This window comes from Apteryx rowi, unplaced genomic scaffold, assembly GCF_003343035.1.
Source record: "Apteryx rowi isolate R43461 unplaced genomic scaffold, aptRow1 scaffold_202, whole genome shotgun sequence".
NCBI classification, from domain to species: domain Eukaryota; kingdom Metazoa; phylum Chordata; class Aves; order Apterygiformes; family Apterygidae; genus Apteryx; species Apteryx rowi.
In genome coordinates, this window is record NW_020448331.1 from 206368 (window position 1) to 273097 (window position 66730).

The following is a 66730-nucleotide window of genomic DNA, read 5'->3' on the forward strand; positions in this document are numbered from 1 at the left end:
AGATCTGCACCTCAGCAGCACAGAAAGCGAAGAGCAGCTCATTTTTCCCATTTCCCCGGGTGCCCAGGGCTGTGGGGTGATGCTCCGGGACGGGCATCCCACTGGGGTGCCTGGGGCCACGGGGCGAACCGCGGGGCTGGCCGTGTCTGGGGTGGCTGAAGGCCAAGCGGCAAGCATCCACGGCCTGTGCAGCAGGATCCTGMACGATCCTGCACGATCTGCATCAAAATACGGCCTGCGGCTGGTGGGGAGACGTCTCCCCCATCTCAGAGGGCACCCGGCATGTCCCACAGCGATGCGTTTCGGAAAGGCCCCAAGCCATGCAAAACGGGGCTGGTGGCAGCAGGATTTGAAAACCACCGTGAGCTCTTTGCATCTGAAGCCATCACCGCAGGTCGTTGTCCATTAGCACCCTGCTTCCCGGCGGGACGGAGAGGGGAAGCGGCTCCTGCCTCCCCGCCGGGCGGACCCAGGCGTCCGGGTCGCRGTGCCGGGGGCACGCGCTGAACCGCACGCTGGAGCGGGGCTGAGCTTGGATTAACTGCAAGGTTTGGAGCTGAGCAACTTGGCGAGCACCCGCGGGTGCAACGGGCCGGGCCGCGGCTGCGGTACATTGGGCACGTTGAAACGCCYGATTGCTCCCCCTCCTGCGGCTCGGAGCCGGCTGGGAATGGGAGTTCCCGCGGGGAGAGGGATGCTCCTTTYCCACCCAGGGAGAAAGGCGAAATGTAGTTTGAGAGCCCCCAGAAGGGCTGTTTTGAAGAGAGAGGACTTAGTTTCAATGTAATCTGCGCTGTGTTGACTGCAAGAATAGGCTGTAATCGCGGCGATCCAATACACGTTAACCTGAGCTAAAATTTCTATTTTAGCATTTCACGTAAGTGTTAAACCGATAAGGCTGGCGCGAAGAATCTTATTTATCTCCCCGAAACATTCCTCAGTGATAAGYGAAAGCGGAGATGGGAGCGGAGCGGAGCCGGTCCCAGTGTCGCTGCCAGCACCCACCAGCAAAGGGGGAAAGGGCCAAGTGCTGGCAGCGGGTTTGGGGCCGTGACGGGAAGGCCGGGCGTTTCCGGGCACAACGTTCGCAGGTGCACAAACACGCGTGTAAYGCGCGCCCACGAGCAGCTCCGCTCCCGTCACAACAGAAACTGCCCACGYGCCCGGCAAGGCGGCACATTTGTCCCCGGCACGTTTGCACGGCTCATTTTGCAAGCCCGGAGCGACGTGTCCCCGGCAGGCTCGCGCCTGGCGCCGGCCGCTCTCCTCCCGGCGAGGGGCGAYGACGCGGGCAGCAATTCTGATCGGCAAGCGTCCCGAAAGCACGACGCCCGCTGCAGCCCACGCCGGGGCCGCTCCCAGCGGTTTCGGCAAAGCCTCCTCCCTCGGCCCGGCCTCTCCCCGCAGCGGGAGCCGCCCAGCCGCGGCGCGCGGCAGCCTGTCCCCATGCCGAGCCCCGCGGGCGCACGGTGCCCGGGCTCCGCGGAGGGGGACACGGGTTCTCCCCGGCCGGCGGGCAGGTGTGCGCTGCTGCGGGACCGGGGCCGGGGCYGGGACCTCGTGCCTGGCACCCCGCGGGTRCYCTGCTCTCGCCCGGCTTCCCAGCCCACGGGGGCYCCGGGATGGCTCATGCAAATGCCTCTTCCTCATCATCAGCTTCCTCTTCCGCGGTGATTCGGTGCTTGGTTTGGAGCCAGCGGATCAGTCCAGCAGGTCCTTAAATAAATACCTGTGTTCCCRCAAAAGGAAAACAGGTGGGATGTGACCGGGGCCGTTCGGCTGAGGACGTTTCGGGGCACCGCCACCTCCKCACGGGCGCGGGGAGGGACGGCTGCAGCACCCCGACCCGGTCCGCCCTCCCCGGGCGCGAGGGAGCAGCCCCGTCCCAGTTCGTTCCCCGCGCGCCGTCGTGGCCCGCTTGGAAGCGTCATCGGTCACAGCCGAGCCGGGCAGCACCATCCCCAGGGTCTCGTCTGGCTCAAAGCCTCTGTGCCCGGCGGCCGAGGCCGCGCGCGCCGCGTGGCCAGGACAGCGCCAGCGCCGCATCTCTGTCCCGCTGCTCCACCCGAGAGCAAGATCGGCGCTGCCCTCCCTGCCCTCTCCCTGCCTGCTCGCCGCCGCTTCCGGAAAATAGCGTCCCCCTCTCCTCTTTGGGCCGGAACACGGAGGCTCCCCCAGCCCTGCCGCCCTCCCGGCCGCCCTCGCCCGGGCCCGTCGCGGTGCATGGGTGAGACAGATGCGTTTCCCAATCCCCAGCGCCTTCCCTAATGCCCGGCTCAGGGCTGTCCTGGCTGGTCTCGCCGCGTCTTGCAGAGACACAAAACCACCGAACGTGCATCAGGCAGCGTGTGGGTGCTCGTTTTGGTTTAGGGTTTTATTTTTCCTGGACAAACTGTGAAAGCTTTTCGGTCACCCTGATTCTGGAAAAAAAAAAAAAAAAGTCAGCTAGTATTTTCCGTCGGCGACGCATCTGCTGGCGCGCCTCTGCCCAGAGCCCCAGCCGCCGGCACTTCTGCCTGCGGGGGCTGCGGTGCCAGGCGAGGTTTCGGGGGGGGCATGCCCTAATGAACGCAGCTCTGACCGAGGGTCGTGCCGAGCGCCGGGCACGGGCAGGCGGGGGTTCCCCCGCTTTGCAAGCCGGTGCGGAGGCCCGGGGCTGTGCGGTGCGGTAGGCACGCGGCACGCCGGCACGACCCGGTGAGCGGCTCCCAGCTCGCTCCTGTCCCCTCCGTGGACGCACCGGGTAGGGTCGAAGCGAGGCCGGGCAGCTTGGAGCCTCACCGCTTTCACTGCAGACAGCTGATGTCCGCCCACCGTTGCTCACACCTAGGACTTTTCTGATCGTCCAAGGGACCATTTGAACGCTGAGACATGAATAAACAACCTTTAATGAGGGGGGAAAACCCTCGCAGCAGTGGGATCCCGCGCAATCATCCAAACTCCTGAAGCTTCTCGGTGTCCGGTGGAAGGGAAGCCATCGGTGTTCGTGTCCGCAGCCTCGGCTTAATGCAGATCGGCAACACCTACAACTGGCTTTTAATACTTTGTCGCTTCGAGTGTTTTGCGAAATGCCGTATGTCGGCTCAGGCGTTATGATAATCACAAGCTTGCTCGGAAGCAAACTGCTGAAAACGAGATCTGCAAATGCAAAGAGCCGGGGGGAGCCCCACTCGCTGAGCCCACCCGCTGCGACAGCCTGCTCTCCGCTGAGCGGCTCGCGGGCACCAGCCGGTTTGTGAAATCCGGGGTCCCGGTGCCCCGCGGGGCCCGTCGCGCTGCTCCCGGGCTGGGCTCACGCGAGCACGCGAGGAACGAGGCTGCCGCGRCCGAGCTGCCCTTTAGGATTAAAGCGAGAACATCTGCTGGCAGCGCAGCCGGCGCGGGGCCGGCGGGCAGGGGCGCCCCAGCCGCCGTGCTGTGGGCAGAGCCGCCCGGCAGGGGCAGCCGGCGGGGGGAAAGTTGGAAATATCGGCGCGATTTAGCGCAGGAGAGCTGGGTCAGGAGACGATCACACATCTTGTCCGCTGGGGATTAGATGTGTCGCCTTGTGGCTAAAAGCCCCAGCGCCGGGGCTGACGGCGCCCCGGACCATGTCCTACCCCGCGCCGAGCAGCCGGGACCCGGAGCATTTCGGCGGGCTTTCCCTCATTTACTGGTGAGCGAAGGGCGGGCGCGACGTCGGCGGGGGCTGCCGCGCTCGATGCTTAGGGCCGAGCGTGACCCCCGGAGCGGGGCAGCCCGGGCAGCTGGGCGCTTTGCAGCACCCCGCGGCCGCGAGGCTCGCTGCGGCGGCGAGGTTTCCGCTCGCCCCCGGCGCCGCCGCGGGACCAGGGCTCTGCTGCCACTGCCGGGAACCAGCTGCAGCCGCCGTCCCGYGGGGATCGCAGCTCGCAGGTGAAGGGAGGCTTTGGCGGGCGGGGTGTTTTATTTTAAAGGCAGCAGCAGCTGCTGCTGGGGGAGAGGGCAGCCTGGGCTCCGTGGTGGGGTGAGTGTGGGCATGCTCCAGGCCCTTGCGAGGGGAGTGCTGGGCTCCTGCAGCCTCTGCTCGGTGCGTGGATGCAGAACAGCAGCTTCCCTGCAGGGCCAGCTCGGAGGGAGCGTGGCCAGCCCTGCGCTGGCTTTTGTGGGAAGTGACTTTTTGGGCTGTGTGCTTGGCCTGGAGTGGGAGGCAGCGTGTGGAGCCCCGGTGGGYGGCAGCCCTGGCCCTGGTGGTGCTGCTGGGGGGTCTGCGTCCTTCCCCCTCRAGCGGGGCAGGAGCTGGGGTCCTGCTGGGCGCGGGGCGGCTTGCCTGGGGCGGCTGGGTGCGTGGAGGGGAGGGAAGGTGAAGGCTGCGGCCGCCTCTGTGCGGCTGTCCGAGGGCAGGGCCAGGCTCAGAGTGTGACTAGCCAAGCTTAGCTGCTTACCTGGGGGCCAGTGGGCCAGACCCAAAGCTGGTGGGYGCTGGGGCCCTGGAGGCTGTTGGGGCTGCTCTGAGGACCAGCCCTGGCATGTCCTGGGCCAGCCGAGCCTGGGCATCCTGCCATGGGGATGGGTGCCCCGGGCACCCTGCCGTCACCGGAGCTGGCGGCTGTTCCCGGGGGAGGTTTGTCTCCTGCTGAAGCAGATCAGAGGGCGATGGCCCCGAGCCTTGCTCTGGGTGCTGCGGGTGGGTGCGCAGAGCRCCCGCTCGGGCGGCAGCAGCCTTGCGTGGGCGCGGGGAGGCTGGCGGGGAGCGTCCTGGGGCCGYGGCCCTGGGAAAGCTGGTGTGCCGGGGAGCGGGCGCTCGGCGGCTCTGCCCCCTGGTACGCGGTGCCGGAGCTGCCTGGATCCCTGTAGGAATCCCATGAAGGCCTCGGTGCCCAGTTTAAGGAGGAGAAACTGGCCTCTTCGTGTGTCTGTCAGTAACTTAAGCCCAGTGACTTAATCCTTGCATGGGGCAAGGTGGCCGGGGGCTGCCCCACCGCGTCATCCGGACGGGATGGGGGTCCGTCTGCCCATCGCTGGGGCTGCCCCACCGCGTCATCCAGACGGGATGGGGGTCYGTCTGCCCATCGCTGGAGCTGAGTGGTGGTACGTTCCATGCGCCCAGGGGCTCGGCTGCGGTCGGCCCTCGCTTGCTCCCCATTCCACGGGAATATCTCCCAGGAAGGGAGGAGCTGAGAGCGCGGCGCGGTGTCCTCRGGCTGCCTGCCCCCCCCATCAGCAGGGTCCCTCCTGCTGCCGTGTGGCTTCCCGCAGCGTGGGACAGCCCCAGCCCCGCAGGGTGCTGCGCTGCCTGGTGTCACCCACGGGTGCTGAGGCCACAGGGCTGCGATGGAGCGCTAGGCGAGGCAAGGCAGGCACGGCACCTCTGTGCGGTGGCGTGCCCTCGCCGGGTGTGCCAGGGCCTGCCGTGCCCGCCCGGCTCTATGGGGCCGTGCGGATGGGCCAATGCTCCCGTGAGCTCTGCTTTCCCAGGCTTGCAAGGGAAAATGGTCACAAACTATTTCCTGCATCAGAATTTTGCTTGTATGTCAGGTTTGGGGGTTGAAAACTCCCCTCGCTTTGTTTGCCAGGGTTCATTTTGCGTGGCCCTGTTGGGGCGGACAGAAAACACCGGCTGTTGGTGGAGGAGAAGCTGGGCTGGCCTGAGCAGGAGCTGGCCCACAGAGGGCAGGATCTATGCGGCAGCCGTGCCCGGGGACGGGCCTTGCATGCAACRGGTGCCAGATGTGCGGGGCTAGCGCGTGGCCGTCTGGGCAGCACTGCTGGGATGGTGCGGAGGGCAGCAAGCAGACRGCAGGGGAGACACCACCTCCCCCAGCGCTTCGATAAATATGGCCCTGATCTGCCACTGATTAAGAGATTATTTTGAGAGTCTGAAATACAAATTTATATATAAACATGAGCCACCAGTGGGACCTCCCTCTGTGCTGGTCCTCTGCCCTGCTGTGGGTGCACTGGGCTCAGGGCTGTTGATATGAGCTACCAGCCACTGGTCCACCACCTTTCTTTGACTTCCTTAGAGGGATGCTGGGCCTGACCCATGCCCCCTGAGGACACAGGCCTGTTGGCCATGCCTCTGCTCCTCTGGCTGCTCCAGGGGCCGTAAGGAAGCTTTGCAAAACTGGCTTTTGTGCAGGACCCTCAGACAGCCCTTTGCCAGGTGGAGCAGGAAAACCCACAACCATGTGCAGGTCCATTTTGCTGGCGAGGTTACTAGACTGACAGCCCATGGCAGGGGTCATGGACTGGGACCCTGCAGTGTGCCCTGAGCATGCAGGATGGGCGCAGAGCAGTGTCCACCCTCTGCAGCCAGAGAGCAACAGGCACAAAGTGGCTGAAAGCACTGTTAGCCCACAGGCTTGCTGGATGTGATCCAGGCAGTTCTTTGCACAAGAACAACTCGGAGCTTCCCCCTCTTCCACTCTCTATTATTGCTGCTGTCTTTATGGTTTGCATCAATATTTGTGTTTTGACCACAAGGATATTTACAGCTTGAGGACAGATCAAAGCTATTTGCAGCCAATGTTTCAAGCAAAATGTTTGCAGATCTGTGTGTACAGATGGGAAAGCCCACTGAGATGGTGTTACAGTAATGTGTTCTCAAGGGTTTCCTTTCCTCTTCCTTCCTCTTAGTACCCACTAGCTGTCCCGGTCAGGGCAAGCATCTCCGCAATCTAGACTTCTTGCGTATTCTGTGCAATCTAGACTTCTTGCGTATTCTGTGCAATCTAGACTTCTTGCGTATTCTGTGCAAGTGAATTAGGCCTTTCTCAAAAGGTTTCATTTTCACATCTTTCCATACCCATCTATTTCCCTCCCCTTCTTGTCTTTTCCTTTTTATTTAGACTTTGGATTCACTGGGATTTGTCTTGGGTTAGTTTCCTGCCTTCATTCTTGTATTACCCCCCCCCCAAAAAAAAAAAAAAAACCTAATTTGCTGCTCACCAGAGGAGCTAATAGCTCGACCCTTGGGGCAGACAGTGTTTGGTGTTCTTGGCCTGGCAAATGGAGCAGAGGTCCACTGCCTTGGGAGGGAGGGCACCATAGCTGTCAGGTCCCCGCATGGGTAGCGACAACCTTCTACTGTTAATAATTTTATAAGCAGTCAAATCCTATGACTGAGGGGATTGAGAAACATAGGGAGATTTATAGTCCTGTTAACCCTTAGTATGTCTGATTCACCARCTGAAGAGTAGCTGAATGATTTATGCTGGCCACTACTTTTTTTTCCAGCTAATATTTAATTGTATCTGYGGATATCTTCTTTCTTTTTCTGAACAGATTTAGTATTTGGAGATGTGACAGAACTTGTGCCATGTGAAAGAGGTGTCTTCGTATTTTGGGAAGGATAATGTCTGTGTAAATAYATTTGTGGGGTTTTTGAGTGCATGCATGTTCATACAAATGAATGAGCATACGTACACTCACACCATCTCGCAGGACTGGACCCAAACAGAAACCACAGCACCAAATTCTCTGTTTGCCTGCATCGGGCACCCCAGCACAGCGGTGAGGCTGTGTTACTCTGCAGTCAGTGATGACCTGGGTACCAGAACAAGTCAAGCAGATTAATGGTAACCGAACAAATACCCATGATTCAGTGAATAATACTAGCATAAGCACTGGGAAAGCTCTGAGTCCTCATACTTCGAGGTATAACCAGACAAGGGATTAGCTTCAAGAAATCATTGCAGCTCTGTGCTATGTCCCTGCAGAGTAGGGGACATGAATGGTGCAGAGGTTTTAGTTGGTCCTTCAGCACGTCTTGTGGTGGTGGCTAGGAGCAGAGTCTGCATGTTGGGCAAGAGGAACTGGTCTTGAGGCAGAGCAGGGCAATTGGTCCTGTAACAGAGGGACTATCCTGGGGTAATGGAAAAAACTACCACTGGTGTGAGATCTGGATTGAGGGCTATTCTTCCTGCACTGAGAGCAGGATAGCGCAGTACATCCTTGCAGGGGATCTCAGCTCACTGGGGCTGTGCAAGGCCCAGGACGAGGGGGGGTGTCTCTGCTTGCTCCTTGGCTGCAGCACAGCCTGTGGCCTCACTGAGAGGAGGAGCTGTGGCTTGGCATGCTGCTCCTCTGCAGCGGTCGGGAGTATCTGACTTGCCTCATGCAACTGGTGGAAGGAGCAGGTGGAAAATGAGCAAGAAAAGGTCTAGTTGTATTGGATGAGCTGGGAAGAACAGATCTTGGTTCATCTGTCAGGCTCAGGCATGGTTTATGGTACCGGTGCTTTGGAGAGTGGGGATATCTGCTCCTTTGGAAAGGAAACATTTCTTTTACTGTTCCCAGTCCTSATGTGATGGGACAGTCCTTGAGAAGGGTGAGCTGTGTGGCATGGAGAGGACTGAGGACAAGCTTGGGACAGTTTGCAGGGGAAGCTGAACTTTTTTCCTTTCTGCTGGACATCCCCCCCTTTGAAGCTGGTAAAATATTAATTACACCAACCCTGCAGAGCCGCTGAGTTTCAGACTCTGTTCCAGGAAACTGTATTTCCATGAACTGAAGTCCAAATTAGGACTGCAGTGCAAATCCCCAATCCCTGGCTTCCAGTGAAGCAGAGCAACAGATTAGAGACACAAAGGAAAAAGCTTCCCTGTGTGTGAAGTACCAGCTRCACTGGGGGTTTCAGTCCTGTTAGAACAGATCAAACATGAAAGGAGCTTGTTAGAGCTTTCCAGATTATATTTAGTTTGATTTAATTTTGATCTTAAGTAAATACATCCGGTGGTTTGGGCTGAAACAGATGTTGATAGGTACAGGACTTACAAAACACTTATCCCATTTGGATACATGGCCTTGACATTACCAAAGCTTTTCAGTAAAGTTTTGAACTAAGCTTGACCTTGCTTCCACCTGGAATAATCTATCTTCCTGTTTGCAGTGGCACAGGGTGATTAAAGTGCTTTTTTTTGCCTTTTCCAGAGCCACAGATTTTTGAAGCAGCAARGCAAGAACTATATTTCAATGGAGGGAAGTTTGTCCATTTTAAAATACTCTTAATCTTAACCTCTCTCCAAGCTTCCATGGCCTATAATGTGTGCTATCTTTCTAACTCTSCTAAGCAAGAGTATGAGGGTTCCCCCCCCACCCCCATGAATTACAACCAAATCCTTTGGGATTTGAGCCTTCTGAAAGCATCTGGTGCTGACTTGAGGAAGAGCAAAAATGTATGTTGGGACAGTATTAGCAAGAGACTGCTTGTGGTTTTTGCATGCTCTGGGAGAGAGAAGCACCTCTGGAAAATGGTTCATCCCAGTTGACTTGATTCATATTTTCAGATAGGATCAATTCCCTTCTAGAAGCCCCTGTCTATACAGAGGTAGAGGTGACTAACTCAGTTTAGAGACCTAACTTTTTTACAGCAAAGGTTCACTGAGATGAACCCCTTGTGCTGAAGAAAGCCACTAGCCAAGAAGGATACTGAAAGATGGGGCAAAGTTTAGAGGAGGGTCACAAAAGTAATTAAAGAGCTGAAACACCTGATCAGCAGTGAGAAACTGCAACTCCACCTGCTTGTGGTTTGAGATAGAGGCTGGATGGTGCTTACTCATGGTCTAAAAGCACTAGAACAGGGGGCCCTTCCTTCTTGAAGGCTGGAGTAACATACATTCAGCCTAGGACTTGCTTTAACAGTTGGAAGAGGTAACCACTGAAAAATTTTCAGTCTTGACTTTTAAAATTGCTCACATCTCAGAATCTTTAGGCTAAAAAGTATACTTTGGTTTAGACATGAATTAACTCAGTGAATGGGCACCCACCACTGCARGGGACAGAAAGGATGAAATGCTCCCTGGGAACCACCACCCTACCTCCCTCTGTGGCTGGAGGAGATAAGGGAAAAGACCCACACTCAGCTGCAAGCAGTGAAGGTGGATTGACAAGAGGGTTTGTTAGGATGGGGTGGGGTACTATGGCCATTGGCTTTCCCTCTGAGGAAAGGAAGGTCCCTTTCACTTGGGGTTTGGAGGACTGAGCCCTGTTGCAAGGAAGGAGCTCCATGGTAATGAGAATGCAGGTGTGACTGAGTGACCAGGACTGGTTGTCCACCTGGGCAAAGATCAGATGGATTTGTGATCATGAAGGCTGTGATGGGAAGCAGTAGCTGCCCTTCTGCAGCCCCCTTCTGTCCCCTGGGATTTCCTGTCCCTGAGAGCACCCCCTCRGTGCTCACAGAGAAAGGGGACGAAGGAGCACAGAAGTCTGTAAGGAGATTGGGGAGGAGGAAGGTGCCTGCAGGGAGCAGACATTGATGTGTAGATGCTGCCAACCCAACAGCCTGTCTGGATCCTGAGGACTTGCTTTAGTCAAACAGGACATTCCCATGTGGTCTGTCTGTTGCCTGAGACTGCCTGCTCTGGGTGCTGCTCCTCTTGCCTCCTGGGTGCTGCTGGTCCCTCCCTGTTGATGGGTGATGCTGGGTGTCTCATCTCCTTGGGACCCTGCATAGATGCACTTGAGACTGAGAGCTGCCTCTGTCTGCTTCTGCCCAGCCTCTTGTAGTGTTCTCCTTTTAACCCYAGCAGATGAGAACTTTTCAAGGAGACAGGTTTTTTGGTCTGAATTGCAACACCTGGGCTTTACTTGGCAGTCAGAGCTGGCCCACCCCACAGGTGGGAAGGACTGCAGAGCAGGGACCCAAAGCAGCTGCCTGCTAAAGCCAAAGCTGGCTCTGGCATTCAGTTGGCACTGGTGCTGTAGGAGGACACTAGTTCACCCCTTCTCCAGCTGGCTGTGCTGCTGTACTGCTGCCACCGAGGGAAGTGGGGAAATAGGGAGAGGAAGCACAGCAGGTCACTCCACAGCACATGTCCTTAGAATAAAGGCTATTTATTCTCTGCAGCCTGTGAATCCTGCATGTTTCCATGCAGTGTTGTTAGTGGCTGGAAGTGCTTGGCAAGCGGGGAGCAGAGCAGTGGAAACACTGCTGTTCTCAACCTCCTCCCTGCTGAGAGGTTAGCAGTGACACTGCAGTTCGGTGTCAGCATGTGCACATGCCTGACACCTCATTAGTTTTTCATGTTTAGATGAGCAGTGATTTGCAGTTATGCTGTACCTGGTATTTGCACCTCTAATAAGTCATGTTCGTGTAAATGAGACCTGTGCTTGTGGGTACCAGTCTTCTCCATGGGAGTGGGCAGTGTCACAGGTCACACCCTTGCAAACAGCTGCAGCAGGATGGGAAACTTCTGGGGTAAGGTTGAGGTGTTGTGCAGAGGGGATGAGAAGGCGACACTGCCAGTGTGAGACAGCACTAGTGATCCAATTAACACTTTGAGGACAGGTGGAGCTGCCTGGCTTCTGCTCTCAGCACCCTTAAAGAGTCCTTTCAAATGCTGGATGCTGCCAATTATCAGCTGTGCTGGACAAAAGTGAATTTTGGGGGAGTGTTGCTTTCTCCTGCACTAAACACTTAATGTGTAACAGTGTCAGTACTCAATGGGCTGAGCTGGTCTTCAGACTGGAGCAGGGCAGCAGCAGCCTTGGAGCTCGGCAGTAAATGTCGAGCCAGATTCCTCCATGACTTGAGGCTATTTACCCCTGGAAGAGCTGATCTTTGCTGTACGCCAGCCCTGCACAAGCAGGGATCCTCCCTGCCCTGACACTGAAGCAGCGTGGCCTGGCCTGGCTGCCCTGTGGYGCCTGCCTTCCTCCAGCCTGGCACAGGAGCGGAGCAAACGGTGAGCAGGGAGCRCCGCAATCCCAACCCCAACTGCGCAAAGCGGGGCTGGGGACCCCCATCTGCTGCAAGGACAAGGGGACGTCTGCAGAAGTCACTCCAATCCCCCAGCCGGTTAAACGCAGGGATCCTGGGCTCAAGGAAACTGTCGTCCTGCGTGTGATGCCAGTGCCATTAATCTGCTAACACCTCCGGCGTGGCTAGGTGATCAGGGAGGGCGTGATGCAAACAGCAGCAGCTATGGTGGCTGGGGAGGGCACGCTGCGCTGGGGGGTGTCGGATGCTGCACGGCGTTGATCTGCGTAGGCTTTGGGGGGTTTTTTTGCTTTGCTACCTGTCTGATTTTGGAACAGCTCAGTGGGGCCGTGCACAAGCGCTTTGCAGTGGGGGTGTCCTGCTGCCCCCGTGGCTCTCCCGCGCTGTGTGCTGCTCCCTCCTGGGGGCTGCTGCGCCCCGGGGTCACCGGCGAGCTGCGTTTGCAGCTGGGGACCAGGCATGTCTGTCCCCACCAGTAATTTAGGCAATGTGTTTTGTTCCCTCTTCTGTTCAGGCTTGTCTGTGAATGCCCCTGACTTTATGAGCTCATTTGAAATTGCTCCATGGGTGATATTTCTGAAAATGGTGTGGGCTATGTTGTGACAACACGGACTGTGCATGTCTTTGCTTTAGAGTAGGTGGCTTATTTAAAAAAAACCAATGCTTTGCAGTGGATCCTGTAAACAGCATAGCTGCATTTTCTGTTCTCTAATGGGGAGCAAACGCCTCTTCAGCCCACACTGATGTTTTGCCATGAAACAAATGTTGGATCTCTGCTGAGCAAGCGCTTGTCCGGGCCCCRTGCCCGTCTCCTCCAGGCGTCTGCCGAGCAGCCCCTGCTCCCGCCAGGTCGGTGGGAGCGGGGCCATGGCGTGGTGCCCTGCTGGGGCCGAGCTTCCCGCCCCGCTTCCCGGAGACGGCAGCTCTCGGCAGCTCTGCGGCCGCTGCTGCAACACGCGCCACGCAGACCTGCTGCAGCCCCCTTCCCCCCGTTAGGGACACGGGCGCTGCCCCTYGCCCTCGTGGGAAGCGGGATGGAGCCGTTAACGTAGTATAGACTGGCTAGCGAGCYGTGAGGAGCCGAGGGGAGGTGTGCACCCACCGCCATCCCCGGCGGGAAGGGGCTGCCCGGCCCCGGCAGGGGGGACGCGTGGGGCCCTGCTGCCGGCCTCCCCCTCAGCGAGGGGCCGTGTCAGCTGCTGGGAGTCACCGCGGGGCTGCGCCRCTCCGCGGGGCCGGGCAGGTGCTGCCGGGGGCTGTTGTAGGGTCGGGAACGGGCGAGGGGGGTCGAAGCCCCCTCTGAGGGGCCTCGTGGCGGCCCTGAGGGGAGCCGGGCTGTGGGGGGCCAGCCGGGCCGTGGGGCAGGACGGGCCCCGCAGTGGTGGGCCCGAGCAGGCCGAGGGAGCAGCGAGGCAGGACGGGGCCGAGCCTGGGCCGGAGGCGGCTCCCGCYGGCAGGACGGGGACCAGGGCCGGCCGCAGTCCGAGTGCCGCCCCGAAGGTCTGGAGGGCGAGAGGCGGCAGGGGCAGCGAGGGAGCGCGGCGCGGGCCGGTGGTCCGGCTCCGAGTAGGCTCGGACGTTGTCCCTGGAGAGCGCGGTCGTGCCTGGGTGAGTGGCTGGCATGAGGCAAAGCAAACTGCTGGGTGGCTGAAGCTTCTTCTTGGTTTGCTGCCAGGGCCGAGAGCGTTCACGTCCTCGTACTTGGCCCTTTCCCCTGTCTTTCTCATTTCGTYGTGTATTTCTGCCAGAGATGCATCTCTTCCCTTCACTTGTTATCTCCTCATCATGGTYGCTTTCACTCCTGCCCTTGTGATTTTAGTGTTTTCTCTCTTTCTGTGACCATTTTTCATCACAAGTCTTGTGATTCCCTATCTCACAACCAGCCAGCACTGAAAGCAGTGAGTATCTGTCTGCAAGACCTGAGGACACATCTGTGGCATGAAGGTACAACCAAGCACTGCCTCTTTCCTTTAGCCTTTCTTGCCTCCTTGATCTAACAGCATAAACCAGTGGCCGTCTGTCACGTGCTTTTGACGTTCATGCTGCTCTTTCTTGAGAAGCAGGGAAGAAAGGAGGCAGAAGACAGAAACAAAGGAAGAAATATAGAAGAGATTTTTACCCGAAGACAGCTTAAAGATTGCAGTGCCCATATGCTGCTTCTAGATGTTCCCAGAAAGTTCTTTGACTAATATTTATAGGAGAGTTGGATAAAAACTTAGCAGAGAATTGCAACATCTGCTTGTGACTTTCTACTAGATAGAAAAGATTCTCATCAATTTTGTTGCATCCCTAACATAACTTTATAGATATCACAGATCCTAGTTGTGCTTTCTAAAGCAGGAAWGCTAAAATCTCCTGCCCTAGGAAATGAAGGGTAGAGATCCTTGAGGCAGGGTCTCCCTGAAGATAGCACACTACTTGCCTAGAAGCAGGAAGGATTATGTAATTGGTACTTAAGAGGAAATCCAAGAGGATTTTAAAATTTGGAATATGCTGCCAGGAAAACTCAGGGTGGAGAGAAGCACAAGAGAGCATCTTTCTCATAGAGCTTGCAGGCATTTGAGAAGGTATTTGAAACTAATACCATGAAAGTCCAAGTTTGGAAACAATCAGCTGTTGAAAGTCTAGAGGCTGTGTGCATCCTGGGGCAAACAGCCCTGCTCTGGCACAGAAATATATGCTGTTCTTTCTAAATCAAGGAAGTAGTGGAATACATTTTCTTGACTGCCCTTTCAGCAGACAGGCATTTCTTTTGTGCTAGTTTCAGACTAGGTGGCTTTTTTAAGTAGCCACGACCTCTGCTAAAGGAGTTGGAATGAGCAGTGGCAAAGGGACTAATGATAGTGTGGAAGACCTAGATCCTTGTCTCTGTGTGGCTTTRAAGCAGCTTGGGCTAGGCAAGTTTTCTAGATTTCTAGGTCTTTCCCATCAGTTGGTTCTGAAAGCTGACACATGGAAAGATTGTCTTCTGGGTTTTAGCCTCAGTGTTGTGGCTGAAATTGTTAAGAAGACCGATGGTTCTATTTATTTGCTTGTATGGCCTTAACACAACCCAGAGGTCATTCTGCCTTAGCAGACAGGCTGGAAAGAATTGTTTGGCTAGCAAGAGCACTCAGTGCACCCCTCAGTTTCAAGTAAAAGTATATTTTGCAAGAGATCAGTCTTGAGCAATGTCTTCCCACACAATTTTTAATTCTCCACTGGACATCTCTCTCCTCCCCTGCATTGATCGTGCAGTGTCAAGACTTCCAATGACACTAAATCCAAGACCTACACCTCCTGTAGGCCAGTTGTTCCCAGCACTGTTTGCTTGTAGTCTAGGTAAGAATGGCTAGRGGAGACATGTATGATAGAGTACTTTACTGTTCATTGTTCTTGTTGCAGTCATCCTTTTCCCTGCTCTTCTTTCTGAAACCTAGAAACATGATTTTCCACCTGAGATCAGACCATCTTGTCTACCCACTTTCTTTTGGCAGAGGTCAACATTTGATGTTTTGGAGAAGTAGCAATACCTCCTACCCATCATTTAGCCATGAGCAATGTGGACCAGGTGGATAACTCCAGATGAAATTTTCAGGTGCTTCTGATAGGAGGCAGGGAAGGTGTGTGCAACATACTGTTAACTCCAAGTAACAGCCTGTTTTACCTTCTTGCCTCCTGGCAGGAAGAGGCAGTTCTGCTGATTGGCAGTAGAATGGGGGAAGAGTACAACTATAACAGACAGAGTCACTGGTACATAACCTGCTCTCTTTCCGTGTTTCTCCCCACCACTCCCCATTTCTTTCCTCACACTTTCACCTTTATGATCTCTTAGAAAAATGTGTTGGAAACAGTTCTGGTTTATGCTGTATTTTGCTATCAGCATTTTTTGTCCTGTGGTCCTACTGTAGGACTTGTTTTGATTYCACTTGTAGCTTCATTCCTGTCTGCTTTTACATAATAATAAGTAAAGCTGACTGTTTCTGTTCAAAACTTTAAATTAAAATACTTTTTCAAGGAAAAAGGACTTTTACATAGAAAATTTTGCTAAAATTCATTTTATAGCAGTGAATTAAAAGGTGGAAATGCTAAGTTAAGTACATGTTTACAGGCTGTCCAGCCCTGTGGTATTAGTTCATACTTAATTCATACTCCTTCCACTCACCCATTTATTTAAAAATGTAAAACACCATCAACCCCAAAACATAAGCCCCAAACACATGTGCCTGCTCGATGTTAATCATGGAAATTTTCCCCAAGATATAGAAACTGGGGTGGATGACCCTTTCCTGAATTGCAGGGGAGGGGAATTCTCCCGTTTGCCCATTTTGGGGCAGAGTGGCCTGACACCACCAAACTCTCCCGTAACCCTTCTGAAGCTGGTGTTGGTCAAAGAGTTACCTATTCCCACAGAACTTGTCTCCAGCATTTGTACCATCTCTTGACTTCAGCAGAGTTGATTTATCCCAGCTGAGGTTCTGGCCTATGAGTCAAAGGGTTCATTTTGTGAATTATTTTATTAGCAGAGTCTCAAAGGACCTCCCAAGGCTGTATGAAACAAATCATGTAATGAGTTTTAGTGGTGAGATGGAAATATTCCCATATTGTGACCAGCAGGATTATTAGTGTGTTAGAGGATTTGCAATATGATTGTTAGTGTAACCAGCAGGAGAATGAAAGGTCTGGGTCTGTTCAAATATCTGTTTACAAGTGTGTTGCTGAAGCAGGCCTGCCTGAGCTGGGCACCGCTCTGTGATTCCTGCTGCTTGAGGAGAATGTTTTTAAGAGTTATGCCCTGGCAAGGGCCAGGTCTTCATAAAAGGAGAATGGGCTTGGATGAAGGGTTATAGCACCCGCGGGGGAGTTGAATTCTTGCGTCTAGCCTGCTACAAGACTTTCTCTGTAACCTTGATCTAGCAGTTAGGGTCAGACCCTCCAGGTAGCTGGGCACTCAGATCCTCTGTGAAATCRGTGTGAAGGTGGGACCCCAAACAGCAGGGAAGGAAGAAGCCCCTGCTGCCTTAGTGGAGTTTGACTTTAGCTTCTCTGTGTCCTGGTTCCCATCTGCAAGATGGGAGGGAAAACTGCATTTCCCTGTTGTGGGGTTGCTGTGAGGGTGACTGCTTCTGTGAGGCTCTTGGACGCACTGAAGGGAAAGGTACAGGCATCCAATAGACTGCGAAATGGCATCAAGTAAAACACCTCATGCTTAGTCTGATTTATTTCCCAGTCCCTTAAATGAAAGCCTTTATGCAGATGTAGAATAATTACTGCAATAAGCAAATATGTACTGTTAGATACTTCTACATTTGAAGTCCAGTTGGGCATTACTTATCCAAATTTTGATCTTGCAACTAGATGAATTCATTTTTGGGAGAGCTTTGGTGACTTAAAGAGTCCATTCTGCTTTTTAATATTTCATCAAAATGCTCCCAAATGGAAATCACTTAAAGCAGCAATTAAAAGAAAACCTTTCACATTTTTCATTGTTTTTAAAGTACCTAGAATTCACACAACAGTTTCATGTGGCCATTGGGAAAGTTTTGGCTAATAAAACTAATCGTTCATTAACGGGAAAAGTAATATCCAACAGCATCAAGTACAAGCAAATATTTGGCAAATAGTTTGCAGTTATAAACTGTGTCTGTATCAAATCACCAGCTGATCTATGCTGATGTACCACTAATGATGCCTGGCCCAGAGCCTGCACACAGAAGCCATGAACAGTGAGAGAAGGACAATATTAACAGAGTTAGCAGCTTGCTACAGATACCTTACAGGGCCTTAGGTGCCCACCAGAACTGATGGGGTAGGGAGATGCAGGACCTGTGCCCTCCTGTCTCCCCTGCTGTCTCTGGCTCCAGAGAGAAACACTTTTGTGGGAWTTCCTCTTCACTTCACACAGTGCCCAAGATCAGTTGTTCTAGGTTTGTCTCTGCTCACTGTACAATCTTGGATAATCTCATTTTTTGCCTTGGTTTCCATGTTCTATAAAATGGGGGTTGTGCTGCTTATCTGACAGGATAATGTGCTGTGAGATAGGTGGATGAAAGAGGCTGTTTAAGGGCAAGTCATACTTCTGACCTCCTAACAGATATTAGAACAGCTGAACTCACTTTGTATTAAGTAGGAAATGCTGTGGGCTGGAAAAGATGTTAAAAGAAAAAAATCCCAAGTGCTACAGTCTGTTATTACTTCCAAAGCTTTACTCCAGATTTTAAGCCTCTAGGGATGGTGAGAGCACATGTCCTACACTGAACATTGCCTTTGAGCCCTGGAGGGGATATTCCCAAAGATGAACAATAGAATGTGTCAAAGTAATTATCCCGTTGTTCCAGCTGTGTGTGCCAGCCCTGCTGGGGGAGGGTGGGGAGAGCTTGGCTCAAACAGATCTCTCCCCTGCTTGTTCAGGAAGGCACTTGCAATAGGCCGTGTTGGCTTTGTTCGGCTTGCGTAAGCTTTAATCTAAAGTTGGAGATGTTTTTAGCTGATCTGTGTTAATGTTGGGTGGAATTAACATGCATATGGGAAGACCATGTGACCCCTTCCCCTCCCCTCTTTTCATCGCTTTAACGGATTCCTGCCAAATCACAGTGGCTAGAGTCCAGCCGGGCTGGGCTGCCACCGCACAACTCTGCGAGCAAGATGCTCACCATCTCTGTCCTTTACAAGGGAGCCGTCATCATCAGCAGGTAATGCCTCTGAGCGGTGAAACTGCAGGGTGCGAGGGACCGCCTGGAAGAGGGAAGGAGACATTTGACGGCTCTGTCTGGTGTCGGGTCTCGTATCAGTTGCTGCAGCACAGGCTGGAGCTGCCTTCCAGGTGGAAAGYGAAGGGAGGTTTGCTGTGGTTTCCTTAGAAAAGGTTGGCAGGGATTATTTGCATGCAACAGAAAGAGCTGAGAGAATGAAACGGGCTGAAAAATCGGAGGAAGCATCACTTTGCAGCAACAGAGCGAGGTATGTCTTACCGCATCCATGAAATCGCCCTGACTGGAGACACACGCAGGATCTTTTGGTTTTGTATCTCCTCCCACGAAGAAAAGGGGACTGGGTTATTAAGTAGGAGTGATGCAGAAACGGGATGCATGCTCTGCATATTGTGCTGTTCTATTTGATTTCTTTGTCTCCTGTGAAGACACTCTCCTGTTTCTGAATTTCCAAGGTGAGGCGATAGGTATTTAGAGGATAATCACTTAGAAATGAAGCTTTTTTTGAATTCTCCTTGGGAACTGGGAATGGCTAAGGATTGTTTACTCCTTCTAGAAGCAAATGGCTGTCCTTCTCTGCACCTTCACCCTATGGTCCTGCTGGTGGGGTTTTTGTGTCCCTAACATTAGGAAAGCTCATTTGTACTTCTACTCCATTGCTTGTGGATCATATTCGGAATAAAATTTGATCATATCAAGTAGGCATTGGTTTTACCAAAAACTGTCCTAGTGTTACATTCCAGCATGGTTTGAATTATTTCCTGTTTATTCGTGACAGAGTTTCCTCAGATATTTATCCAAAATATTCTGAAAAGCCTGGACAAGTGCTTCAATTTGTTTAATCGGTCCAGGTCCAAGCTTTAGAGAATACAGACTGGTCTAGCTTCCTGGGAATTGCTGAAACTTCATCATTTTCTGACAGCGGATGATTTGGCTAGTTCTTTATCAAAGATCTTGAATATGTAAAGCATTATAAGAACATTAAGGAATTTTATTTTCAATGAAGAGAGGGATCTTCCTGTCAAATCTGTCTTTGTAGAATACTTTGATATTTTGAAGTATTTCAGGTGTGCTTTATTTGAAGAAGAGAAGTCCCTGAGGTTTATTCCTCTCTTGTGCCCTGTTAGATTTAGATGAACAGTTGTGCCCCATGGTGTTCTCCCTGCTTGGCTGAGTCCAGTGAAAATTTGGGTTCTGATGTTGATTCAGAAACTCTCCTCTCCTCCTGCAAGTTAAATATTTGGAAACTGGAGTGTTTTGGGAGAACACTGATGTGTCCCCTTGCACACCTGACTCTGGGTTTGTCAGGTTAAAGACAACTGATCCTCTCAGGGGTGATCTGACAGGCTTTAAGAAGAGGAGAAGCTGTGTCTTGAATGAGTGTGTCTTTTTCTAAAYTAAAACTAAAAAGTAGGAAAAGAGGGTGAGTAATAGCTAACAGCAATACAATCTGCAGCCTCTGATCTCCTTTTCAAAACTAAAGGTAGGAGTTTCTGAAGGCCAGTGCTGGAGCTGTTTGCTTGTGTGAAGCTACTTCCACTCCAGATGTCTTTGACAGGACCTGGTGGGAAAGCTGTCTTGGGAAGGGAGTTTATTTCTTACTCCTTGCTGGGGTAATTCACAGCCATAGCAGTGTCAACATCTGCGGGCTGCATTGCTGGGTGTCCGTATGACACTATTTATGTCTGTTCTGGAAGGTGCTCAGGAAGTCTAAATTCTTACTCATTCTCACATAGTGTAGGGAGGCTTGAGGCACCATGGGACAGCTTCTTGACCTGACAAGATGTTTTAGGAATTATCTGGAGACACACTTACTTATATGGGAATTGTGGATAGTCCCAGGAGTGGAGTCAAGAGTGCCTAGCTGAGGCAGAGTGGATCAGTGTCTTCAGGAACACGTAGTTTGGGTAACATGTGACACCTCTCTAAAATCAAGCCTGTTTTCCCAGCACTCATCAGTGAGCGTTTAGGGAGAGACAGTAGCATGTAGTGGTTGGGATACTAACTTGGCATGGAGGAAACTAAGGCTTAAGCTCCTGTTTTGCCAGCTTTGCTTGCCTGAGATGAAAAACTTCCGCTCTTAGTCTGACAAGATTTGAAGCAAAACTTGCATCCCATTTTTTCCAGCACCTCTGCTAGAGAAATGGAGATGCAGAAGAATAGTCTTTCTCCTTGTCATGCATTTTGCATGTGTTACAAAACTTTGGAAATGGACTCACCTGTTTTCTTCATCACAGATTGCATGTGTTTGTGAAACTGGCTTATTCTTGGAATATTGGTTCAAGCTCTGATCTCCTTTTATATGGAGCTGGACAGCTGTCCAGCCCCATTAATCCAGGGTAACAGATCAGACAGGTCCATCAGATTTGCTGGGTGGAGATGATGTCCATCTTTGCACATATTTCTTATTGATTTGTGTAAATTTGGAGGAGGGAGCTGGGGGGGGGGTTGCTTTTTGCCAGCATGGGCTTAATATGTGGGACTGTGCCTCTCCAAGTCTAGGGAGGAGGGAAGGGAGTGCTTGTGTGCATGTTTGGTTTTTGTGCGTGTGTGTATATCTCTTTATTTTAGCCTGTGAAAGACATGTCTCCTCTCTCCCAGGACACTCATGGGACCATATGGAATGGACCGAGTTGTGCATTGTTTTGATTTCTACGACTGCGCAAACGGGCTGGGTGAGTAGTGCCCCTTTATGCAAGGGACATCCTAGTGCACTGGGGAAACTGGAACAAGCCCCCCAAATTTCCAGCATCCATGTCATGATTTCGTCTTCCTATTTGAAGTCTGACTTCTYGCAGAAGTACTGCTTCTTGTGCCTGCCTGCTGGTCAAGCCTCTGTCAGCTTTCATGGCAAGGAGGTTAAAATAAGGTCAAAGTCCTGATTAATTCTGTGTTTACTACAAGCAGTTGCAGTGCTTAGAATTGCACAAGAACTCAGTGAAGATGGCCCTTTCCTTGAGCAGGATTTCTGGGAGCTGGAAGGTCCTAGGAGAGGTGGAAAGGAACCCACACCTGTGCTGGGCTCTGTGCCTGTGTATTCCTCCCATTGCTGCAGTTTCAGAGTGATAGCAGTCAAGAAGTGCAGCCAGGCTGACTAATGTGAATACCAATCTGAGCTGTCAAAAGCAGCGTGGCTATAAGTAACATTGTGTGACACCTAAGTGCCATATGGATGGCACCTGAGCTGGCATAAAATGGGCCAGCTTRGAGTAAATCACAAATTCCTGTTTATTTCCTCTCAAGGAATTTTAATAAATTAGGGGGAAAAGTCTTTTCAGAATTTTTCAGTCTTTTTGACTTTCCAAAAAAAAAAAAAATCCCTTCAAGAGAATCCCAAGCACTTCCCAAAGGAGTATCACAGGAGCTGCGTGCCCAGTGCTCCTGCTTTGCTCCATAGGCAAGGCTTTGTGCCTGAAGCACCCCTTCAGGAGGCAGTTCCTGATGGCTGGAACTAGCACACTATGGCTCTCCTGTGGACTTGGGTGTATTAGAGCAAACAAAATCTGTTTGGAAAGTTTCATCCACAGGTAAGAGTGTGAACCCAGAGTGAGTCAGACTTCCTTTCAAAGTGCTCTACCCATTAAAGAAGAGAAAAATGAGATGGTCATATCCATCAGAATGGGAGAAATAGTGATAGATCCATAAATTTAGGGCCAAAAGGATCCGGTGTATTATCTCATTTGACCTCTGTAAATCCAGCAGTATAAATAGAGATGCTCTTTCACAGCCTTTGCCAAAACTGAGATCCTCCACAACAGCTGCTCCAGAAGTGTGTAGTGCGTGAACCACTTTCTGTGCTCAGGATTTATCGGGGTCCACCATGCRTTCTCATCAATAAATTAAAATTGCAAGTGTAGATGATAGTCTGGGAGAACAGCTGAGGACCACTTGGCAGGGTCACTGCTCCTTGGATGACTGTTTAGGAACTGCTAATTCTGAATATTTAAACTCATCAGAGAAACAAGCTCACACATTAGTTAGGGTTTAGGTTTTCTGAGAACTAAGAACACTTGTTAATTATTGACTATGTTTCTAACTCTTGGACTGGGTAAATAGGATTTCTGCTGCCAAAGAATGGCTTTGGTAGGATCTCTCCCCCTGTGTTTTATTCATGAGGTATATGAGAGTTCAGAGTAAGTTCTTTGCTCAGTGAATGTGGTATTTTAATCTCCAGAGGTAGAYTTGGTTGAGTTGATGGGATTTTAGCTGATGGATTAGATTAGCTTGTTAAAGGAAGAGACACAAGTCTGACAAGGCTGTTGCTGAAGGCTGCAACTTAGAGATGCACAGGTGATGCATCCCATTGAGAGACACCTTGCTGGATCCCAATATTCTTTCTTTTCACCGCTCTATGGCCAGAAGCAGGGAAGGGCTTTGCAAGATATTGCAACATGCTGTAGTAGGCTGTAATGTTAGGGCTTTTCTAATGCCATCATCAGCTTTCTTAGTACTCTTAGGAGACATGAAAGATCCAAAATAAGCAGTAGTCCTCCAAAAATCATCCTTCTCTACTTGGAATCTAGCACAGAGAAGTCCTTGCAGAAGCTCCATATCTGCCATAGATTTTAGCTGGTCCTGCAGTGTGCACAATATRTTCTAGAAAAAAGAAGCCTCTGTGAACCTTTGAACCTGTGAGCCTTTGTGTTTGCTGCTAGCTTCTTACATTCAGAACCTGGTGTTGTTCTAACATTGTTTCTTTAAAGTAGAATCAGTCCACTTCATGCTGGCATGGCAGGTCAGCGTTTGGCCCCAGGTCTGTTACTCTGTGGCTTTAAATGGAAACCCACATGTGAACCTCAGCAAAAGTTCAAAGAGGTTACCTGGCAGCTCCTAAACCTGAACTTTGAATTAAAGAATAGCCATCAAAGGGAAGTGCTGATTAAGAAGTATTTCTCAGAAACACTGAGATCCCATTATCTTGACCTTCATCCTCTTAGAACAGGGCAGAGTGATTCACCTGCAATCTGTCCCTTTGTCCAGACAGAAAAACCTGGCAGGGACTATAAGATCAACAGAGGGATTAAGGGAAATGTAATTGRACATTGCTAGCTTGGACACAAAGCAGGAGTCCTCTCCACACTGTGTATTGAGAGGAGCAAGGCACAGCTGCACAGTGCTGATGGAGCCAGCACTGGGACACAAACCCACAGCAGGTCAGAACCACTCTTGATTGAACACTTGATTTGATCAGACCAAAGCCAAGCATCAGCTCTCCTCTAGCAGTGTCCTGAGAAGTGTTTACAAAGCTGAGTGACCACTGTGGTCTTCAGTTTGCATGGGGAAGATGGCCCCAAAATGCAAATATGCCAGCAGCACTGTATTGGGAGGCAAAGCTGGGAATAGGAGGCTTTTGGATCTTGCTGCTAGTCCTGAGGCTCTGGACCATGCCACATATCTGTTGCTTGGATGCCAAGCATCCTCAAAGCTACCGGAGATGATTACAGTTAGGCTAAACAAGCAGATTAGCCAGAATGCCCCTTGACCCGTGGTATATAGAGCTGCATGGAGATCCAAGAGCAGGTGAGATTATAGGCCTGAGAAGTTGAGAACTGTGGCGCTGGCATTAGGGGGAGCAGGATTAAGTGCCCCAGTGCAGCTCAAGGTTCTTGAAAAGAAATTTAAAGGATCATTAAGAATTTCATGCAAACTCTGTGTAGGTCAGTCTAAACTACAATCCAATCTGGAATTCCCCTGTAAACCTTTATTCTGCAAAAGAGAAACTCCTGGAGACAACAGCATCAACTCCAGGACCCTTGCCAGAAAGGAAAGATTAAAAAGAGAGATCCAAAATAGGCTAGATYATCTGGTCCTAAGTATGACTTAATAAGCATTATGGTGGGACTTTGATGCTGTGATAATTAAAGAACTGTTATTTACCTAAACCATGTCCCAAATATAAATTTGGTTGAAATAAGTGTTTATAAAATACAGAAACTCCCATGAATGCTACCACAAACTCTAAAAGCTCCAAACAATAACCAGAGCAAAACCCTGCAGAGAAGTAGACTTCTGAGCCATGCAGAACTAGTGTTTTTTACTATTGTAAAATGTTTGAGATTAGAAATCTTGTGGCTTGAGCAATGCAAGAATTTGATGATTCAGATTTGGTGGCACAAGTGAGATGTCCCATGTCTGGATGAGGCCTTGAATTGGATGACTCCTTCCTACTCTTTCATGTCCTAATGGGGAATCCCTAGTGTAATACTCCAGCGGAGGGGCAGAGCGCACCAAGGAGGGGCAGGCAGTTTGCGGCGCTGCAGGTTCCCAGCTCTGCTGCCAGAACGATGTGGGTGGGAGGGCCGGGTGGGCGGCAGGGAGAGGGAGGCAGAGGGCAGGTTTGTTTGCCAACAAGAGAATTCAAAGTCAGTTTTCCCCTGTCAAAGTTTGAGTGTGTCTGGGAGTAATGCTGTGGGTAATCACTGAGTTTAGTTAACAAGATCGGATTTTCTACTGACATTGTTGGGGATAAAGGAGGAGTAGATACTTCAGCTATATTAAGCCATTATAACAATTGACTTGCGGACACAAAAGGGAAATGAGTCATTACTGCTTTTGATACCTAGAGAGAGGAGCCTGCAGAAGCCACCCTCTCTGTCACAAACAGGTCTCATTGCGTTGGTATGTGATATTATAGTTGCAATTATTTTGAGATCCAAATCTTACACGATGTCTCATGGATTTTATAATTTCTAATTACTTTAGGTGTGTAGAAAGATGTATAACTTCTTTTTGAGTCATCACACTGGCTTAAATATAACTTCTAGTGTCCTCCCTCCCCTCAGGAAATGCTGTGACTTTGCCTCTGTGAGATCCCTGTCTGTAGAGTTGGAATATCCCCTTGCCAGGAGCTTCCTAAACATGTCCCTGGTCTCAGTGTCTGCCCCACAGGGTTTCTCGTCCAGGTCTCTCTTCACGTTTGACTTATGTGAGCATATCTCACACCTGCTTATGGCATAAAGTCCACCACCAGCCACCCCAGCTCTGTCAGGAGTCCACTGCCGGATACTGCCAAAAACTGGCTGAGTGGATTTATAGCTGAGGATCTTTGGTGATGAGCAGACTGAGTTTGTTTTAGCTTCTGTCACTCCTAGGAAGTTTCATCTGCCTTCAGGTGCTAATGGGGATGCAACTGCTATCATCCTCTGGAGTCCAAAAGTACCTAACGTGCCAGATGTGCCAGGCCAGTCCTGCTCAGTGAAGCTCAAGGTGTTCAGCTGTTCCGGTACTCCTGGTTACCACATGTCCCGTCTCCACAGTCACCTCACCCAGCCAGTTCTTAGTGTTCTGCACAATGCACTTCCTGTTATTTCTTGAAACTCTTACAGTAATAGTCCCTTTTAGCTTAAAAAAAAGTGATAAGCCATTAAAATAATCTCTGTGCACTACCAGATAATCTGCAATGAATTCATTACTGGTGACACTTGCAAACACATACTTGACATGGTATCAGATTGGGAATATGGCACTACCAGTGGTTCATCATCTCTACYCCTGCCCAAAGGGCACAGTGACAGCCATGTGCTCCATTAGTCCCAAACCAGGATGTGAGAATTCAATTTGCAATGGCCTGAAAAGGTAGCTCTTCTGGACTGTGTTTCAAATTTGAGTGGAATTTTTAAGACTGCAGCGGAGAAGAATGTTGGTGTTTGATTGCATCAAAATATTGTACAGGAATGCAATATTGCAGGAATGCAATACCATCACTGGGATGGCATTGGGTTTTTGCGTTTGGGAAAAGAAGCGAGGGACTGGTGTGTACATGAATGAAATGAAAAAATTATGGCAATCTGGTTTTAATTCCAATTTTAATGTGTGGTGTCTTGAGAGACTAAATCTTCACCTGGGACACTTCTGACCTCTAGGGAAAGGGACAAGTCAGACTTCTGAGCACACAGCTGGCCTGCAGTTTTTATAGACCATCAGAGAAGTCACTCTGGTGGGAATGGTGTTGCTGAGTCTCTGTGGGGCCTTCAGAAACACCATTTTCTCCTCCTTAGTGTGACACTGAGGTTGCTACCCGTACTTTCCAGTGTCCTGTGAAGATGTTTAGTGATTTAAAAGTTCAAGGGAGCTGTCAGGGGAGAAAGTTATCTGGCTTGAAGCAGGCAGTGCTGGAAGTGACCCTTTCTCAGTGGATCTACTGCTTTCTGTGGTGCTGCTTGTCCTCAGGGTGCCCTCATTCTCGCCTCATGTTCAGAACAGCAAAATGTCTGATCAGCGGGTCTCTGGGAAGATTTGTTAATTAAAGCCAGGCTTTTTAATCCTACTGTCCACAGCCTGGATCATGGAAGCAGGATTTAATGAGCCCCTGGCAAGTAAGTCTCCTCAGCCTTTTCCTGCCAGATAGCTTATGTAATTCTGCGCTGCAATGAGAAAACGAGTGCACCGTAGTCCCGTCAGCTACGGAGAGTCGGAGCATTTGGAACGGTGAATGCACAGTGCTGGTAGCCCCTAGCAAAGATGTCTCAAAGCATCAGTTGCTTATACTTGCACTTCACCTTTGCACCGAGGGACTGTGGGCTACTGCAAGTTTACTGGACAGGAGCTTGCTGTATTTCCACGTTGTTGTGATGAGAAAGAGGGTCTGTCTGAAAAGGCTAATTTAGCATTATACAGACGTACGCTGCTTTGGAGGTTTTAGTTTGTCTCAGGCACCACTTCCAATGGATGGTGTTACAGAGCCCCAGTTGTCCTGTGSCAATGTAGGGTTTTTCAGAGTAGCAGAGCACTAAAAATCGCTGCATCCTGACTCCTGGCTCTCAGGAAATACTCTTGTCCACAGCAATGTTTCCTATGACAGGATTTCATTGGTTTCATCAGAGACATGAGCACAGGCTGAAGCAGCCATAGCTGGTGACTGAGTTGAATTCTTCCCCGTCAGTGACTGATTTCACTGCAGATGATGAATTTTCTGGTTGATGGAAGGTGCACATTCTTTGCCTATACATTTCTTGGAAACTTTTTATAGTTGTTGTTTTGAACAGATGCTATTAGATGCTTTTAGCCTTTGTGTCATGTCACTGGCCACATCCCGTTGTTTCTGCTGCTTCACTTGCTGCCAGAGCTCCTTTCAGATGCGAGTGTGTTGCTGCTGCTTGTTTAGTGCAGATGATATGCAGGATATCCCACAAATGCTTTCGAAAACAAGTCATAGATTCAAGAACTGGTTATGTCTAAAAGAAGCTAATAAAACAGTTAAGGCACATTAGTGATTCTGATGGTCATGCTTGAACAAATGTCTGTAATCACCTTTTTGCACAGTTTACCCATACACTTGAAAACATAAGGAGGTGATGCCATCCCAAGTGTACATTCCTCAGTTGTGTTTCTGTGCTTTGTGAAATCTGTGGAATAAAAAGAAGGGATGTCAGAGACTGCCCTCACACACTGTTGTTGTGACGTCTTGGAATTGTGTGGGAGGTTGCTTCCCTCTGAGATGGCCCAGAATAGCACTCTCCCATGGAAACTACGCTTGTTCATGCCTTTGTGTAATAGGGTAATTTCTCTCTCTGTAGGTATTAAGGTAATTGGTGGTATCAAGGAGCTCACAGGAGAAGAATATGGAGTTTATGTCAAGAGGATCCTACCAGGAGGTGTTGCTTATGCTGATGGTGAGTTAAACATGGTGGAGAATATTGCAACTTGAGAAAAGCCAGAAAAGAGCGTACTTATTTTATACATTGCGTTACTGGACACTTGAGACATTTCCTCCCAGGTTTTCTAGCAGTGGGGAGTCATTGTAATGTCTGACAGCCACCTTCCATCTGGATTCTAGGGCATTTAGATGATTACTTCACTATGTTTAAACCAAGATACATCCATGCTTCAGAAAGATCTCTCCATTTTATGATACCTCTTTTTTCCCAAGTGGTGTTAATTGTGTGTAGCCTGAAAATGACCTGAGATCCTTTTGCAAACTCTGCTCTGATCTGGCCTGCACCATTGATTTCATTCTGAACTTCAGATAAGTCGGTATTAGGCAAGGGTCTGCAGAGCTGAGCTTTTATGACTTAAGCCAAAAAGATTTTTCAAATGTTACAACATCATTTGTTCATCTAATAAAGAAAAATAAATCCAGAACAGGTGGAGGTGAAACTCATGGGTTTTCTACCTGACCTCAAAAATTAAATCAAGTAAAAGCTTTACTGCATTTTTTTGTATTTGCTGTCATACCTTCCTACAGCATAGGAAGCACTGTGCCAATGACACAAATTGTTTAGGGAGGCTGTAGAAACTTCATCTGTGGACATCTTGAAAAACAGGTTGGATAAGCATCTCTCAGGAATGACCTAGGCATATTTCAGCCTGTCTTTGGTAAAGGGAGGGACTTCCCAACCTCTTCAAGTCCCTTCTAGCTGTATTTTCTGCAGTTTCTATTCATTAGTTTTCTTTCCTAGGTCGCCTGCAACCAGGAGACCAGATCCTGGAGGTCAATGGAGATTCCCTAATTGGAATTACAAGTGAGAGGTACCATATCCAAACAGAGACTTTGCATTCCTGTTGGGTTTGTATAATTCTGTGAAGTGGTTATAGGCTGTGGGTTGCATGAAGAGCACCAGTGCATTGCTTTGTCCATGCCCTAATGTAAACAAAGGGTTTCTGCATCCAGCACTGTTCCCAAGAGCCAGCTGTGTTATGGGACTATTACAGAATGAAAAGTTTCTATATAAAAATAGACCAGGGAACCCAAACTGTATTATGAAAAATTCATATATGGCTCTGGAATGCTGACTGAATCTATCCTCAGCTTTCCTTGCAGAAATAGTCATCTTCTCAATATCTTTTAGCTTTCCATGCTCAGCACTGTAAGAATATGTAGACATTGCACAAAACTGAGTTACTGTTCCAGCCCAGCACTGTGCTGGGGTAGGGAGGGGACTTCATGCTTTATATCATCTCTGTGCTTTTCAATTCTGGACACTCACTGGAGTATTTCTGCAAGCTACTTGACTTTGCAGTAGTGTTTAATGTCTCATCAGGAGCCACACCGCAGCCCTGAACTGCTGTAGAGGAGTGCTTATAGCTATTCCCCTTTGGCTTATAGGACCCCCACTCCATCTGCTGCTGTTTCCCAGCAAGCCCCTCTGCTCACAGCCACACAAGAGATTAGCCAATACATAAGCCCAGTAGCGCTGCTGCGCTCAGGGGATTCCTTCCAGAGCTGCAATTCAGCCCCTTGTCTCAGTGCCAAGAATATAGTTAATTGATCTAGATGAGCATTACGCTTTTGGGACACCAGTTTTCCTTTAAATATTATGCTAAACCACTGGTTGCCTTGCACTTCTGCATGTCGCTCTTAAAGTGCCACAGCTGGATGGATCTTTAGAAAGCAACACAAGGAGCTTCTCCTGCTCCCAAATCCCTAGAACCTGCTCTTTTTGATAGAGGATGTTCGCTATTACATTTCTGCAGCTACAGGGGCTGTGTCAGGCAGGGATGCTCTGTCTGGCCAGTGGACCTCCACTGCTTTGCCTCTGACTCTGACTGGGATACATGTATTTTGAACCTGGAAGCAGTGGATGTCTCTGAGAAGGAGCCTTCAGAGGGAAGAGGTGTGCTGGGAGGTATTTGCCTGCTGGCATGAACATATTCTGGGTTTGCTTTATTATCAGGAACTTCTAAGTTAGGGTAGAAGTGGGAAAATCAGGCAGTGACTTAGCTTCCCTCCAACCCTGCTGCCAGGCAAGGGAATCAAGGCTGTTTAACAGATATTTGGTCTGCCAGAGGCCTTTCCCTCAAAAAAAGTCATTTGGCTGCTGTTTAGGGTTTGCCCAGGACATGGCTCACTGCTGAGTTTGACGTGAGCTTTGACATGCCAGTGAATGAGCTTGGTGGTGCATTGCTGTAACCCAGTGTTGACATGTCACAAACAGTCTTTTTCTTGCCTGTCTTCTTGCAGGGCTGTGGATATCCTCAGAACAGCATCTGCCACCAGCCACATGCGCCTTCTTATAGCCAGAGATGATGATGCCAGGTAAGGTGGTGTCATACACTTAAGGGGAATCGTGGGACTTGTTGGCACCAATTGCGGCTGGACTGCCATTAAACTAACCAGGCTCATTCTCTCTCTGGCTGTGGCTGTGTTAGAGCCATGTGCCCTCTCTTCTCTTCATGTGCATAGATGCTATTTTTGTTCAGTTCCCAGTCTCCTTTTCCACTACCAACACTTGGGACGGGAACTGCAGTTTACACAGTCAAAGCCTGTGAAGGTGGCCAAAGGTCTTCATTAACTCTAAAACAGTGGAAACATTCTGAAGTTGTAACGGGAACAGAAACAAAGTCACTGTCTCCCAGCTGCAGACCTAGCTCACAACCCAGCCAACTCATCAGGTCCGTGGAGGATCCAGGCGCTAAGCAGATTTTCACACGCATTTCTTTAGCCACAGTGTGAGAGCTGTCCCCAGGCAGCACTAGCATCGCCGCTGGGTTGTCTGTCACAGGCAGTGGGGAGGCCCCTTCCACACTGTGGCATGTGGTGTTGAGATGCCTATGGTTTATCACATCCTGCAGAGCGATTTGGATCAAGACCTACAGGGACAGCAGGATCATCCCTTTCCTTTCCAGGTAGATACATTGTGCTAAGGTGGTCTTTCACCTGGATGTGTTTCCAAATTTCAAGGCCTAGGAAGGACTTTAGAAATTAGAGTGCTACCTTCCCACAGAATTCCTTTCTCCCAGAGAGGAAGGTCAGATTCTCCCTGAAACCTCTCCACCAGCTGCTTCCTGGAAAATCTTGCTTTCTCTAGAGATAGTTGGAGGATTTGAAAGGAGAAGGAAAGAATTCAGTTCTGTCCTGGCTAGATTTAAGCTGAGTGTGAGACAAAGAGGTTATCATGAGAGAGGAGAGGATTATAGAAACCAAGCTGCAGGATTAGTGAGATCCTTTAACTGTATTCAGCTTACATCTTCTGGGGTATCTGATGCAATGTACTGCAGCATCCTGTCCCTTCTGAATAAAAATACATGTCTGGAAGGTGCGCCAGGAACCACTGAAAATAGAGTGGGTTAAGGTAGAGGGCAGCTGTGGGCAGGCAGCCAGGGTCTGAAATTGAGCTTATGCTAAGTGTGAAATCCAGAGCAAAACTGCTCATTGCACAGAGCCCATATGCAAAATGACTGCAAAAGCTAGTAGTTTCCAGGCATGAGAGGCAACAGGACTTGGTTTGATGGCTGCTTCCTGATAAGCAGAGACAGAACAAGGCTGCAAAGGAAAAATCAGCTCTACGCCAGAATGCCAGACCAACAGGCACCGCATTGTGTAGTGGTGGCTTGCAACTCAGAGGGCTGGCACAGAGGCCTGTGGAGGTTGGTGGGACAGAGGTTTGCACTGAACGTGGGTGGCTTAAGATCAGACATTCATTTGTTCAATATTCCCACAACCCCATAGGATTGGAGATGATGGTTTCATTCATTATCCATCAATGGCTATGGAACATTATTGCCTTGGCAGAACAGTGAGAGCATTGTAATGAAAGAGATAAGGCTAATTTTGATGCAGTTATATTCTGTTGAGAGAAGTATCTGGCATTAATGGTTTTAGCTAGTTCTATTCTGCCCTTCAAGGAAAAATAACATCTCAAATTATTACAGTAACCTGCGAGTTCCTGAGTCAGCTGCTGAGGAAGCACTGAGTGAAGTGATTAAATCATCCAAATGAGACTTGGGAATTTGGCTGTTTTGGTCTGAGTAAACTTGCACAGATCACTGCGGTTCTCCGTGCTGCAGTCATCCCATTTGTGAACAGTTTTCCTTGCTTTAGGTGAGGAAATAGTAGTGGGCTTCTTGCACTGTCTGCTGTGCGGGGCTGTGATCAGAACCGGATGCCAYGAGGGGGCTGGATTTCCTTTTCTGAGCAACTCCCTGGAAACCCCCACAGGGGCTGATCAGAAGCAGGACTTACCCATTTTCCTTGTGGAAACATTTTGTTTCTCAGGCAGTGCCCCCAAAGCAGGTTTTCTGCCTTTACCAYGTTTAACTGTTCCAAGCTTTTCAGGCATCTCAACATGCCTCTTAATATCTTAAATTGCAGCAGATGTTTCTTAAAATACATGCATGCGTGGCTTTGTCTGCAGCTACAGCTCCTTTGTGCATCTGTCAACRGAGCCTCCAATCACCGTGAGATATAGATTGTTGTAAAGTGATCGGCTGGAGACAGTGAGGGCAACCAAACTTTAAACAATTTATTTGGCCGCCATTTGCTATTGGTTATCTGTTAAATCTGCAAAAGGTTACTCAGAGGGAGAGTGGGGAAGTAATCAGTTTAATATTTTTTTTAAAGATTTGCAGAGATTTCACTTACATAATCATCTCACAATATGTTTAATACACAAATACATATCTCCTGGATTAAGAGCTATGGAAGAGGGGGAAGGATTTTTCTGCTTTTTACTTTTTTTTTTTCCTATTAGATTTTTTTTTTTGATTCCATATTATCTTTTAACAATGTCCTTGAGCTCAGCCAAGCAGACAGCCCTCTGTCCCTGGGAGGGTCAGGAGTGCCTGCTGGCATGGATGTAGCTGTGGCCAGCAGCACTTTGCTGGCTGGGTTTTAAGTGAGGAGGGACTTGGCCACTTGTGGGCAATGAGGASAGCCTGATTCTCATTTACTCTAAGGCCTTTTGCATTGCCCTCTCAGCCTAAAATTGCCCTGGTGKGAATAAGAAGCAAGGCAGGACTATCCTATTGGCAGTCCAAACAAATTGGCGTTGGCTTTGCCATCTTGTCACCTTCGAATGGGTGGAGTGAAAAACTGATCTTCTCAGRATGTCTTCCTCTGAGCCCAGGTGTTAATGTCAGCGTGGTGCTCGTACGAAGGGACCCTTCAGGAAGCTGTTGCTATGACAGACATGGGACAATTATCCTCTTCCCTTCTGACTTCTCAGAGAATGTCAGTAATGGAAGTGATATCCATGGAGCTGCTGCACCATTAACTCAAATGAAGCGAGAGCAGTCTTGTACCTTCATACAGTCTAGCAAAGTAGCTCATGTGACATGCAAGCCAAAGGAATCACGCTAGGAGATGCATAAATCAGTCTGTCTATTTGCAGATGTTTGCATGCAGGTTTTCTTCATAAATCCAGAACATGTAGCTGTGATATTGGGTACTCTGGAGGGTGAAATGTGATGGCTCTGGATTTGAAAGAACATTCAACCTGCTTGCCAGTTTTCCCAGTGACTCAGTTGAGTAGCATTTTGTTGTGGCTGCCCTTAGGTGAATTTGACTTAAATGCTATTATTTGTTCTTGAAGTTAATTACAGGCCCAAATTGCCTGTGCTGTTAATAGAACTTAGTCCCAGTGTGTATAAGATGCATGCTTTCAGCTTGTCACATCAGACATGCTGCAGAGAACTACAGTAATGCTAGGGTCTGAAGCAGAAAATTCAGGTTTAGAGCTTAATGTGCCAGATTTGGAAGATGTTTGGATCTGATTTTGTCTGTGCTCATCTCTAGCTAATGAGGATAAACTTACTGCATGTGTGTAATTATTGTTTATTCGTTCTCAGCCTGCAAGTTGCAATAGTTCCTTGTTTCTATAAGTTGCATAGATATCATCCTAGTCTTTCAGGTTTATCATTGAGAGAAAGCCTGTTTGTGCTTTACCTCCTTGTACTTGCAGGATAAAATGCTATTTCAGTGCATCTCTGCGTACAGTATGCATAGTCACCTTGGTGAAAACTTATTGTTGTATTAAGACCTGCATCAGAAGAAATAAGAAAAGTAGTAGTCTGCTTTCGGGTAAATGTACTGCATTCTTTACCATGAACAATTTCCAAATTACACAAACTTACATCCAATCAAAACTAAAATCCAGGAAACAGCGAATAAGGCTGCTTTCTTTCACTCAGCCTTCATTACAAAAGGCATCTCTAACATCATGACACAGTTGACTGAATGACACCATTACAACCTTCCCTCTGTTCCTGCCAAGGGACAGGGTTTCCCTGTATTTCCATATTTCCCAGTATGGTAACCATTTGCAAGGCTGTGGTGTGGGGTTATTTCTTCTTGTTTTGGTTTCGGTGCTAAATCTGTGATCTCCATGCTGTTGCTTGTGTGTTCTTGGACATTTGCAGAGGACAAGCAGAGTGAGTGGATTTTGTTCTTAGTGAGTGACCATGGAGGACAGACCTGAAGGTGTGTCAGGGACATCTTGCTTTCTTTCTGTGCTGCATCTTTAATTCGCACATTACTTTTCTAATCTCTCCCCAGTTTCCTATTTTTTCTTTTTACCCCCTTCCCCCCCCCCCCCCCCGCAGTATTGGCAAGTGGGCAGGGCAGGCTCACACATGCTAAAGCCTCCTGTGTTGATCAATATCCAGGAATTAGCAGAGAGGCTGTTACTGAAGTCCACACTTAGCCTGGTGCAAATGCAAGATGGTCCCTTTTYATTGTGAGCCAAAAGTGCTGAATTACCTTCCATTTGTGTGACAGTGGCGGTGGCTCAGGCAATACCTAGGAACTAGCTTCAGTCATTTGATTGTGTCTCTGAGCACTTAGTGCTAAACTTAGACTTGTGCTGGGGCTGAATCCTGCAAGCCTCAGGTATTTCAGGATCATAGGCTGCTCTTTGAGGAAAAACATGTATCCTTTTAAACAAAAGCAGAGATGTACACGTAATCACTGCTTCCTAGGCATTTACAAAAAAACAAACCCTAGCAATGGCCTGATGTACTGCCCAGTATAGCCGGGGCTAGAGAGCTCAGTGGTAGCATGGCGTGAGCTAGCTCTGACTCTGCCAGGTGAGTGCAGCCCCGTTTCCAGGCAATTCTGCTGCCAGAGCTGGGGTCGGGCTCTGGGCATGGAGCTGCAGTGCCTCAAGTGTAGACCTACCCAAAGAGAGGCAGTAATGCTGTAGTTGAGAGTACTGGGTGTGTGAGAAAATCAGCTTCTGGGATGACTGCTGTTTGCATGTGGCTTGCAGTGCTTAGGGTTTACAGTTCCCACTGACCTGCAGGTTTTGTTTATTGAAACAAGCTATTAATTTATCTTGTGTCACAGACTGCTCTTTCTCCCCCATCTGCAGTGCAGAGGTTGAGGCTTCCAGACACTGTGCTGCCACATAACCTTTGTAGGATTCACTCTTTGTTCTCCCGAGAACAAAAGGGCAGGCCCAAAAGGTATTATGAGATAAAACAACAATGTTCTGCAGAAAGATTGACCCCCTCCTGCTTAGTCTGGAGTAAAGTCAGCCTACAGCTGGCTGCTGCTGGCAAACTCTGCCTCCGCTCCATGGGTCTAGCTGAAGCAAACCTGAGCTTCATTACAGGGATCCTCCAGACCCTTAGATTTCTGTATCTTAATGAAAAATAGCTGGAGAAGTGGTTGTTAAAATGAACTTTCCACCTATTACAACATCACAAAAAATTTTTGAAGTAAAGCTGAGCATTTAGCCCTGCAGAGACCTGACAATTTGGGATATTTTAATAAGGTCACATTTTAAATATTAAAGAAGAATTTTGAAGTCTTTTAGCATCTGAAAGCATAAAGAAAGATTTGTTAGCATTCCTCTAGGGTCGTTGTTCATTAATCAGTAATGTTTGGGTAATATCTGCCCACTTAAAAATTCCTCCAAACACAATGCTGAGGACAAAATTGATTCTTGGGAGGTTCATACGAGAAATTGTTGCTTGTTGCTGGGATAAGCACGTACTTCAAATTAGTCATGTATTTTGTCCTTGGCTCCTGCTTTGTTGGTCAATACTGCGAGCCCCAACTGAGCCAAGATGGTTGTTTGTGACTTGCCAGTTGGTCACACCATCCCTGTAGCAAAAGGATGGGCTGGACAGTTTGCAAAGCGCCTGTAGGCTCAAAGCTCTTTGTCCAGGCTCCTGAGCAAATAACAATAAATACTTTTTCACTTTGTGGATGAACTTAATGACACGAAGTAAACAACAGAGAATGCCCAAATCATACTTACCCTTGTTTATAACAAATAGCTTGACAGCCCTGACTGGTGATTGGATTTGCATTGCATAAAGAACATAAGAGCTGCTTGACTAGCTGCATTTCCATTTACTGAGATTTTTTTATCTCATTGTTTTTAGTTCGTAACCTTTTCCTTGCTCTGTTGAATTATCATCTGAGGAACATGTAACAACAGGGGACCAAAAAAATGCCCAGCCCAAAACAACAACCCACCTGCTGATGGCTAGGTAATCACTGGAAATAATATATTAGCTCATACTGCTAATCAAATTCCAGCAAATTAGACCCCTCATTACAAGAGGTCATAGAGGGATAGGTCTGTGAATGCATAAGTTACCACTGAAATGGGATTCTGAATAACCTCTATAAAGAGAAAAGTTTTACTGGAATATTGGAAAAAATCTGTTAGGATAGGATCCGTCCAATGCTTAAGCCAAGGAAACCAGAGGACAGGAAGCAGCTGTCCTATTGCTGTTGGATCTTTGTATATTGTTCTTCCACTTACTCAGTGCTTTTACAAATAGCTTCAGTGTCTAAAACTATGAAAGTGCTAGCTGGAATAGTTTTGTAGAAGGTGAGGTTTCTGAACAAAGAAGTTGTCTTTATTTAAGGTCATGGGTTTAGTTGATAAAGACAACAGCATTGATACAAAATATTTGGACTTGCCAAGGCATTCCAGTAAGTGTCATGTGATACTTGGATGTAAAATTAGCATTAAATGGGATGAATAAGGCACATATTTGATGGCAATATTAGATAAGGCAAACATTACTTTTTGAAGTTTGTTAATGAGCTGGTTGTTAATGGGAAGACAAAAATTACTGGGAGCATTTCCAGCAGGAACTGAAGGAGCTGATGATTCATCCACCATTTAATATTGTTGACTCTCATCTAGCCAATAATACAAAACATCTGTCTGTTGGTGTGCTAACAATGCAAGAGCAGTCTCCTTGCTGAGGAAACTTTGCCTTGTCTGGTTTCCTACAGATTTATGTCTTGAGGTTGACTGACTGTCAAGTGTGAGAGCTTGCCGCTCATAACTAGGCTTTTGTTGTGGCTGTAGCATAGAGGGCACTTTTCCCATGTGGATTCCCTCGTGTCTTAAAAGCGAACAGCTAATGTTGTTACCATTGCCACAGAAGCAACACTTTTACAGTCTCTCTCCCCTGCTTGGCTGCTTATTTAACAACACCTGTAAGGAATTAGTCCTCTTTGAGGCCTTCCTCTCTCAGAAGTGGCTGAATGTGTCAGGAAGTGTTTGGGTTATGAAGGGAGAGGAATACACAGACATAGAAGAACTGCGCTCCTGGGAGCCTCATTTTCCAAGGAGGCTGGCACAGAAGGGATGAGTAAAAGAGTGACCACAAGTCTGTGCACAGCTGGGTGAGATTGATATCGGAACATGGCATCCCCCTTCCAAGCCTACTGTTCAAAACGGATGCAAGATTCTCATGGCAGCTCAAAGAGGGATTAGAGAAATGATGCGGGAGCTGGTAAAATATGGTTAATGGTGGTTCTTAATGGTTTAAGAACTCAATGTATTTCTTTTGGCACAAGGAAGGTCATGAAGCACTGCACCTCTTGTGTGCAGGTATTTACAGCTCACTGGGGGCTCAACAAGTTTGGGCAGTTATAAGGTGGTCAAACTCAATCTGGAAGCATTTGAGCACTGAGCTAACTTTTCAGGGGATCAGTAATCAACCTCATGGCAGGGCAAGATTCCTGTGATGGGCTGGAACTTTTGTATGCCCCTTCCCTGTTGCAGAAGGCATTCAGGGGTAGCAGGGGCAAGAGGGGCTGAGAAGGGGTGTTTCAAGAGGCAGCTCACCTGGGTCAGGGAATTGTCCCTTGTGAGTACACAGAAGTTCCAGCCCATCATAGGAATCCTGCACTGCCATGAGGTTGACTATCAACCTTAACAACCTCTTGAAATCTCAGGGGGGGCTATCCTTAGGAAGACAAATTTCTGTCTGCTCCCTACTGCAGGAGAGAATCTGACCTCTAAAACTTGGTTAGTATGTCAAAACCATTAGAGGCACTGTTATCATTACAATCAGGTAGGAAATTGTTTTGAGCAGCAGCTGACTATATTGTGTCTTTGTTTCCAGGAGAGAGTTCTCCGGGCTGATGGAGAAGTTTGGCTCTCAGAGCAATACAGGCTCAGCACGGAGTTCTCCTGTTCTGCATGGTGGAAGTGAGTACTGATCTCTGATGTGCAGTGTCAGCACCACAGCTGCCAGAGCTTGATGTGCCCCTGTGTGAAAACTGGAAGTCCCTTTATCCTTCTGCCAAGATAACTTTCTTTATCCCAGTGCTATTTTGAGGGAATTTTGATTTGATAAGATACTGTTGTCTGTGGTATGTATTTGGGTGGAGGTTTGAAAGAAGCAAAGTCCTGCTTGTCATTATTAGAAGCACTTCAATGCATCCCAGGATGCAGAGCAGCTGAGTATGGCCAGTAGTGCCTGTGCAAAATGAGAAAAGCCAAGCAAGCAAACTGACTTCCTTGTGGTGAATAAGGGAGAATGAATTGGAGTCGTAACAGCTTTCCAGATCCCTGAACTCCTCTTTAACTGTAATACTGGACTGGTAACTTTAGAACAATGCATATCTCTGCAAATGCAGCTTTCTGCTATGGCTTCAAAGCATTTCAGTGTGGGGAATGATCATTATTTTTCTTTTGCAAATCAGGAAATGGTCAGAGATGCACAACAATGTTAACCTAAGCCATTGGCCAGCACATCAAATCATGTTTGTGTGTGGGCAAAGGTGTCTCTCTGGCTTGGTATATCCCACCAAAAGACTGTCAACCCTTCCCCTTATGGAAGAGATAGGTGAGACTGGCAAAGAGATAACAGTCAAAAGCTGAGATTATCTCAAGGAGTTAAAATGTCCTCTACATGAGGAATATACTGATATCTTTAACAAGCACATGTTTTTCATCCAAATAAAGAGCTATGCAAATTGTGTCAACCCTCAGTGGTRGAATAGAGTAAGAGGGTGGTACTGGAATATTTGAATTACCTGGACTGATTCTGCCTTTGCTATTCAGGTCGATATCTGGAAAGTACATCCTCGGGGTCCTCCTCACGTTCTCAGAGTCCACTGCTACTGAGCCCTGCAAATTCTCACAGCCCATTCATCGGAAACTCAGCACACTCTCCTCACTCACAGTACGTACATGATCACACAGTGCAGACCCAACACAGCCTGTCTGCTGGCCTGACTCTTTTGTACAACTTTTTCATAATCGAGTAATAACTATGGTCTGCTATCAAAAGCCTGGGCAAGGTGTCAATCATGATTTTCAAAGGTTTTAGTCACCAGTTTCAGTGAGCAGCTAAATAGTGGCTTTTTGGACTGTTTCAGTGCTTGGCTTCCAGATCCTTATTTTTCATAAAGTGTAGAGTACCCTCTTCTAAAATGTATGCTGTTTAAGAAGTTTCTATATGTGCTCAGCAAAAAGGGAGGTATTCCAGACTATTGGTCAGTCGTGAAGATGATCACTGAATATCTAATGTTGTTGAGGAACAGATCCAGTAAATATTTCCAGTGTTTGAATGATTGCTTTGTTTAACCCTATGTTTCCTACACCATTATATCACCATAATGACTTACTGTTAATGTGTTTGCATCACAGTGCCCCAAGAGCTGAAAAGCTCCCCCATTAGACAGTCAATATGTTTGGAATGTGGTTAAATATATAATTGTTCAAGTTCTTCCCCTCTAAAAGTTGGGAGAAGCCATAGTTTACAGCCATCTGAGAGGACAGTACATATCATCTTTTTAAACTATGTCACAAGCTTAATGTTTCTGTGAGGCCACTGGTGCTTTCAGAAGGTGATTCTGGACCACATTTTCTATTGCCCTGCTCCTGACACATTTACATCAGTGCAACAAGAGTGCAAGCATTACCCCCTAAATTTGAACACTTCAGTTGCCCTTTGCTTTGGTGTAAACAGAGGTTGCCTACAGAGACTGCATCCTTTTGTGTCTAGAACACTTTCTAGAGTACATGTGTTCATGTGGTCATCTGTCCCTTTCATATTTCACAAGATCAGAGGTTTGGACAGGCAGAGCTTGTTGTCTACACAGTCTAGTCTCCAGGGTGTTTGGGGCTGCCCTTCTCAAGAGGGACAGCTTGAAGGGTGTTAATTGTCTTGGAATTGAGACCATTAGTCCCCRGGGCCTGCTGCTGCTTCTCTTCCTTTGCTAGTGTAAACAAGTCAAGTCACTGSTAAAGAGAATCAGGCCTTACTGCAGACACACTAAATCCTCTTGGCAGGTAACAAGTGCCACATGCTAAATATCAGCTCTTTATTAGGGATTTGCAGAGGACAAATATTTGGCACCAGAGGTTTAAGCTGCTTGCATAAAGTGAGAGACCCTTACAGAGCAGAGACCAGCTCATCTGCTTGGCAGCTGGTTTGGATAAACTAGACATCCTTGCTCCACAATTAACCCCCTTCATGCTGCAATTAGACTAGAGGGGACCTAGCCTGACAGATCTTTATTCAGCACTGCCACACTCAGCTATGTTCAGTGTGTCTTCAGGTTGGAGCTATACCAAAGAATAGCCAGGCCCAAGTAATCTCTTCTTGGGAGAAACAAGAGCCATTTGAAATCACTGACTGTGCAGAGTGTTGGCAGTAGGCTACAGAGATATAATTTAGACCAGGTGCAGCCATGGTCTATGTCTGCATCTGGCTGGAAGGCGTTAAGTAGGTACCAGCCCTTGCTGCCATGCCATCTCTTACCTGGAGGCTTCACCCTCCTTGCCTTTCCCAGCAGGCCCCAAAATGGACCCTGTGAGCATTCCTTGTTCACAGGGGCACAGCTAGGCACAAAACTTCAACTGCTTCCACCTGTTTTTCGGTGCTGCTGCATCTTTGCTCTCTGCTGTTCCATTCATTATGTGTAATTCTTAGACTGTGGTGTCTSATCACGATGCTATCTGAAGTCCTCCCATCTCATTAAGCAATGTGACTTGAATATGATTCAGTCTCTCCACAGATAGAATATTTGATATTTTGATTTGGATGCAGCATTTTAATGCTATGTCTTATTGTATTTTCCCAGAATATTTATTTTGGAGACGTTTTTCATAAGATTAAGATGCATAGTCTATTAATAAAGCCCCTTTGCTCCAAATAACCTGGTGGCTTTCCCAGGGGTCTGCTGCTAGTTTGGAAGGGTGCTGGCAGTAGGTTACTCTTTCTCTGTCGTGTCTGACCATTGCTGATGGTATTGTTGAGAAGCACAGGGTAGTGGTTACACACTAATGTCATTGTGAGGTACAGGATGCATGGTCATCTTCTGCCCTAAGTTATCAGATAACACAAAGGATACTGGAAGCTGCAAACTATTTGAGTGGATGCTATCAAAATATCATGTGAAAGAGAAATACCAGGTACAACCAGCCAGGTATGAGGGGAAAGGGTTCCTGACCCTTTGCTATGTGGATTTGCTCTGCCATTAATGGAAGCTCAGTAACTTCCTTGCTCACACTCCTAGCACAGCTGCTCTTTGTCCTGTGTCATGCCCCATTTGAGAGGAAACCTTCTCATCCACATTTAGAATCCCATCAAATCTTTCTTGGAAGCTTCCCTCTGCTGTTATCCTATCCAGTCTTACCTGCCTTTGGGTAGGTCAGTGAAGTCTCTGCTCTCCTACAAATTCTCTTACTTTGTTACCTCTTCTTTCCCGTACAGAGCCACCTGCCATGACCCTGTTTTGGTGGCCTGTTGGGTCCTGTTTAGCAGGAAGGTCTTTGAGGGTAGTGTTTGATTTCCTTGTTACTTCTCCATGCAGTACCAATCAGTGCAGTGTCCTTGAGCCATGACTGTGTGAGTCATTAGTATTAGTGCTATAGAAATAAATCAGTGTGGTAGTTATTGCTATAAACAGGCTTAGGAGCTCAGGTCTTATGGTATCTTGCAAGGTTTTGAGTCCAAACCTTGGCTGAGACAAATTCAGATGTGTATCCTGAGCTTCACTTTGCCTGTTTCTAAGGGCTGCTATAGTTGACCAATCTGTAGAATGCTGTCTAGTGATCTAGGCAAGTGTAGCTGGATTTGAATAAAAGTCGCATCAATCTTTTGCATGCTTTTGGCTACAGAAACAAGGGTGCCAAATACACACTGGCTAAACCTTTATTTTTCTCTTTAATTTCCAAATGAAAGCAAGTATTCCTCAGCATTTGTGAGTATGCAAGCCAAACATTTATAATGCTAAACAATGTCTGCCAAGAAACCGGAGTCCTTATCCCCTCTTTTTGAGATGGGGGGGAAGAAAAGATGCAGAGGGAGAAAAGGCTGGGAGAAGTTAGAAGGATCATACTCAGAATGAAAATCAGGCAGAGTTTGTTCAGTGACATGGGAAATAAACCAGATCACCCTTGAGTCACCTGCTAACATCTGTCCTTTGCAGTTACTCCATTGAATCGGGAATCCAGAGCATCTCTATAGCAAAGTCCTCCGGCTTAGGGCTGACAATCAGTGGTGGATCTAACAGGCCTGATGGCCCCATGATTTATGTTCAAGAGCTTATGCCAGATGGTGACTGTTACAAGGTAAGTCAGTGGGGAAACCATCAGTGACTTTGCAATGGGAGCCTCTCCTAGAAGTTGTAGCTGTTCTGAAGCAGCTTTTCTAAGAAGAGATGAATAATAGACTGCATGGACTAATGGAGACTTGTATTGCAGAAGAAAACTTTGGKCAGAGGGACATTCCTTTCCATTCCTCTGACTTTCTCCCTCCTTGTTTAGGATGGYCGGCTCCATCCTGGTGACCAACTAATTGCTATCAATAAAGATTCTTTGGTGGGCAGCACATATGAAGAGGCCAGAAAAATAATTGCAAAAACCAAATTCAGGTAGGCATGTATCATGTTTCCTATCATCATCATCATGGTGCTGTTGCTATGATGCTGTTGAGTCTTAGGCAGAGACTCTTCATGTCATACCAATTTTTGGTTTCAAGAAGCATCAGGCATGTTAGTCTTGAATGATGGTTCAAGATGGTTCTTATAGGTGGTCAGATGAGGGAATCTGAATGCATGAATCATCCAGAAGTGTAATCCAGACCTTCCCAATATTTGGTCCTTGTGAACATCCCCAGTAAGAACTCTGCAATGGAAGTTAAGTTCAAATAAGCAACACATCTGGTAGAGATCTTGCTCCACTGGTGTAGATTACATGGGTTTAAGTGAGATTATCCTGGAGAAAAAAACACTGACATAAAAGTTCTGAAAATGTAAATTGTGCTTTTTTTCATTAATAAAATGTTCTGTATTTGTTGTTTAAGACATGAGGGAAACATAGAAGTGGCCTTTATTCCTGGAAGGGGACGGTTACATCCCGGACTGTCAGTTCATAACAACAACCAGTCGCCGCCTCCAAAGGCTGTGGGAAATGGTCTAAGCTCCTGCAGATTGAAGGTCCATGTGAGGTCCCCAGAGGTAGGCTGAAGTTCATATCTAAGACTACAGACACCAATACTGTGATCTCCTTCATTGATCAGAAAACCCTCTTTTTAGGGACTCTGTGGTGGTCCTTCCGGACTATGGAAGGTCTGTAATGTTGATTTACATGGCCATGTTTACTCTTGTTTAGAGCCAGGTATTTTTATATCTGAAATATTGTTCATTCTGTCTTGGGTTTGAGATGGCAAAGGATCTGTGGAGGTAATGACAGGAGTTTTATCTCCAGGGCCTGCATTCAGACTTGTTTCAGAAGTCTCAGATTGGAAAAACCCCTTCTGCACATAGCTACTTACATCTCATTCAACACCAATCACAGAGCTGGAAGGGATCTCAAGAGTCTGTCTGATCTAGTCCCCTACCCAAAGGCAGGAACAATTCTTGTTCTTAAAGACCTCTGGTGAGGATGAATCCACAACATTCTTAAGCAGTCTACTTCTGTTCTTCACTATCCTAATGATAAGACAGGTTTATTCCCTTGTGAGGCCTAGCTCTATGCTATATTTGCAGAGGCAAGTGCTTGAACTGTGCATGGTGAGGTGAGATTTAACTCCACACCTTTCATAATAATTTAGGCCCATGGCTGGATTGTATTTGTCATTTCTGTCTTGGATTATTGCAATGCCTGGTGTAACTGCTGCCCTTTGCCACCTAAACTTCCTTTAGGGAAGGCTAGGTGGAGATTCCTTTCATACAAGCCTAATTCACGAAAAGTCTCTCTCCAGAGCCTCTGGAGACATGGACTTGCAAAGATGCCAAATACATGTCTTCTCTGGGGGTACCTGGCTGGAGGTGTGCTTATGAAGTCAACCTGAGCCTGCATATATAGCAGAATACTATAGTTAGATCCTGTATCATTCAGCAGAATGTGTGCCTGTATAATTTTGAGCACCTACATGAAATTATACTGCTGGATGGAATTAAATTTCTCCTTTTCTCCCATTAGAAGATATAACTTTTAATAAGATCTAGGCTTCCACATTAGGGAATGTGTTCAGACTCTTACACTGCCTGTGCCTGTAAATGCTCAGCACCAATCCCAGGTCTCTATCTGCATATAAATTGCTAGCTATGGAAGTACTGTCTCAGTGATCCTCAGCTTATCCACACTGTCACTCTTTTTCCTCTTACTTGTAATTTAGCCAAGATCTGGCGTTCAAGAAAGTGCGGGCACTTTCTCGCAGCTTCCTGTTGTGCTCATTCTGCTAGTGTTTTAGAAAAATAATGCAACTGGTCCTGATCTGAATCAGGACCTCACTGATGTTTTGGATGCAGGGCTTTAGAGAAAATCTCTGTGGAGAAAACGCACAAGGTCAAATTCATTCTTGACTCTCAATTACAGTTACAGAATTGAGTTTGCTGTGTGCGATGGGATTTTAAAAAGACTCGGGAATGGACCTGTGCCAAGAGTTTAGAGAAATCCCTGGAGTCTCTTTTGGCCCATCTGCACAGGAGGTGTGCATGGTGCCTTTTTTCTTTATGCAAGGGTGACTCTGTGGGACAACTGGGTTGGTGTCTCTTGAACTTCTCTATTTTCTTCCCTATATTACACCATCAGATTCTGCTCAGCAATTTTTGTGGCATTTTGTCTTGTTTTTCTAGAATAGGCACGAAAATCTCTTTCCTGTGCCGCCTTTGTCACCAGACACTTGCCTGCCAGAGCTCACTGTCTCAGGTAAGAGTCTTGCTTCATTGTTCTGTTTGTGTAGGTGACAAACGCTTATAGCCTCAGCTCCTCAGTGCTGAAGATGATGAAATTAATTTTGATCAGTGTTTATACCGTTATAGTGGAATCTAATGATGTGATAATAAGACTCAACCCACTAGGACTGAGGGAAGGCAGCAGCCTGGCTTACTCATGGGCATTAACTAATTAATGGGCAGTAATTATGTCCATGTTGGTTTGTTCATAGTAGCGAAATTCTTTGCTAAGGCAGTCAGAGGATTAGAAATGGGAGACAACACTTTTTCTGCTCTCTGCCTGTGGTTCATTTGCAGCATTGTCTTTACTCTCCCTCAAAGATCTCATCAGACTTGCATCCAGTGGGTTTCATTGCAGATAACATTCCTTTATGAAGGAAATGAATGGTCCCCGGAAACACAGGATGTTTTTTTTATTGTGAAAAACAGTCAATTAATAATGCTTGTAACGTACAAGGCAACTCCAGGTATTTTACACACGTTAAGACTGCCTGCAGTTCAGATTGGGAAACTGCTTTCTGATGTAATTAAGTCAGATTTGTTACTCCAAGCTTCACTTTTTCGTTACCTTTTCATGCTGTATTTTCTCCTCATGCTCTGAGTCGCGTACTCAGTTCTTAACTTTTGTGGAATAGACCTACTCTCTTTTCCTGATGGGATGGCAGCAAGATTTGGTAGGGGGTAAAGGGGTGAACTTTAACCACAGCATAGCTTCACAGTTCCCTTAGGAATCATCAGAAATAGCGTTAATGCCTCTGATCCAGTGTCCTGTGAAATGATCTTCAGCAAGATACCACATATCCCTGTGGTATGAAGGTTACATCCGCCCAAGGGAAAAGACGGGCTTTCTTACCACATCTTAGTTAGCCCTTTGCAGGGCAGTCCATTTTCACACATTTGCGGGTCACGTCTAATTTGTGGCCCCAAGTCAGAAAGCCCTTGCTCCTCCATGCACTGCCAAAGCACTGGCCTTGCTTGTGAATCCACAAACTATGCTGTAATTTCCATCTAAGGTCCCAGAGGATTAGCCAGGGATGTGGGGATAGATTAAGACTGAGCTTTGCAAGGTAAACTTTGTCTACTACCGACATCTCCCACTAATCCCAGTTATATAGACTCTGCAACAAAGTGCTGAACTGTGTGTTGGACAGGGTGTACATCGCACAACCTGCGCTCTCCTCCCAGGGATGTGCTTTCTCACCTTGGGACCTTCAAGCTGCTTTGGCCTTTGTCTCTGTGGTCCGCACTGTGAAGACATTAGGACAGGACTGCTTTTGTCTCTGTCCTCACAACCCCTAGTATCCTGCAACCTTGATTTCGGGTGGGCTGTTATGTAGCCACCACTGACAAACAGAGGTGTGAGGGTGAACGAAGCCCTGGGCCATATAGACCATACAGCAAATAGCAATAACCTAATCAGTGACTTCTCTAGGGGATTTTGTTGCACAAGTTATGTGATGAAATGCTGAGAAGGCTTTTGTCAGTGTTGTCATTCATGAAAATAGACAACTGTCTTTGAAAGAGCAGCGGCTAGGCTTGGAGTTTGGAGCCGTGATTGCCTGTCTGAGGGTGCCACCCTGGACATATCTCTGCTTAGAGCTGACAGCAAAGCCATGTGGCACTAATCCCGATTAGCCGTGAGTCAAAGGGTAAGAGCTCTCCCTTGAACTTGCACAGTAAAGTGTTGGTGGCCAGTCCAGGAAACCCATTTATTACCTCTTCCTGCTTCCCAGCCACTGGCATTAGTGGAGCGGATGAATGCCAGGATTAGAAGGATTATGCTTGTGCCACACCTCTGCTGCTTCCTGTTGCCTTTTCCTCGTGTGCAGTCTCTGCCCCTGACAGTCAAGGAGGGTGAGGTTGAGAAGTCTTCAAGTGATTTAGAAGAAATGGTCTTGTTGAACAAGTCTTGCGTGCTCATGTCATTCACAAATTTCTGAAAATCCACCCACCCACCCCCACCCTGAGTCTGAACAGYGGGAGTTTTCTTTGAATTCCTGAGCAGCAGCAGCTTTAGCATATTTGTTAATCAGATCCCAGGCAGGTGAAAGAAATTGGTCCTTGGGCAGATCCTGTGCTGTTGACATGAAAAGGACTTCCGTTACTGAGCTCAGTACTGCGGAGTTCATGACTTCAGGGTGAAGGCGCAGGCGCCCRAGGCAGCAGCAAGGCTGCAGCGCAGCAGCTGTCTTGCGCCTTTGGCGAAGCTGGCAGGGGAGCTCCTGAGTGAGTAACGCTTTCTGCAATACTTTTCCCAGAGGATGTCACAGCTTGTTATGGACAAGGGTTAACTGTAATAAAAAGATGGGATTTCCTCCAGTGATGGAGGACCACGGGTGCCACAGCATGGGAATAGGATTTGTGCTTTGTGCCATTTGAGCTTTGAAAATGGTACCTGAAGAACTAGCTTTCAGCAGCTGGTTCTTTTCCTGATCTCATGACAGCTTTTAACTAGAAAGCAGCTGCCGCTTCTCCTCTTACAGAATCATTTCAGTTGCCGTGGTCTCAGGTACCCTCCCTCTGTGTCTGTATCTCAGAGCATGTAGTTATTCTACCCAGACAACTTAAATGTGCAACTGAGTGAAAAGGTCTCAGTACTTTTGCAGTCTCGTGGAGGGGAAAAGTCTTGCACAAATATTTTTCCGCATTGCTTTTAATCTCTGAGTTTCCTTTAACATGGGGGTTGTGAAGGCCAAGGATGAATTTTATAAAATGTTACTTTTGTGTTTCAGTGTTGCTAGATCAATGAGAGTAAACAAGGTCCAGACTGATTTTTTCTTTTTATTTATTTATTTTTGTAGAAAAACTCACCATAGCTACAGACCCCAAGACTCAGTTTAAAAACAAAAAAAAAAAGATTGGAAATTTCCAAAGTGATGTTTTGCAAGCTTAGGTGCTTAGATAAAATTTGATTTAAGTATGGGTGAACTGTTCACGCTCTGACATCTAGTCTTTTCAACAGTGGCAGAGTTCAGGCTTCCAGAACCTGATTTAGAAAATCCTGTTCTTTGATTTTGGCCTGTCTGCACACACATTATATTTCATGCAACAAGAGTCCTGAGTCCTTTGCCCAAGTGCTCTTCCATTAATGTTTGCCTCTTGCTTTTTAGCACCTGCTTCAGCACCTAATCAGAAAGCAGCTTTGGGCAACAAACCAAAAGTAGCACTGGATCCCCATGTTCGTCTCAAGGATGGAAAACTGGAACTGGTAAGTGGAATGTTTCCCTCTCTTGAAGGTGAGGTGTCCTCTCAAGCCTCTCCAAAACTGTCGTATGCAGAAAACTGTCCATTGACACGATACCAGTTCCTCCTTGTTTCCAGCTGCTAAATTATTGTCAAACAAAATGAGCTTATGCGAATGGTCTCCTCATATTGTTTTTCTGTGAAGAAATGTCTGGGGATTGTAGGGAAGGCTAGGAGAAGGGGAACGAGATGAGAGATACTGAGAAAGGTATGGCCGGTCAGTGGTCAAATCGGGCAGTCACACTAGGAAGGAGGAGGCTCTCCATTCAATTACGACACAGTCCCCACTGGGAGGACATTGGGCTGGGGAGTTCGCTGATGGAGCAACATAAACATGTAGCTTAGGGGTGTCTGTGCAGGAAGCACGACCCTGAGCTGAGACTAGATCTAGACTTTTCAGGTTTGATTCTTCCACTAAGGTCACATTCAGGCATGTGAGGATTGTCAGTTATTAGAATTGGGGTTAGTATGTCATTTGCTTTTCAGAGGGATTAAAAACAAACCTGAATGCAAATGGTCTAAGAATCAGGTCTGCCTATTCATGTTATTGCACTTGGTCAGTGGTCTAATCTGCATGTGTATCATCCCCCACTGAACAGAGTCTGCTCCAGCCTAATTTCGCTTTATTCTAATCACAAGCCCAACCAGGCTGTACTGGGAATATTAATAGCTCAGGTGATGTGGAATGCAGATACAGAAGCAGTGTTCAAAACACTGATTTCATGATTAGCATCACACTGCTCATGGGGTGCAATTAAATTTCAGTCCTAATCTGATTAGTGAGATAGAGGCATAATAGTCTGCTACCAAACTGTATTATTGGGAGTCTGGAAGAAAAATGGGTCTTAACTCTTAAACTGAATTTGCTTGAAATTGAGTCATACCTCAGAATTTCTGAAGATAAAAAGGGGGAATACATCATAGTGAAACATCCTGATCACATCTGAAGGTACGTTTGAAAAATCTTGGCTTGTCTTGGCTCCTTTTCAATGCTGCAGGGAGATCCAAAAGTTTGTGGTTGGCAGTCTTATCTCCCATGGATGTACTGCTTTTGATGCAAAGACCTCTTGAAGTCAGCTGCCCTTCTCCACTTTGTCAGCTTTTAGCCGAACTTTCCAGTGACGCTTTTACTGATGGAGTGACCTAGGGGCAGCCTGGTGTGGGACAGAATTAGGCTGAAATAAGAGATGTGTCAGAGTAGTGAGTAAGGTCTCTGAGGAAGGGTAGTGTTCGCAGGGCTGAGGATCCAGACAAAATTGTTGCTTGTTTAATCCTTTAATGGAAAATATATTCAAAGGGTGTCATTAAAGGGCAGGGAGTGGAACTGGTCACTCACTGGAGAAACCCAGCAAAGGTGAGGGTGCCCTTGGAGCTGCAGTACTCACTGGTCTGTGTCGGGGAGCCTCCCCAGCCCCGGGCACTGCTTGCTTTCTGGTGGGAAGGGTGTGAATATACCCCTTCTGCAGGGAAGAGGRCTACCAGTAAAGGATGGATGTACACACATGAGCTGGCATTTGCTGCCACCCTATGGCAGATGCAGCCCTAGCAATTTTACTGCTCGAGCCTCCCAGGAAGTTCAGGAGGGCAGCACACAAGCAGAAAGTTTTCTTCTAAGCCTGCACAATTCTTAATCAGGATTTAGGATTGCATTTGCTCAGTGATCTCTTGCCTATTATGGATATAACACCAACTCCTCTTTGGTAGGAGGCACGTAGGACACTTGGCCTCCCCCTTTAAAAATAGATGTTATGAACAGCAAGCTACTGTGGTCCAACAGGAGCTCTCTTGTGGGGTGAGATGGGCCCTTCTCTCCTTTTCCAGACAGCTGCAAAACACAGCCCTGCCTGGCAGAGCTTGCAGTGAACACCCAGCCATTCGCCTGCAACGAGTGAGGGTAGCTGTGCGGGGACACCCAAGGTGGACCTGTCAGGTCACACAACCTGAAATGGTTGCTCTGTGGCCCAAGCAAGGTGCCAACATAGCAGACTGCAGAGCAGGGCRGCCAGCTACATCTGGGATAGGAATCCGAAAGCAAGAGAGAGCGTGTGGCATCGCTCTGCGCTGGTGTGAGGCAGTGATGGCAGGGAGAGAAGCAGGAGGCGAGTGAGCCTCCCAGGCAGCGCAGGAGAGCCGACAGGCCTGCCCCAGCTCCTGGGCCTCCTGCTGATGGTTACACGAACAAGGACTCATCTCCTGCCTCCTTTCTGGGGGACTAGGAGGGAGACATATGCAGGTAGACAGGGGTGGCAGGTACAGCCTGGACAACCGAGACAGGTGAGCTTTTAATTCAGGCTCTTTCCCAGATTCTCTGCTGAGCTTGACCTTGTCTACGAATCTTTTGCTTGCTGCTGCTAGCAGTGACGTGGGATTTTCATAGGTTTGTCTCCTCTTTGCAGGTGCTCTGAGGTTGTTGTGATAAATATCATAGAGGATAGGGCATCTCACATAATAAGAAAGCAAAAGGTGCAGTGAAGAGGCAAAATGCTAGAATGTCTTCTGTTACCACAGAAATACTGTGAATAGTTCTTATCTTCTCAGATATCTGCTGCATTCCTGGGCAGTAAGAGCAAGAGGAGAGGCTGAGCTCTTAGCTGAACACTGACAGCTCCATTGGCTTTTAATAAAGCTCTGAGTTTATAATAGCTGCAAATCTGTTTGTGTAAAATGTTCTTGGAGGACATTGGGGCAAGCATGCTGGTACAAATGTAGGAAAGAAGAAAGACTGGAAATCCAGTCCAAGTCCATTCCTTTAGGAGAGGTTGCCTGAAAAACTACATCTAGGAAAAACACAGCACTAAGTGTCCTGCCAGCACCTCCTTCAAAGAGTTGCTTTTCCAGGATTCTCTTTAYAGGCTTGTTGTTTTTGCTACAGGTTCTGCAGTATCTCAGTCTGGATGTGACTGAGGAGAAGAAGAGACAGTTACGGCAAAGTTTGACAACAGACTCGCAGGGAACCGTGGCCTATGGAGGTGAGCAGGCAGTTCTGTGTGTGTAAAGGGGCCTTTTTCACCTGTTCTGTAGCTTTGCTGACAGCTGAGAAAGAAGAGCTGCACCTGTTGAAAGGTGGCAGGTACAATAATTCTCTGGCTGGGCAGTGATGTAGCCTCTGGACAGTTAAGAACAAGTCACGAAAAGGAAAAAGGGCTTTCGGTAGAAGCACGTGTAAAATGAGAATAAGGGAAGGTAGTTGTGAGGACTCATTTTACTTAAATCCTCAGCTTGCCTCCCAGGAACTAGCTAGGAGATGCTCAGAAAAAGAAAGCCTGCTCTGTTTCTTGTGAAGCGCCGGAACGTTGCCTGTTCCCTAGAAGTCTCTGTGCTTTTCACTAATGGCCCCTATCAGATAGAATAGGCTTGCAAAGTGCATTGCCTATTAGACTTGGCTTTTTCATGCAGAGCTAGTGATGGATATGGAACTTTATGCCTCTCTTAGAGGTGACTGGGTTCATGGTTTGTGGTAATGGAAATAAAAATGAGTAGGGGTATTTGGCAAATCTACCTTTCCTGAAAGGCTCAAGTTGCTGCTGCAGTTCCTACGGAGACGTGGCACAGGGCTGAGCACCGGATGGGCCAGGGCCCCGGGCCCGTTCCACACTAGCTGTGTAGGGTCTGGTCTGCCCTACCCAGCCTCTTGCACTCTGCTTTTCTCCACAGTGTCTGAGAGCAAAAAGAATCCTGATTGCCAGTGTTGTCGATTTAACACCTTTTCTAAGTGCTAAAGCCCTTGACTTAGTTTTGTTTAATTCCGACTTGAGAAATGTCAGCAATCAGGCTGGTGAAACGTGTGTCATCAAAATCTTTTGTCAGAGAAATTTTGTTTTGGATCAAAATTTTAGAACTTTTAGAAACATAGTGCTGTTTTTTGTTTTTTAAGTTTCATTTTTTTTCAGTTCAATAACTTCTCAGTATTAAAAAAAACTGGTCTGGTAAAGATTATCAACAACTTATTTTAGCTTGGGGGGATTGTCAAAGAACTGACAAATTTTAGAAAAAAAAAAATGTTTGGCATCTCTAAACCTGATCTGCTTAGCAGTCAATGAATTTCCTCAAGATCCATGGCACTTTCTCCTGCACACATACAGCATGCTTTCCACTTTTGGCCCTGTAACAACTCTGATTCTTTCTCACAGACCTTCTCCAAGCACTCAGGGATCTAATGCAGGATGAGCTGGATGAAGCTGGCCTTGATTCCAGCTCGATGCTCTTCACTCAACATGAAGTGGCCAGCTTGCTGGATACATCTGCTTTTCACTCTCTGGTCAGTCAAATGCTCCTCTACTTCCTCTTCCAGTCCAGCTGCAGACTGACTCACCTCCAAAGCTCTCCTTAAAACTAAGATTTCTGTATGTCTATCTGTGAACTGACAAGCAGCTGACATGTTCCTAGGCCAAAAAGTTCTGTTAAGGACTTCTGGGCCGTGCAGTGGCTACAGGAGTGGACATAGAGAATCAATCACAATGCTATTGCTCTTGATACATAAATTCATAACAGTCTGAGAAGGGAAAAGCTAGATTTCCATTTCCTAATTGTTCTTGAGTCATAAAGAAAAGGTAGAATTCCAGCCACTAATCATTCTGCTTATAGGAAGTTCTGTAAAAGACCTCAGACTTCTCATTTTTATAGGTAAACATCTATGGGATGATGTGAAGGAAGCAGCCTATGCCACTCAGTGATGTAGAAGGAAAATTAGCCATAGTTAATCAATTCCAACTGATTTCATTTGGCTCACAAAATGAAAATGCACTGTAGCACAGCTATTCCAGGCGTGTCATGGATCAAAGCTCCCCCCTCCTGTGGGGGGAGAAAAAACTGAAATTGGATTATTTAATGTGACATTTGATCCATTTTGTAAAAACAGAGACTCTTTTTCAAAGTGATTTTGATTAATCATTATGCTGGGTACGGAAAGCAATATGCCTGCAATATAACCACATGCTCTTGGGAAAGCGTAAATGGTGCTTATTTGCTGTCTGACCCTCTGCCTTCCAGGCTTCTGACTCCCTCAGCTGTAATGGCAATGAGGAACTGGAACAGCTGCAACTGGAAATGACAGATCTGCGGCGAGAAGTCCGAAGGCTAAAGGTGGAACCTATCATTTGAGCGGCTTTTGTGGCTGGTGCCTTCTGCTGTAACTCACTGTAGTCATATGCAGGAATAGTCTGTGCAACCTGTCTCTCTTAAGAAGTCACCGCTTTGCATTCTGTGCAATCTTTGGTACAAAGGAGACTCTCAGGCTCTGCTCTCTTTAATTGGAACTCTTTCTCGTGTGCTCTTGCTCTCTTGTGCGCTCTCGTTCAAATGAAAACCTATGCGCGCTGAAAGTGTGCAGTCACTTTTTTTTAACAGATAATAAATTGTATTTTTAAATACAAAAACGTTACACAAATTTGTGAATAGTAGAAATGCCACCTGTCTTCCCATTCTGACCTCCAGCATGGCTGTTAGGGTGTCAGTGTGGAATTTTGCATGCATGCAGGTCATAGCCCACAGACCACCGCTGGCAGTGTGACAGGGCACATGACCGCTATTGTAAAATAGCGCTCTGTGGGATAGGAGTGAAAATACCAGGGTGTTTTCTAGGGAATGTCCTATTGCTTCCTTCTAATCCAGTGAAAATATTTTCTCTAGTCTCTCCTGAAAGAGGTAGAGAACAGTAAGAAGTCAATGGAAGATGAACTTCAGAGACTGAACCAGGTTAGTGAACAGCTCATTTGTGTGTCATTAGAGGTGGCTCACACTTTTTTTTTTACTTCAGTGCCCTCAGGTTCCCCCAGCCTACAAGAAAAAATAAACCATGGAGGCTCTTCCCATACACATCCAAGCCTCCAGCTGGGACACAGTCACCACCCATGGCACAGTCACAGTTCTTACTGATCATCTGTCCTGGGGCAGAGCCAGCACCCCAGTTGGGGCTCAGGATCTGACTGCAGGTGGCTTTGTGCACATAAGTCTCCGGAAGAAGAGTCCGAGCCCCAAGGTCTCCCATACTCAGAAACCAAACAATACTTGTTTGCCATGGATATGGTCCTGTATTCCTGAGTTCTAGCCACTGCTGCACTGACACAGAGGGATGCTAATGATGTGTTTAGCATGCAAAAGTCTGGGGGAAAAGGCAGCCCCTAGTGCTGGGAGAGGGCCTAGGAAGGCTGTTTGGGTGGTTCTGGTGCTGGTGGCTGAGGGGAGGCAGTACATTAAATTAACTAGAACTCCTTGCTGGTTCCAGAAAGCGCTGGGCTTCCTCTCTGAGAACTGGACCCTGCACAGCAAGCTGCAGGTGGCAGAGGTCGTGCAGAGACAGGCTCACAGTGCGGAACAGGACTATGAGGAAGTGATCCATTTGCTGGAAGCTGAAATTGCAGAACTGAAGACGGAGCTGGCAGGGARGAAAGCAAAACATGTCTCTGAAATAGAGGTAATGCAACGCCTGAGCCTGTGAGGGCCTGCAAAGAAACTAAACAGACCAGTTAAACAAAACAAAACAAAAAAACAAACTCCTGTTCCCCCTCTTCTTTTGTTGTCCCCCACCACCGCTACCTTCCTTTTTACAAAGGAAAATGAATTGTAGCACTTGCATTGATTGTTGTGTACAACAACAGGGCCAGTGTGGTCTTTTTGCTGTGTACAAGGCCAGCATGGTCTTTATGTATGTGTTGTAATTTGTATGACTTCCATTGTGCATTCCAAAAGGAAAACTTTCCCTAAAAAAAAGACAGACTCCAGCTAAAACTTTTCCTGATGACCACTGCTCCCTGCCACACTTTTGACATCCACACGCCCTACTTAAGTTCACTTTTTTTTCCTCTTTGGCCACCCGTCTCAGCAAAACCTTATCACAATGCTAAGCCTGGAATGAGGTTCAAGGAAAGGCACATGGGAAACCTTATGGTTCTCACTAGCTCTGGCTGTTTTGGGAAGTTCTGCTGTTACCCTGGAAGACTGACTGTGTTCTTCTGTTCTTAGCACATCTTGGTGTAAGTCGGTGTTTCCAAAAGCCAGGACTGTGGTGTCACAACCACCTTTCTCTTCTTCTGTCTCAGGGGGACATTCAGGAACTGAAAAGGCAGTTGTCCCTGGCTGATAGCCAGTTACGAAAATCAGAAGTCTCACGGAAGCGCCTGGAGATCTGCAATAGGAAGCTGCTCCTGTTTGTGCAGGTGAAGTACTGAACTGCCACCTGTGCTGATGGCACCACCCTGTCCTGTTACCTTCAGAGTTATTTTGCAAGTCCAAATCATTTCCTGGTTCATAAGCAAGAGCTAACTTTCTTCCATCTCATTCTAAAAAGACTCTGTTGGTTAGGAGAAACTCTTTGGGAGTGAACTCATGTACATACAAGCTGTGTAAGCACAGTGGTGCATTATTTGCCCTGTGTGACTCCTGTTGCTCTGCTGTCTAAGAGAGAGTCCCTGCTCACTCGTCCCTCTGACAGTCCCTCCTCTTCAGCAGAGCTGCTGGGGCTGAGGCTTGTTCAGAAATTCTGTTGGACCTGGTCTAAGTTGTATTTTAACCTTCCCTTTGTGTAACTGGACTGTTGCTTCTCTGATTGTACAGCAAATGCAAACTCGAAGAGCAGTTTGCTTCTTCAGAGTCCCCCCCCGCCCCGCCCCGATTTTCTGTGGAATCACACATATAATTGCTTCAGCCATTTAACTGATTGTTCTTCCACTTCATTACCTGTATTGGGAATACAAGCTTGTGTAATTAGTAAACTGGCCAGCATGGCAAGCACTAGTATTCAGTATATCTGCTACAGTTGCTATTAGTCTATCTTAGGAGCTCCTGAAATCAATAGGAAACAGTGGAATGGAAGCAAGTATAGATGCTGTGTCCTCTGCTTTGGTGAAGAAAGAGTTAAAATATCTCTAGAACTGCAGCGCTAGGTACTGGTACACAAGCAGCTTGGTGCTAGAGTTTAGAAATGGATTTGACTTTACCCTACGGTCAAACATCACAGGGTTTGACCACTGGAGCAAAATATGTTCCTTTGTATGTTCCTAAGTAATGTTTGAGAATTCACTATCCACGCATGGTAATGAGAGAGAACATGTGCAGGCACAATCCAGAAACCAGGGTTTGTTAGTAGTGTTGATCATGGCCTCACTGAAATGTAACCTGCAAACTTATTCTTTGGAAGTGTGCTTTTATGCCGCATCTGGTATGTTTTAGTGTTGGTATTAATATGTGTAATTTAGATGTGTCTGTATATTTACATAGACTGTGAATGTTGCCTGTGTTGCAAAGAGCCTTGAGATGTTAGTTTCAAGGGCAATGAATAAGCAGAAGCTCACTACTGTCAGATTAAATCCRATCACCAGCAAAAACTCAGGGGTTTGTTCTCAGGTATTATTTATTTCTACAAGTTTGAAACCTTTTTTCCTTTTTTTGTTTTGTGGCAGAATGTTCACAAGGTTCTGAGCACATCCAGTCATTTACCAGACGAGAAGAGGTAGGAGTCAGCTTCTGGGAACTGAACAGAAACATGAAATGCCCTTTTTCGACCCTTCTCAAGGGAAGGTGATCCAGGCACTTCTTACCCAGAGTTTGTAATCATATTGTCCCTTTGGAAATGAAATCATTGTGAAAAGATGATCTGGAGGCTATTGGTGGATTGGTACTTGGAAGGCTTGGCCTCTTTCAGACTTTTTCTGAGCATCCTAAGTGAAACACTTCTCTGGTTAAGTTGATCTTGTTAGCAGAGATCCTGAGCAGGCTGAGTCAAAGCAGCAGAGCTGTGAATCTACCTGCTTTTCCTAATATTAGACAGTTTTTGACTTTAGAACCTAGTCCTTTTCTAACAGCAGTTACAGAAGCTGATAGTGAGAGTGCAAGCAAAGAGCAGACATGACTCAGATGCATAAATGGTTACAGAAATATAGGCTTTTGGACTCCTCCAAGCTGAACCTACCTCCTATCACCTGGGAAAAAATGTATCAGAACTCTATTATCAGAACTCTGTCTTTTAACCGAACTGATTGAAAGGTCACTGTCTCGCTGATAATGACCAGACCCTTAAGAAAAGCCAGTTTTTGAGAATGATGGTAAGGGGAAACAGATTTTAAATTTCCAAGATGGTTATTTCTCAGATAATGAAGGAAAACACTTTTGAGAAATTTGAAGGAATACTTTGATAGTATATAACTACCTGTCTGTAACATAACAATGCAAATATGTCAAAAAGAGAATCTCCTGTGGTTATGAGATGAAATCCACTCCGAATGAAAGTTGTAATTTATATAGAATATCCTTCATGAGAGACAGGCCAGGATTTTCAGTGATGATTTTAAAATAGAAGTATTGATGGTACTTTCCATATTTATAAGAGTCAACAGTGAAACAGAAGAGGATAAAACAGACGCAGTCTCAGATACATCTCTTCCATCTTCAGATCTTGTTGACCTTTTGCTATCAGAAGCTAAAGAACTGTTAGCACCAATCCTTTCCAACAAGGATGGTAAGCACTAAATTAATTAGAGAAGCCTGAACCTAAGGAAGTCTCAAAGTTGTCTATTGCTAGTGTTACTTGCAGTTTCCACCACCTTCCATATTTGCTTGCTATACCAGTTAAGACTCCAATAAATGTACTTGATTCTCACAGGCTAAATGAGATGTAATTTACACTCCACATACTCATGTGACTTACCTTTTGATCTGACATGCAAACATGTAGTGTAAGGAGTCAAAGGGTGTGACTTGTGCCCAGGGCCAGAAGAAAGGCATTTATCCAGAAAAACTAACAGGAAGGAGGGTTCCACAGAATTATAGAAATGCTGGTTGAAGGGGACCACTGGAGACCAGTAGTCCAGTCTTCTGCTCCGAGTAGGACTACTGCCCACACTAGATCAGGTCAGCGCTGGCTTTGTCCAGCCAAGTCTTGAAAATCTCCAAGGTTGAAGATCCACAGCCTCTCTGGATAATGTCTTTCAGAGCTGCATTATGCTCCATGTAAAGGAGTTTTCCCTAAAGTCCGCTCTGAACTTCCCAAGGTTCAATTTGTGGCCATTGCCCCCAGTTACATTCTCTGCCACTGCCAAGAAGAGTTTGGCTCTGACATCTTTGTAATTGCCATTGAACTGGTAGTGAGTGCTGCTAGATTGCCTCTTAGTCTCCTCTTTGCCAGACTAAATAAGCCCAGCTCCCTCAGCTTCCTCTCACAGGTTATATGCTCTAGGCCTCCCTTTGCTGGACCTTGTCCAGTTGCTCAATGGCCTTGAACCAGGGACCTGAAACTTGATACAGTATTCCAGATATGACTACACCAATACTGAGAGGAGGGGAATAGTAACTTCCCTGTTTCCTTGGCATATGAGTCTGTCAGCCCAGAATCCCTTCCACGCTCATATCTGTGGGTGGGAGAAAATCAGAGAAAAGGAATCTACCTCTGTGAGAGTCTAATGTAACTTTCCCCGTTTGGGATTTTGAGCTTAGTCTGTGGGCTGCAAACTTTTCTTGGCAGCAGTTGTTTGACCCCACTTGACTCTTTCCATGCAAAAGGAGAGTTTATGGTCTCCCCTTTGTCATGATCAGGTGAGCACACAGTCCCAAACGTGTGTTCAGTCTTTGCTCTTTGATACTATTCACCAGTTGAACATACTGCCATGAYATTCTTGTGCTGCAGTCCTGCATTGCCTTTTCTCAAAGCACAACACACAGAATATAACTGTAGCCCTTAAGGAGTACTACTAATATATGAGTTTGTCAGTGTTTCCAGAGTCTCTGTATCTTTTCAATGTGCATTTTTTGTGATGTAGCAGTGCTACTTGTATTAGGGATGTTCTGTAAGCCTTCACTTGCACTTGGTTGTGTGCTTACGTTTGCAGCTTTGCCATGTGACTGGGACCAGTGCCTGCTTACTGAAGGAATCTCAGATTACAAGGAATAGGTGTCAAGACTGCCTTGGTTTGTAATTTTGACAATTCATATAATAAAGTYCTGTTTTTATTAATCAAAAATTTCCTTGACAACTCTTAACCATATAATCTAGTAGAAGCCTTCAGATGATCATGTCAGGGAAACAGACAGCAAGACACCTTAGTAGTCAGCAAGACCCTTCCTGCCCAGCACAGTGAAGTACAGTGTGAATTCCTAGATCTTTTTGCTTAGTTAATTTTGTTTTGTTTTTCTAAGATGTGTTTTTTTCCTTTGGGCTAGATGGGAATTTATGGTTCTATGGTTTGTCTAATGAACATTCTTCTAGACCATTGTGAAGTTCAGAGCATGGGAAAAATCCTCACTAACTGTGTTAATATTATATACCATGGAACCAAGACACTGCAGTCCCTGCCAAGGATAGTAGGACAATCATGGCTCCATTTGGGTCTTCATTCTCTTTATTCACTTAAAAGATTTCAGGGAAATTCTTATGCTAAACAGAACCGTATCCTAAAGATATCTGCTTAAAGGGCTGCTTTTTTTTTCTTTTGGAGACCTAAATGTCTAATACTGCAGTGTTAGTTGATCACTTTCACTGGACCTTAAAATCTGCCTGCATGGCTTTTTCGTTAGGTAGAAAATAGACATTTGCAAACATGATTTCAAGGTTACAAAAAGCATTTTCAGACAGAACAAATGCTTGATGTCCAGTACAACCAAATAGCCATGCAAGATTTGAGACCTCCCCTTTTCCTTCCTTAATAACAAATCTTGTCTTCATGTCATGTTCTGTGTTCTTTTCCCAAACTACATAAAATATTTTTCATTTGCAGCCATCTTCATCAGAAGACTACGTGGCCCCCTCCTTCAAGCCAGAACAAGAATGATGAGCCACAGCCACTGGGTCCAACCAACGAACTGCCTGAGAAGCCTACATAAATCTCCCACAACTTTCTTGTGCTCAGAACTGTGCATATTCATAACACAGCTGCTCTGCTGGGAGATGGAAAGGACACACAACTGGTGGTTCAGCTTCCAGGCAAACCAGAGGGAAACAAGCTTTCTAACAGGAGACTGATTCTTCCTGAATAGCCATTGAAGACTTTCAGTAACCTCCCCTGCATGTCTACCTCCGAGTTATACAAGGCTATTTTCTCTTGGTTTTGCAGCTTTATAGGAAAAATGTTTTCAAGCAGATACAAATGCCTGGATTTCACTGGCAGCCTTTTAGAGTTTGTATCCTGGGTAGTAAGAGGAGCATGAACTTAACAAGGGACTCAGGGGTCTCAAACAGATTCCTTTTGGTATTTCATATGAAAAACCAAAGTACATTTAGTGACTATAATAAAAGCAGTTTAATCTGTAGTGTCCTAGCTGTTTTGGGATAGGTACTTTTCTTTTTATTTATTTTTTTTGTATAGCTTATCCCAGCTGCTTGACGTGGAAAGTACCATCCCAGCTACTCCTTGGAGAAAGGGGCCAGAGACAGCCATACGCTACCAATGATGTAGTAGTACTGAACACCAAACAGTCTTTGGAACACAGAGGGCATAGTGAACATATTTAAATACAGGCCCAAGGTGTCACTTGGAAATTAGATACACAGGATGCAAGACTGTATGTGGTTAGCAATGAACGTGGTAGAGATCTGAGATGAACATGAGGTCTGGAAAATAAAATGAAAATGCTGCTTACAAGGTGTTTGCTTTCTGAGCTGGGTTATCGTTGCAGTTCATCTGAGATGAATTCCATGCTTGATTCATTCTTTCTCTTATTTTGGCAGCTAGTAGCAAGATACATTGAGATGTTACAAGAAAATGCAATATATTCTAGCTTTCACTCAGAACTTGGTACTATTACTTCAAATTTCCTTCATGAGGGTTCAAAGCCTGTGGATCCTTTATATGCTAAAATAAAGGCCTAGGAGGACTTGTGACAATAGCTAATATCTACTATACTTAAATCACTATGCTGCTAAAATATCAACAGGGTGGTGGAATTTCACAGTCATAAATAGCTGGTCTGAAATTTAATTTCATAGTTCACAATAAATTAAAATCTTTTGAATATATCCCTCAGAATATAAATTAAAGGACTTTTAAAAGGAAACATAATTCTTTGGACCATTCATGAGGCATTCTCCCAGGAAAAAGATACTTTAAAAAATATTAATATTCTTGGGGTGCCCTATGGTTAATCATTTTTTTACCCAGCGCTCTTTCCATGGAATGATAGTACTTACTGATGTTACTTGTGGATTTAGTCCTATGGCTTTGTTCTCGTGTATTATATAAACAGGGCAAAGCTGCAAGACAACAGGAAAGAAAAGTGCATAGAGCAAAATTCAGTCTCACCAGTTTGGCGCACTCTGTCTCTGTAAAAACATCTCCAGTTCCCCTGGGGTTAGTATGGCAATACCAACCTGCCGGTAGCAATGCATCTTTAAAAGTATTCAGTCAGAGGTGTTCCATCCTAGGAAGATGTCTAAAAGCCTTTGCTCCCCACACTAGCCAGAGAATATTACAAAGAATATTTTGGGAAGCAGCAGATCTTCAGATATATTGTTACATATACCCAAAGGCATCTGAGAAACCTAATAGAAAAGGGAAAAGTTATGGGGAAAACAGAATTATTTAGGCCCAGTCTGTTCTTGTGGAAGTTAACAGGAGTTTTGCTAATGACTCCAACAACCATGGAATTACGTCAGTGTATCAGTATTGAACTCCACCTCCCTGAGTGCTGGAACAGTACAGCCCAGTGGGGTCTGGCCTGCCCCGGGGATCAGCTACATGATCTGAAAGAGAACATATTTGATGCTCCTTCCATTGTCAAGTGATTTGTCTTTTCATGTCCCAAGAAAGAAGATTTTTGTATGAAAGTATCGCAGTGTGTCAAAGCCTCGTCGAAACAAGCCTGACAAAGCCCAAATGTTATGCAGGTCATGCAAACACATGGCAAAGGGTGGAAACAACCAGTTGCTGATCCAGGGCCACTGTATTTTGTGCATCCTGAGCTGTCTGCTAGAAAAAGAGCTGTGAAGATTTTAGCCTTTTAAAAAGCCTAGACAATCCTGTGTTCTTAGCATACTGGCAACCTCATTGGAAAAGAAAGCATCCAGGTTCCTACTAGCCAGAACATCCAGCATTGTGTACATTTTGCTTTTCAATGTAGTCAAACTTTTTAGCTTGTTTACATTATTTTTCTTAGTACCATGTTAAGCTCATCATGTTCCTTTTGCCATTGCTTCAAGCACAGAAAACTTTCCATCTCCTATTAATAGCAYTGTTGCTAACTGCTATCTTTTTAGAGAAATGTTGAAAGCTAAGGTATGATGAGAATTGTGCTCCTGGAGGTGCTGCTGATTTTGGTGACCTAGAATAACAAATCTATGTCATCATTTACTCCTAGGCAAGCTGATTTAGGCAGAACTCAGCTAGTCACAAAATGACATCTTCCCATAGAGCTACCAAGAGGCAAAAAGGAACGAACAGCACAGAAAGAAAAGTCACAGAACATGGTATTTAGCCAGAATGCATTTTATTTACACAGGGCCTGTCTGGCACTCATAAAGAGCTAAATTCCATCATCATTTGCAATATCATAGTTTGCTGGTGGAGTTCTGGAGATTTGCTGCTGTCACAGCATGTTATATCTTTGTAAGAGAGCCCCAGCATGTCCTAATAGAAAGGAGAAGAAGGAGAAGTATTTCTGATAAAAATGRGAGTCTTGGATGGTAGTAGATCTCACTGAGTGGTTAAGATGGAAAATGGCAAGTATTTTACGAGCTGCAAGGGGAAATGCAACCTATGCTAGTAAATGGGTGTAATGGACTGTGTTCAACACATCGCATGTGTATAAACTCATGACAATGCATTTAAAGAACATCAGTGCAGTCAGCTGTTCACTTGTAAGTTTTGGGTGTAAAGTATCACTGACCTGATGTTTTTATTTTGCATTTTTCTTAAGCAAGGCAGAAATTCATTTTTCACCTGTTGGTGGGCCAGAGGGTGGGAATCCTTTTCCTCTAACAAAATAAACCAAAACAAGATAGGAATATTGAACTATTTTAACATATGCAAAAAAGGGAAGCTTGGGCAGGTAGCCACCTAGGCATTATCTTGAAAGGTGAATGTAGCAGAGAGCCATTAGCACTGTTTATCTGCAGTCTGATGAGTAAGGTAACTGAATCTGCTGCAAGATGTGCTGGACTGGAGCTCATTAGATCTCCATTTCCATCTCTGCCAGTGATCTCTGCCATTTCACTGTGTGACCTTGGGCAGCACGCTTCATCTCAGTTTTGCACCAGAAAAATGGAACGGACAGTGCCAGCTTACCTCTGAGTGACATAAGGAAGGCAAATCTTCAGGGGACCACAGTACATGGACTTGACCTTCTAGTACAAATGGATCTGGAGAATGGTGTGGAATGATCTATTGCTGTTCTGCGTTTTCACTGAAGAAACCCTCAAAATCTTTACTTTTGCTGACTCTTAAAACAGCAGGCTGAACTTTTACTTAGCTTTATAAAACAGAGCTAAGTTAAGTGCTAGAAAGGTTCTCTTGAGAGATGTGTTTCTCATAGTGGAGGTGAAAACTAACCCTGAACACTGCTGCAGAGTAGATTGGCATTTCTGTTCCCAGTGCTGGAGGTTGCAGAGCCTCCTTTTTCTCTCAGCCCCATTCACTGACACTGGCTGGACAAAAGCCCAGGTCTAGAGAGTGGAAATAACACTTCTACCCTGCTTTAAATATGGCTCTAAAAACCAGGTGAACTTTGCTGCTGAATTTTTAAAGAGACTCTTTAATGTTTAAACAATGCTGATTTTCTAAGGTTGTTAAACACATGTGAAAGGGGACTGGAAAGTGACTTAAGTGTGACAATGCAGCTAGAACTGGGCTGTCTGCGTGATGCTACTTTTCCATGACACAGTGATCTTTCTCTTGCACAGGGCTGAGGCTAGCCCAGCGCTTCCAGGACAGACTTGTGAGTTTGCTGGCCTCACTGACTACAGCACTGCCACAAACCTCCTTTGCAGCTTCTTCAGAGGACAGCTGCTTTGATAATAAGCATTCACGCACGTAAAAAAGCATAGGGCAAACCACTCCCACACTTCTCTCCACCTGCCGTAAAATACAAATAACAATACCATGAACAAACCCTACAAGTTCTTCTTTTCAGCACATGATGCACTGGATTTTTCTGCCAAATTTTTCAAGTTCACCCCCACAGATCAGGGAAGAAAGCTGGAGAGGAAGAGAATTTGCAGTGAAAAGCCTTCAGTACTGGGGAAGTGGAGGTGAACGGTAACCACAGGCCAGACATCGTTCCTGGTGAACACTCTAATTTTTAACTACAGAGACCAGCCTGTGCCGGGCTGCTATGTGCCGGACTTCCTTTTGAATGGCTCCCATGAGAAATACCAAGCACTGAACGCCATGCCTTGAGGCAAGCATCCAGTCCGGGGTCAGCTGATGGAAAAATTGGGCGCACATCTTTGCTGCAACTCTAACAGCATATTCCTCCCTTTCAAGTGTAAGGAAAGGAGGACATGGGCACCGCACACAGCAAGGGGTTTCTCTTGGTGGTGATAAAAGGATAGAGAGCTGAAATGAAGAGACTTCATGACATTTGGGAATGCCAGGAGAGAACTGCCTCTCTGACAGGGGAAGAAGTTGCATGTTGAAAGTGTGAAATGCCAAGGTGGCCTTCTGGCAGCAGGAGAGGATATATGTTGGAAAACGGGAATGGCAGAGCAGGGCTGCCTACCAGAGGAAAGGATGGAATGGGCCTCTCTGCAATCTTGACAAGCTTTTATGACTAGAACAGAAGTAAAATTACCGCTGTTGGGTCGCAAAACTGTAATGGGTTGGTGTAGGATTTGTAATAATGGGGTAGAAGTTGTATTTTATTTCCTCGTTTATTCTTCCTTTCTTCCTCCTCTAAGGAAATTTAACAGTGATAGAGGTATTTCTCTGAAAAAAGTGATGTTCTGGATGGGAAAAGACAACATGTATTTATAAAGTAAATTTAGATGCTGTGGGCCTTGGATAACGTTGTGGTTCTCAATGCCTGGCAGTTGTATGAAGGCCTCTAGGAAATGCCAGCTGCTGTGAATTTTCAGGCAGGAGCTTTCAGGCTGTTTTGCCATTTGACAGCTCTGCGGAGCCTCTGTTTACGGAGCGCTGCCAGGCTGGCCTCCTCTCCGAGATAGCAGAACACTTCAGGAAATATTGCCGATCAGAAATAGGAGCACAGCTTCCTGAAACGCCCGCTCAGATAAGGGGACATTCGACAGCTGGACGTGATAAGGAGGTGGGAAAATAAAAAGCAACAGTAAATGTGAGCGTGGTGTTTTCAATAACATCTCCCCAAGTGCCAGCTGGTCCCTTGGGAAGTTTTGAAAGCAGGCTTTGAAGGTGCAAAGCATTCCCAGGCTGGTCTCCCACCTCCCTCTCCTGTAAGCCCTGGTGCCAGGCCAGAGCTGCCACGCGCTGCTCCCGCTCCGGTGTGCCATGCACCGGTCCCACTGCCTGCCCGCGCGGCGGCTGAGCCTGGCACGCGAGAGGCGGCGGCGGGGGAGCCCTGTTCGCAAGGAGGTCCCACCAGGCGCCGTCGCCTCTTGGCGATGACTCCCTGCCGCGGCCCCTTTCCCCAGCACGCGGCCGGCCAGACCCGCTCTCGTGGCGTGTCCTGCAGCACGGGGCGGGTGGCACCTCCCTGGGCTTCGTGCAGCACTCCCAGAGATTACGTAGAAAAAAAGCTGAGAGGTCAGAGAATCGCCTCAAAGTGAGCGTGCAGCGCTCTGGGTAATCACACTCCATGCAGCAAACCAGCGGTCTGCGCCACGCACTGAGAAAGCCTAGGGAAAGGTGAATACATACACTAGCGGGACAGCTCCTGAAGCCCTAAACCCAGCTGCGATGAACAGGATGTCGGTCTGTAACTGACTCCTTCCACTTAGTGCTTAAACCGGTTCATTCCTCTCAGCGTCAGTGCCAGGGTTTGAACCTCCTCTGGCAGGCGGCGGCGAGGCGGCAGCTCCGGGGGCACCTGATCTTTTAAGGCAGGCAACTGATACACGTTAAAGCCTCCTAAGACGCCTGAATTATTGTGGCTGAGCCGGTGTGGCGAGCCGAGCCG

The 66730-nt window shown here is 46.9% G+C and overlaps 1 protein-coding gene across 1 annotated transcript; it reads left to right on the forward strand.

The window, feature by feature from the left end:
* The first annotated feature begins 20980 nt into the window (after nt 1–20980).
* Nucleotides 20981–59600, forward strand: LOC112965139 (syntaxin-binding protein 4-like). Its single transcript, XM_026063887.1, has 20 exons — nt 20981–21047; nt 27888–27983; nt 28770–28839; nt 30272–30346; nt 38407–38492; nt 39351–39471; nt 42728–42869; nt 43065–43171; nt 43603–43756; nt 45380–45452; nt 48589–48686; nt 51594–51690; nt 52852–52979; nt 53711–53803; nt 54350–54415; nt 54945–55133; nt 55759–55875; nt 57118–57167; nt 58042–58172; nt 59539–59600. The coding sequence occupies exons 1-20, from the start codon at nt 20981–20983 to the stop codon at nt 59598–59600; spliced, it is 2022 nt and encodes a 673-aa protein (XP_025919672.1).
* Nucleotides 59601–66730: the final 7130 nt, after the last annotated feature.